The sequence below is a fragment of the Hypomesus nipponensis genome, chromosome 27 (genome assembly GCF_054491055.1).
Source record: "Hypomesus nipponensis isolate SF chromosome 27, ASM5449105v1, whole genome shotgun sequence".
Classification (NCBI taxonomy): domain Eukaryota; kingdom Metazoa; phylum Chordata; class Actinopteri; order Osmeriformes; family Osmeridae; genus Hypomesus; species Hypomesus nipponensis.
Window position 1 is genome coordinate 3789234 of NC_140387.1, and position 70796 is coordinate 3860029.

The 70796-nt window shown below is 44.4% G+C and overlaps 2 protein-coding genes and 2 long non-coding RNA genes across 13 annotated transcripts in view; 1 reads left to right on the plus strand and 3 right to left on the minus strand.

The window, feature by feature from the left end:
• Positions 1-12349, minus strand: part of LOC146220458 (uncharacterized) — a 90808-nt gene extending 78459 nt beyond the window's left edge. The window contains exons 1-2 of the long non-coding RNA XR_014750865.1: positions 11866-12349; positions 1738-1922 (exon numbers count right to left, since the gene is read on the minus strand). This is a non-coding gene — a long non-coding RNA (uncharacterized LOC146220458). The remainder of the gene's footprint in view (positions 1-1737; positions 1923-11865) is intronic.
• Positions 1-16869, plus strand: part of LOC146220462 (tenascin-like) — a 26647-nt gene extending 9778 nt beyond the window's left edge. Inside the window, exons 5-29 of one of the 8 annotated variants that reach the window (XM_084693477.1) lie at positions 1-39; positions 653-806; positions 1770-2039; positions 2189-2374; positions 2826-2915; positions 3222-3485; positions 3917-4312; positions 5392-5838; positions 6303-6578; positions 8804-9076; positions 9298-9570; positions 9770-10042; positions 10446-10742; positions 11958-12230; positions 12557-12679; positions 13080-13223; positions 13586-13705; positions 13848-13991; positions 14593-14723; positions 14906-15038; positions 15305-15456; positions 15620-15716; positions 15833-15994; positions 16151-16314; positions 16474-16869. The exon at positions 1-39 is cut by the window's left edge and continues 77 nt beyond it. In XM_084693477.1, the coding sequence (XP_084549603.1) occupies positions 1-39; positions 653-806; positions 1770-2039; positions 2189-2374; positions 2826-2915; positions 3222-3485; positions 3917-4312; positions 5392-5838; positions 6303-6578; positions 8804-9076; positions 9298-9570; positions 9770-10042; positions 10446-10742; positions 11958-12230; positions 12557-12679; positions 13080-13223; positions 13586-13705; positions 13848-13991; positions 14593-14723; positions 14906-15038; positions 15305-15456; positions 15620-15716; positions 15833-15994; positions 16151-16314; positions 16474-16584 (4992 nt within the window). In that variant the 3' untranslated portion in view covers positions 16585-16869. The remainder of the gene's footprint in view (positions 40-652; positions 807-1769; positions 2040-2188; positions 2375-2825; positions 2916-3221; positions 3486-3916; positions 4313-5391; positions 5839-6302; positions 6579-8803; positions 9077-9297; positions 9571-9769; positions 10043-10445; positions 10743-11957; positions 12231-12556; positions 12680-13079; positions 13224-13585; positions 13706-13847; positions 13992-14592; positions 14724-14905; positions 15039-15304; positions 15457-15619; positions 15717-15832; positions 15995-16150; positions 16315-16473) is intronic. The other 7 variants (XM_084693478.1, XM_084693479.1, XM_084693480.1 and 4 more) reach the window with 7 other exon arrangements.
• An 11653-nt stretch (positions 16870-28522) lies between these two features.
• pik3r1 (phosphoinositide-3-kinase, regulatory subunit 1 (alpha)) lies at positions 28523-53073 on the minus strand. 2 transcript variants are annotated; one of them, XM_084693277.1, is made up of 15 exons: positions 52836-53073; positions 51631-52283; positions 41728-41820; positions 41390-41464; positions 40362-40493; positions 38969-39170; positions 38268-38350; positions 32336-32537; positions 31852-32032; positions 31584-31709; positions 31159-31301; positions 30855-31031; positions 30689-30763; positions 30433-30603; positions 28523-30218 (listed from the first exon to the last, which is right to left on the minus strand). In XM_084693277.1, exons 2-15 carry the CDS (start codon positions 51959-51961, stop codon positions 30029-30031), a joined length of 2181 nt encoding a protein of 726 aa, XP_084549403.1. In that variant the 5' UTR covers positions 51962-52283; positions 52836-53073; the 3' UTR covers positions 28523-30028. The 2 variants fall into 2 exon arrangements, with proteins under 2 accessions (XP_084549403.1, XP_084549404.1); XM_084693278.1 differs by lacking the exons at positions 38268-38350; positions 38969-39170; positions 40362-40493; ... (2 more) ...; positions 51631-52283; positions 52836-53073 and adding an exon at positions 35813-36105.
• A 15474-nt stretch (positions 53074-68547) lies between these two features.
• Positions 68548-70114, minus strand: LOC146220464 (uncharacterized). Of its 2 annotated transcripts, none has more exons than XR_014750943.1 (2): positions 69708-70114; positions 68548-68638 (listed from the first exon to the last, which is right to left on the minus strand). It is a non-coding gene; the product is annotated as an uncharacterized LOC146220464 (long non-coding RNA). The 2 variants fall into 2 exon arrangements; XR_014750942.1 differs by lacking the exon at positions 69708-70114 and adding an exon at positions 68871-69580.
• Positions 70115-70796: the final 682 nt, after the last annotated feature.

The following is a 70796-nucleotide window of genomic DNA, read 5'->3' on the forward strand; positions in this document are numbered from 1 at the left end:
ATTCCCTTTGATAACTGGGAGCTCCAAATCCAAAACACGGTCAGTGTCTTCCATCTCTCCACATGACTCCCCTTCAGATTTGGAACTCAGAATATCACACAACAGCAGGGATCATTGGGGAGGAGGAGGAGACCGGTTGTTATTCTGGACAAGAAAGGCATATTTGCGGCTGATACCAATCCTGTTTACGACCTCTTTGGCCATGCTAGGTTGCAGCTTATTGCCTTCAGTGAAAGTGTGCTAACCGGTACAATACAGAGGAGGCTATTCACATATCCTGGGTGCAGTGGCATGCTTCAATGTCAGCCTGTTATAATGTACAAATGTCACTACAGGGAGATCCTGCTGTATGTGTATAACCTTTTTTTTTTTGGGTGGTTGGCAAGCTCCAGGGACAAAATGCAGACCCTGTTTATTGTCGCCATGTTCGTTTTCACAGTGATATTTGTAACTTGTTAAGCACAAAGGTGGTTTCTGACTAACAGGTTAAGCTCAGTGTGTTTTTTGGTTTGCGGTCCTTTTCCAGTCCTTCTGTGCAGTTCAACATAGTCATAAAATGTTGATCATGTACCCAGACTCTTTTCATCACGCTTTTCAGGAACGCAAGTATAACCACAAAAAATAATGCTGTCTTTATTCTCTGAACTTCCAGAAAGAAGAAAATGGGAAAATCCTGAACACGCTTCCACCCGCTCAGACTACATTTGATCAGACTGGTCTTGGACCTGGTCAGGAGTATAAAGTCTCCATTGGCATCGTCAAAAACAACACCAGAGGACCCCAGTTAACCAAAACGTTTACTACCAGTGAGTGTTTTTCCATCTCCACCCACAGTCAGGGAGTCAGATGGCTGAGCGGTGAGGGAGTCGGGCTAGTAATCAGAAGGTTCCTGTACTTACTGTAAGTCGCTCTGGATAAGAGCGTCTGCTAAATGACCAAATGAAAATGTAGTCAGACAGTGTTTTGTCAATAATTACAGACACCAAATCAGTTAAATGATACACCTAATACTGAAAAACTGAATTTAACACATTAACGCAGTAATTTACTATCAAACTCATAACAGATGACAGGAAATAAGAGCATAATGTCCTCCTCCTACTTAGCCTGGCAACAATCGACATCCCCCTGGGTGGATCTGCCTCGCAAATCACAGGAGCAGACAGTAAACCAACGGCATGGCCCAGTTTCACTGTCAAGTCATAGCAGGCCATTTTTTGTGTTTTTTCTTTTGCTTGCTAATCCCCCACTGCCGTTTCACACGGTTCAATTTAACAGTCCGCTAGCAGGAGGGGAAAAACTTGAATGTCAGTCCAGCTTACATATCTTTGTTTCTCAACGAACCTTGAAATGAGCTCCTGCCTTCGTTTACCTTCACTTTTATTACATACCATTAACCCATACATTACATGGACAAATGCCTCTCTTTGTTGACAGAGCAAGTATGTATTGCCAGACTAAACACCCTCCTTTTTCATGGAAAAGCCATTTAGTTTACAATTCCTTGTTGATGGACTTCGATCCAAATTTGAGGTAATTTATTTGCACAGACTGCAATTCACTACAGCTATCAAAAATGATAAACGAGGTAGGTGACTTAAGTGATCCATTTCCTGCCCGGTGGTCTGGGCCAGACATTTATGCATTAGCTACATCATTTAATCCTCAATCATTAAAAACACAGAGATGAACACGGACCTCACTCAGTCTCCTAACGTTTTGCATGTTGTCACTTACGTCGTCTTATGCGCATCTCGCCTCGCTCCCAGGGATCGACGGACCTCAGCAGGTGGAGGTGAAGGACGTTACGGACTCGTCCGCCCTGGTCGCCTGGTCCCGGCCCGTGGCCCAGCCGGACTCACTGACCGTGTCCTACGGGCCCAGCTCAGACGCCTCCCAGAGGACCAGCGTGGAGCTCTCACCTGCGGATAAACAGTACAACATTGAAGCTTTAAGCCCCGACACAGAATACGAGATCTCTCTGACATCCGGGAGAGGAGATATGACCAGCGAGCCCGTCTTTGAAACCTTCACCACAGGTAGGTTTGGGTGGGATTTGCTTTGCTAGAAAATCCCCTGTAATCATTTCAATTTGATCGAAAACGTCCAACTTCACTGGAGTAACTTTAACTGAACTCAGAGGGTGAGGTTACTAGTGCTACTTATGCCTCGTGTCCTTTCACTCCAGATCTGGATTCCCCCAAGGAGCTGGAGCCCCTGAGCCAGACAGACAACAGCATCACCCTGGAGTGGAGAAACAGCCAGGCAGATGTGGACAGCTACAGGGTCAAGTACAAACCCTTCTCTGGGGGTTCCCACGGCGAAGAACTCATCCCACGGAACCCTGGAGACACCACCCGGGCCACCATCACTGGTGAGGCCTACGGACAAACACACACCTTCTGTGCGAGTGGAAACACTTAAGCGCACCATATACACAGATGTGTAATGGGAGTCAGATGGCTGAGCAGTTAGGGGAATTGGAAATGTCCTTGGGAAAGGCACTTCACCCTACTTGCCTCGGGAGAATGTTCCTGTACTTACTGTAAGTCGCTCTGGATAAGAGCGTCTGCTAAATGACTAAATGTAATGTCATGTAAAGATCCACAAAAATGGATTACTTAAAATCCAAATGAGTTAAGTTTAGATGGCATTCAAACACACATACTACAGACTGACGAAGAAGAGTTCTGTCTTTTTAAGGAACGGTGTGTGACTGTTCAGTTGGGGTTGGGGTTTATAAGTTAAGTATTAAAGAAAATATGGACGTAAAAATCCCCAAACAATGTTTCCTCTAAGATTCCTTGTCTTTGTCCGTACTGCAGGACTAAAGCCAGGCACCGAGTATGGGATAGGAGTGACCGGTGTGAAGAAGGAGAGAGAGAGTCTTCCTGCCACCACGAACGCAGCTACTGGTGAGAATCTCAGTAAAAACAGCTGTCCAAATTCCCATTCTTCACATACGAACAAACACATGAACCAACAGGTGCTCCAGCATATAACGCACACCAGAATATGACAACCGTGCGAGAAGCAAACATGCATCTGTGATTTATGACTTGTCTGAAACACGCCCTCGAAATAAAACAAAGCTTGGATGGGACAGAGGTATAACTGACAGACATTTTTGTTTGTCTTGTTTTTTTTTTTTACTGCTGCACATTCAATAATTAAAGCGAAATAAAGTTCTGCACACTAAAGAAAACATTTCTCCAAAACAGACCTAGACGCACCCAAAGACCTAGAGATGAGCGAGTCCACAGAGACTACCATGACTCTGGTGTGGAAAAGACCCCGGGCCAAGATCAGCTCGTACACGCTGGTGTACATCTCCAGAGCTGGGCGGAGGGAGGAGGTGCAGGTTCCTGGAACAGCCACCAGCTATGTCCTGACCAACCTGACTCCTGGCATGATCTACACCATCAATCTGACTGCTGAGCGAGGACCCAGTAAGAGTGCACCTGCCACTTTATCTGCCTCCACAGGTGAGTGTGACCACAGCAGACTGTTTTCACAGCCGACACAAACCTTCTTTCCGGTTGGGTTCTCAAAAGCATTGTTTTTGGTCTTGAAGGAAATTGTATAATGAGCCATCCTTGTGGATCGTGTCAATTGTTTGTCAAGGGTTTTCATGTAGAAATACATGTTAAAAAACACATGTTCCATTTCTTCTGATGCAACTTTTTTCCAATGTAAATACATTTCACAACAACAGCTCTTGGGAGTGAAGTTCATGCATTCCGATATTTGACAGCGGAATCTGGAATTCTCCATGGCTGGGATCCAGTGCAGTAGGGTGATTTACACCTGAGGGAGATCTGAAAAGCACTGGTCAGCAATAAGAGTTCGGAAAGCTGCACAGAATGTTCAACGTCTTGCTTCCCCTTACACGTGTGCCTCTGTGTTTTTCTTGTAGCCTCAATTACATTTTATTTAGCCGACCCGGTCCCTGAGCTCACAACTCCCACTGGCTCGGAGGACAATATCATTAACTTTGTGTCTTTAGACGCCTCAGATCCCCAGTCCTCTGAGATGGGGTCTGCGGATGAGTTCGGACCACTGACTGTCTCAGGTGTAACATCCACTGGATTTGACCTCTCATGGGAACCAAAGGCACACTTTGTGTTTGATAGCTATGCCGTAGAATGTAGAGACGCTCTGGGATTATATGATATGAAAGAGCTTCGTCTCCACGGTGATGCCACTACTGCTGTAATCAAAGGCATGAAGGCATCCACAGAATATCGAATAAAACTTTACGGAGTAACCAATAACCAAAGGTCCTCACCGCTTGAAGCAGTTGCAGTTACAGGTATCTGCTTTGATTTGGATTGCATGTTTTAGACATCTTGCTCTGTTGATTTTGGACGTTTTCAACATGCGACCAGGATGAGCGTTTTGTTGGGTTCGAATCCTAGAGAAATTGGACTTGTTCAAAGCAAAGCCATGAAGAAGTCTGCATGAGGACGATTGAACATCTACAGAAAAGCTCTGAGCATGGCATGAAGATTTTTTTTTTTTTTTAAGAAATCATCTCATTATAATTTGCATGCTGCATATACAGGATCATGGCATAGACAGTATTATTTTTCAAATACAAGGAGGAAATACAAGATTACGGCCACAGAAAACACACTATGGCATGCAGTCATTCGCCCCGCATACTTTAGTCTATGAGTCGGTGGCAAAGTATTTTTCACCTTTGTGTATCGAAGGGATTTGAGTTGAATTGGATTTGTAATTCAATCTAATTCGAATGTATATCCAGACATCCTCCTTCATTTGAGCTTTTAAAAGCAACCAATGCTATCTAAAAGGTCTGTGCCGACAAAGAACAAAACCATCAAACTCCACTCATTGCCTGCTATTCCGTTGACATGTTTTTCCACAGATGTTCCTCGACAACAACATCTCAGCCCCGGTAGTTCCAGTACAGATTTTGAGGATACCTTTGGCAATGCATGGCTTATTCATCCATTTGAAGTGTACCAAGTACTTCTGCCTTGGTGGACTACTCGGAACCTTCAAAATTAATGGTGCTGATTCAGGTGCCATTAATGCATGACCTGCTCAGTTTAAGCGTAGAATGCATGTGGATGTCTATGACCTTAGACGTCCAGGAACAGTCAAAAGCATCCCTGTAGATGGTGACAAAAAGATAAAAGCCATAAATATACAGACAAAACTCAAAAAGGTTTAGGGAAAGTCGATTATATCCTTGATTTAATACTCTATGGTTTGATGTCTACTTTATGTTTCATATTTAGCGTCACCTGGTCTTTTTAACCAGATCTCTCCACAGGTTCAACCACTCATGTTTTGTCTTCTGATCCTCAGATATAACAATACAATAACATTTGACTCCTTTTTTTAAAATGTACTTTCATTTAGCACCCAAGTCTACCTCACCTGACGTAATTGCTCTAAGTGTCAAGGACGTTTCCACTCTCCAGCCCGCTCCAGATAAAAGAGCTGGAGCTATCAGTCCCAGACTCATAGCCCTGACCACTCCATCCCACATACCTCCTTCTGGGAGCTTTACCTCCGAACCGAAGGGCTCAAGCATGGATACGCATGGGCTGGGGGAACTTCAGGTCACTGGCGTGACCCCCAATGGCCTGAGCCTAGACTGGGCTGCACCTGAGCGGACATTTGATCGCTTCGTGGTGGAGCTGAACGCTCTGTCAGGAGAGGCGCAAGCTCACGGGGTAACAGTGCCGGGAGGTGTGAGGAAGGTCCACGTTCAAGGCTTGTCCCCTGAGACGCACTATGAGGTTACTTTGTATGGGATGGTGGAGGGGCAGCGATCTCTGCCTCTCACAGCTTTTGCCAACACAGGTATATGGAGCAGATAACCCCTGTAACAGACTTCCCATCATCATCCCATCTCTCTTTTCATCCTTCGTCTAAGTTTGTTCCTGTGTATTTATTGTTTTCTGCCTACAGTGTGGGTTCAATATTCATCATCACCAAGAGCTCTGCCTGTATAAAAAAAAAATCATAGCTACAAACGAAAGCAGTCACAATTACCCAAATAATATTTGTAATACATGAATGCATTGCTAAGTCTTCGGAGACTAATCCAGACATCACTTCTGAGGGATTTCTGTAGCGTTAATCTCCAATACTTGACAACTTTTCCATCCTCAATCATTTTCATCCGTCTGTGTGTTTCTGTTCTGTGGCATGATTCTGATCTCTGACTAAGAACGTTCCTCCAACAACATGCGACCTGGAAACAATTAAGCAAAAAATGTCATTACACCCGTCATTGACTCCCCTCTAATCTGTTTGTCTCCCAGAGGAGCTGAAGCCCCAGGTGGTGAACCTCACCGTCTCTGACATAACCTGGGACAGCTTCACTGTGTCTTGGAGTCCCCAGGAAGGGGACTTTGAGAGCTTTGTCCTAGAGCTGACGAACCAGGACGGAGGTTCGGAAAGCCAAAACCTCACGTTGTCCGGGGACGCCTTCAGCCTGGGTATCCCCGGGCTCAGGCCCAACACCAGCTACTTGGTGGGTCTGTACGGCCTACACCGGGGCTCCTTCCTGGAGCCTGTGTATGCAGAGGCCACCACAGGTACCTGCCACCAAAAGAGCCGTTCCAGGGTTTTTTTTTTTTTCGTCCTCACTTCCTGCCGTTTCGAACTCCTCCTTTACTCTTTCCCTGTGTGACATTTGACCGCATTTCTTTTCCCTTCCAGTCGGGGTCTTTGGTGGTGAATCACACGCATACAAAAACACACCAAGCACTCCATCCAGTTCCTTCTCACATTGACACACCCCACCTCACAAGTCAACGCTGACCCAACTGCATCACCAACACCCGGGCAACGAGTGTTCTTGGTCTTGACCGACCATCTCGTGTCATTTTCACCCTCCAGCCACTGTGTCAGTCTTGCTGAGAAAAGCTAGGGTGCTGGGTCCTCAACCCACAAGTGACCTCCTACTGCTGCTCCCTCCTCCAACCTCATCCCATTACCCAAGTGCATGAAGCCCCTCCCTACTATCCCCTGCATCGTGGTGAGTTTTGATGTGATGTGCTGCAATGATTGCAAAATGAAAAACAAAACGACAACCGACATTCACCAACCCCAACCCACTAGAGAGTGCGTGCCCATTCATCTCATTTCATCTCATCCTCCTTCCTCTGGGGAATCATTAACTCTGACGGCTCATTTGCTTGTTGAGAACGTGCCTGAACTAAGTGTCCAATGACGCACTTGATGAGTTGACACTTCTTGTTGTGTACTAGTTGTAGTGTGAGAGTTACTGGGATTGCATTGCAAAGAAACAGGAAGGCTCTTGCAGATTTTTAATAATGTCTGACATTTACTCCTATTCTGAGGTAATGTTAGTAATAAACTAAATCCATGTTGGAATTACCAGGTGGTAGAAAATTTGATTCAACTATGTGTTTTATGATTTTCAACATGAAATCATTAGTAATTTAACACCTGGTATTCCAGCAGAATGTTATTATTACCCATTACCTATTATGCGACCACAGATTAAGATGAGCATGTTTTTAACACAATAGTGAATGTTTTCACAGCATGTTCTTTTCTTTGTGTCTCATTTTCAATTCCATTGCTTGCGTAATTGCTGTTCCAATACTCTTATCATCATTAACCCTATATGTTGCTAACATACCTTTTGGAAGTTTCTGGAAATGTGCTACCTTGCGATCGCTTTTCTTTTAGACAGAATTTTTACATTAACGCGTACAGGAGTTGGGAAGCATAGGGGGTCCACTTTCTATCACCATGTCAAACCTGTTGTCTTTATCACTCTGGCATTACTGTCTTTCACTTTCACTTTCGCTGTCAGTGTTTTCCTTTTTGTCTTTCTGTCTAGTTACAAAAAAGATCTGTTGGCAAGGTACTCTAGATCAGTGGTTCTCAAAGTGGGATCCGGGAACCTTAGCCAAGGAGTCCGCAAAATAATTTGCCATAAATTATAACATTGGAAAATGGTGCTGTATCATTAAGAAGTGTAGCCTGATGTTGTCATACTCATAAATCTAGTCAGAATATCTGATATAGTCTGATAACTCTCCGTTGGGCTGTGAGTATGGGGCGTGTTTCAACCGAACTCGTAAAACAAATGCCTCTTCGCTCAATTGGATAGGCCTACAACCAATCAGAGCAACGTAATATGTTGTTTGTTGAAAACAAATTCAACCCAAGCGCTCTTTGGTGACGTGGTTGATTACGTTACTGTTTATCATCTGTCCATCATCGTATAAAACCCGCCCTGACAATTTCATTGGTCCGAACAGCTCCTGTTCGGACATACGTTTTCCCCAACTGAGCTTCCCCAGACCCAACTTCCTGACCAAATTCTTTTGTTTTAGTTGGACTGGCAGCCAGGCTATAAAACTTGAAAAATATATAATCTATTCTACAGATGGGGACCATTTGCACCAATAAAACAAACATATTGTGTCCAGTTAAGAGCACAAAGGGTATGCTGAATGGGTGTTACGATTATGGGGGAGTCCTTGGAAAATGTTCACCCTGTAGGGGTCCCTGGCCCCACAAAAGTTTGGGAACCCCTGCTCTAGATGTGTTGAAGACGATTGTGCCGTTTATGAATTGAACTATGTGCATGTTTTTATTCTTTTACTTAAATTATTTTCAATCAGGGATTGCAAGAGGGAGGTGAGTCGACTGTGACACTGCACATGTACCCGAGTCACACACTAGCCAACGAATTACGATAAGAGTTAGCGTTTTAGTTACTTTTCGGCTATGATGCACCCCTTGGCTCATATAACAATCCAATAACTGTTTCTCTCTTTAGTGAGCGAGCCAGTGGTTGGCAATCTTTATGTGTCTAACTTAACATCTGAGAGCTTCTCCATCTCCTGGAATGGCACTGATGGACTGTTGGATGGTTACATCTTAGAAGTTATTGACTCAAGCTGGCTGAGCGAACCAGAAGAACATAACATATCCCACAATGCAATGTCCCATGACCTCACAGGGCTAAGGCCCAGCACTGACTATATAGCCTACCTCTATGGGATTGTCAAAGGATCGCGAACAAAAGCTGTCAGTACTGTTGCATCAACAGGTATTTTCTCTTTAGTGTTCAATTTGTTTACATCTGGGTCGGGATGTGTGATTCTCTACATCAGACTATACTGTTAATAGATTTTTTGCGACTGAAAGAAAAAGGGATGACCCTTTAGATGACCCTTTAGTAAGTTAAACCCACTAGACGAATCTGACTCAAGCAATAGCGCTTACAAAATATAAACAAACAAACACTTACGCTGTTCTCTCTTTCTGTAGCTGCGGAGCCTGACTTGTCCAGACTGGTTGTATCTAATGTTACCTCAGACCGACTATCCCTATCTTGGAGAACGGGGGAGCAGACATTTGATAACTTTGTAGTAGAGCTCAGAGAGTCTGCTGTGCCCTCCAAGGCCATGGGGCGTGCTCTCCCCGGGGAAGCCCGATCCACAGTCATGACAGGGCTTAAAGGAAGCACCGCCTACAACATTAAACTGTACGCCAGCTCTGGCGGCCGTAACACAAAGCCCCTGTTCGCTGTAGCTACCACAGGTACTGGAGAGCATGCTTTCTGTTCAGACTTTGAGTACGAATTTTCTACCCCCCGAATTTGCATACTGCACGCAGAGTACAACCTAAGTTATTCTAAAATAGTATTACTACCCAAGACAAGGGGTCAACCCACATAGAAAGTTGTCTCTCATCCAATCTCTCGCCTCAGATTAAATTGTACATATTCTCTTTTGTCCAGAACCTGTCCCACAGTTGAGCGCCATAGCTGTGTCCGATGTAAACCCAGATAACCTCACCCTTTCCTGGAGCAAAGTGGCAGGCCACTTTGATGGCTTTGTCATCCGGGTCAGTGACAAGGAGCAGCTGCTTGACACACTAGTGTTGCGGCCCCCGGGCCAGGTCCGGAACGTGACCGTCACCGGTCTCCAGGATGACACTGCCTATGACATTGAGCTGTATGGTATCTCTCATGGCCACCATACCCCTTCTCTCTTAACCAATGCGGTCACAGGTACTACGTCATTTACTCACATCTACAACTCTAATAACATGCAGTAGCAGGGTTCAAGTCATTCTGTAACATCACAGTTTGGGCTGTAAAATATTGCCAATTTCCATTCATCGTGTTAAAATTAAGCATGAAATATTGGTCCAAACATGCAAACAAAGACACAGTTTGTGAAAGTAACCTCAAACTTTGGATTAATTATTTGAGATTTAGGTTAGCTTTACTTAATACACCAGAAAAGTGTTGGGTTAACTGCCAAAAAAAAAGGTTTTTCTTTTGCAATCATTGCACACATCAAGTATCATAAGTATTCTCACCATGCCTAATTCCTCCCATCCTTCACCCACATCCCTCTCCTCCTCCAAAACAACCCCGCCCCCCCCCCCCTTCCCCTCCACCCCTCCAGCTCCGCTTCCCACAGTGAAAAACCTGACCGTTTCAGACGTAACCCCATTTGGCTTCCGTGTCTCCTGGGAGACTGGCGAGCAACAGGAGGGGACTCCTGGTGGCGGCTTCAGCCACTTTCAGATAGTGATTTCGGACTCGGGCTGGCTGCTGGAGCCCCAGGAGATCTCAGTCCCGGGCAACCAGAGCCAACTGGATGTCTGGGGTCTGATCACTGGCATAGGCTATGAGGTCAAGCTGACCGGGGTGTCCAAGTCTGGACTTCTTTCTCGGCCTCTGACTACAGTGGCTGTGACAGGTACCGAACACACTGCACTGTGAGGGGGCTGAATCGTTGCCTGCAAGCCTACTGTAAGTCTAGATAGGCCCGGGAAACGTGTCACGAATCGCGCTTGGATGTTCCGAGATTCAATCCTCTGCGACGAGGTCTCTCCATCGCACGCATCGTGAGCGTCATCTTTCCCCCCCCCATTGCGACCGTGCAATCTGAATTTGAATTTGTACTGATTTCTCTATCCACCCTTTGGAACAATGCATAGCAGTTGAAAGCCATGTTGCCTAAAATATATCCATAACCCTTCTTTGGTGGGGAGACCTCAACACAACACAACTCACCTCCTCTAACATTTGTCTTTCTTCCAGAACAACTTCTTTACTTTTTCAACTGATCATCTTCCCTGGATGCACATTCTCATCTTGCCTGTACTTTCTGATTGCAGCTTTTGTTCCAGCAGACATGCCTGGTGCTCACCTGTTCCCTTCTCCAAAATATGAGCAAGCACATACCTGTTTGTTTTCATATTTTAAAACTGTGTTTTCCCTCAGATGTAGAGACAGAGTAAAGGATGCGCCTTTCAAAAGGACACATCACTGCATGGTGTGACCTTGGATTGCGTTTCCAGACTATATTGCCTCATGTAGCTCCCAAAACTATCGGACTGCATATTGACCAGTCTGTGTCCACTATAAAACGTAAGACATGCAGTAGAACAGATTAGAATCAAGGTTGGGAAAAGCTGGAAAACACAGGGAATCTACATGACATCTTTAGCATGGGATGTCAGTCGATTTAAACTTTCATTGTTTCTTGATCTTTGAATGCATTGAATGCACCAGGGCTGGTCTTGAAGAGCATGTGGAATATGGGTTAACCTTGTTTGCGGAATCCTTTTGCAACAGAACTAGCTAGTGCACATAAATGGATGAGCACTTCTTGACTGATTTCAATAAAGATACGTACACACAAAAAACGTTGTCTATTTAATACACTCACAAACTTGTTTTTGCAATACCGTGCGCTGTCTAAAACTAATGCCATCTTGGAAGCATGTTTGGTGGTGGTGGCGGCGGCTTTTGAGGCCTAGCCGTTGTCTTTTGGGTATTGGGGAACTACATTACCCGTTTCCAAAGGTTTCACTCACCGTTCTCCGTCCGTCTGCCTTCGCCTTGAACGACCGTCCAATCCTCCTTATGGTGCCGGAAAATATCAGCGTTATATTCCCTTTTCAACTAGAGGCAGAGCCAGAAGTGGAGCACATGTTCGTCTCGGACATCACAGATGAGAGTTTCCAACTCGCGTGGACAGCTGGCGAAGACTTGTTTGACAGATTCGTCATCAAAATCAGAGACATCAGAAAGACAACGCATCCGCAGGAATTCAACGCCTTCGGTGACGAGAGAACCAAGGTTTTAACGGGCCTTACCGGTGGCACCGAGTATGAAATCGAACTCTTTGGCGTCACTCTGGAACGGCGCTCCCAATCAATGTTTGGTGTTGCCCGAACAGGTATCCAAGAGAGAGCACGTGCATGTGCTATGCATCGTGACGTTGTTTCACTTTTCTCTGATGGATGAACTGTTTCGTTTGTGTTATTCCATGTAAGCGGTGTCCCTCAGAAATTAATTTCCAGGGTCACCCAGGTTAATACGTTTTAAGTGACTACTTGCCTTGTCACTGAAAATTAAGTAAATATACATTTGAATTTGTTTAGGGGGCAACCAACGAGCGCTGATTTGTGAATTATTGGCCTACAAAATACACAACGCAAATAGGCCTAGTTTCACTCTTTCTTTGTTTGTGTCTCTGCCCTCACTTCACCCAATCACTGTCAGGCATGGCCTCTCCAAGGGGAATACACTTCTCAGAGGTGACCGACACGTCAGCCGTGGTTCACTGGACCATGCCACGCACCCGAGTGGACAGCTATCGCATCATCTACCTACCACTCATGGGAGGTGGGTTTGCTATATCAGTGGTTCTCAATCCTGGTCCTTGGGACCCCCTGCCCTGCATGTTTTAGATATGTCCCTGCTCCAACACACCTGATTCAAATAAATGGGCCTGATAACAACGCTTAATTTGAATCAGGTGTGTTTGAGGAGGGAAACATCTAAAACGTGCAGGGCAGGGGGTCCCGAGGACCAGGATTGAGAACCACTGTGCTACATCACAGCCAGAGACAAAACCAGACTTCAACACATTTTTGCACCAAGTCTGCCCCCTAGTGAAGACACTCAAATGACACGTTTCCTCCCTCGTTTTGCCATTCACACTGTACTACCAAAACTCACACGGGGTGTAAATGCTGGTTGTAATGGTGTGCAGACAAACACTGATGATTTCTCCCATTCCCAGGTAGTCCATTGACAGTGACTGCTGATGGGACAGAGTCCAAGGCCCTGCTTCCTAGCATGACTCCGGGTGTGACCTACCAGGTGACGGTGATAGCTGTGAAGGGCCTGGAGGAGAGTGACCCAGGGACAGAAACAGTGACCACAGGTAAGCAGGACGGCCTGCATTCCTATCACTTGAAGATGCATGTGAACAATGCAAACAGGACCACAAAGAGAGTCTAATGTGAGATTCCAGGTTGAATACGCGATACGTTTCAACATACCTGTTATCATGCACAAAGGTTTCAAATGTTGTATTAAGTCTATAAAGGTTATTCATAACTGTCAGCACCAACATGTCGGTTAGGCTTTGTTCTTAGCAGGAGGCATGGCTATCCTTAGCATCCCATGATATGGTTTCTGTGATTGATGTCTTCAAGGCCTTGCCTTTAAAATATACGCTGTATACCACTTGATAGTGGTTTTCAATTTGTTTGTGTGTGTGTGTGCGTGCTTGTGTGTCTTCAGCTCTGGACAGACCCCAGGGTCTGGCTGCTGTCAACGTCACAGCCACGTCAGCCCTGCTGCTATGGCAACCGGCTGTAGCCACAGTGGACGGCTACGTCATTACCTACAGTGCAGAATCAGGTGACAGTGCCCAGTTCAAAACAAATGCACCTAATGTCCTGCCAGAGCCATGGTACACGCCACACAATACACATACGTCACATGCGTAGGTTGTAGGTCGGCAGGTGCTGTAACCTTGCTGTGGGGCTCCTGTTTTCTGCAGTGTCCCCCGTGATCGAGCATGTCTCTGGGAACACGGTGGAGTTTGAGATGGGCTCCCTGGTTCCTGCCACCCACTACACCGTGGGGGTCCACGCCATGAGGGATGCCCAGAAGAGCGCTCCGGCCACCACGGAGTTCACCACAGGTGAGCCCTCACAGGAAGAGTCAGGTGGCTGAGCGGTTAGGGAATTGGACTAGTAATCTGAAGGTTGACAGTTTGATTTTCGGCCGTGCCAAATGACGTTGTGTCCCTGGGCAAGGTACTTCACCCTACTTTCCTCGGGGGGAATGTCCCTGTATTGACTTACTGTAAGTCACTCTGGATAAGAGCGTCTGCTAAATGACTAAATGTAAATGTAAGAGCTTCATATCACTTCCTGTCGGCCTTCTGAAAGTTCAAGCATTTTCCAGGACACTCCTCTAAAATCTCAGTAAGGCTTGTCAGGTAGAATAGAAGGTGTATTCCGTTTGGTCATACTAAGCATGGGACCGAGTTAAGATGTCCATTTTAAACTCGGGATTAAATCCTATTAGTGATGTTCTTACGCATGTCGAACATAGAGATGAGGCAGCACTGTTCCCTGGATACCTTCAGGCGGTGGCTTTCATCTTAGCCTCTTTGAGGGTTTAGATTGGTTGAGGGGCAGATCTATGGGCGTACGTGAAGCCCTCTGTGGCATTGCTTGTAAAAAAAAAAAAAAAGGGGCTATACAAATACATTTAGATTTGATTTGATGTGATTTAAGATGTGGACGCTCCCACCGACCTGGCAGCCAGTGACATCGTGACGGACAGCGCCACCCTGACCTGGAAGCCCCCTCTCGCCGCCATCACAGGCTACGTCCTGACCTTCTCGTCAGCCGACGGCATCGTCAGGGTCTGTGTCTCGCCGTAGCCCACTTAAAATCACACGTGTCGCGAACACGTGGATTTCCATTTGCTCTTGTTGCGTTTGTTTAGTTTGGTAATCGTTTGTGCGCTTGTTTGGGTTCGGTGTACATGTGTGTGTGTGTGTGTTCTACATATTCTGTGTGTGTGTGTGTGTGTGTGTGTGTACAGGAGGTCGTGTTAAGCCCTACAGCCAGATCGTACAGTATGAACCAGCTCACAGGATCCACAGAATACAATGTCAGACTGCAGGCCATCGCTGGTGCCCAGAGGAGTCGTCGAGTCAACACTGTCTTCACCACCAGTAAAGACACACACACATTACTGCGCAACTGTCTTAGGCACCCGATTTTACATGAATATCATGTTTAATATAGATTTTTTTTGTCTTCTGTATTTCAGTCTGAAAGTGCAATGTTGAGGCAATGTTTCCAACTATTTCGTAATTCATTTTAGATTGTTTTTTTTTTGGTGCCTAAGACCTTTGCACAAAAATGTATAAATAAATGTATGTGTAAATATATGCATACTGTATATTCTGTACCTTAATCTGTGTGTTTGTGTGCTTAGTTGGAGTGCTGTACAGACTACCCAAAGACTGCGCCCAGGCCTTCTTAAATGGAGAGACCACCTCTGGTCTGTACACCATCTACCTTGGTGGAGATGAGAGCCAGCCCATACAGGTGTACTGTGACATGACCACGGACGGAGGAGGATGGATGGTGAGCAACACCATCTTAGATGAGCCTGGGACATTTGTAGATTGTTAAAGGGACAACTTCTGGGCTGTATTTCACCATATGAACCCTATGTTAGTGTCGGTTTCCTTAGAGTGAGTTACTCACTCGGACGTGTACGTGGTTGTTGATGCAATCCTCTCTCTAGGTGTTCGTGAGGCGGCAGAATGGAAAGATGGAGTTCTTTAGGAACTGGAAAAACTACACCACTGGCTTCGGTGACATGAACGATGAGTTCTGGCTTGGTGAGAACCCCTCCCCCCGGAACCACCCATCCCCTCCTTCGCAATCTCATCCTGGTTCCATTTGTTCCTCACCACCCCCCCCCCCCACCCCCCCTTCTTCTTCGTTGGTGCCTCAGGTCTTGCCAACCTCCACAAGATCACGTCCGCTGGCCAGTACGAGCTGCGGGTGGACCTGAGGGATGGAGGGGAGGAGGTGTACGCCAAATATGACAAGTTCACCATTTCAGAGCCTCGCTCCAGATACAAGGTCCACATAGGAACCTACAGCGGAACTGCGGGTAGGCCCGACTCACACTGCAACCAGACCTGAAGAAGCCTGACCTGTAATCGAACTGTAGTTAAACGGTCGATCACAGTGTATTGTTTTCGTTATATATATATATATATATATATATATTCACCCTTCACTGGGATGCTTCTTGTGAATCTCTTAGGTGACTCCATGACCTACCACCAGGGCCGCCCCTTCTCCACCTTCGACAACGACAACGACATTGCCGTCACCAACTGCGCCCTGTCCTACAAGGGTGCATTCTGGTACAAAAACTGTCATCGCGTCAACCTCATGGGAAAATACGGCGACAGCAGTCACAGCAAGGTACGGATTGGTGTGCCTATAATTCAGGCTCCTATTTCTAGACTAGATCAACTACACTACACTACAGGCTGACATTCCTATGACTGTACTTGCTATATGATTTAATAAGCAATTGGATAAATGACCAACGCTACGTGTCGTGTTGTCTTCCTCTCATAGGGTATCAACTGGTTCCATTGGAAGGGACACGAGCATTCGGTTCCGTTTGCAGAGATGAAGATCAGACCGGTGAACTTCGGAAACTTTGAAAGCAGGCGGAAACGATCATAGACTTCAGACCCTTCCCCCTAAGCTCCTCCCCTTAAACTTCTGTAGACACCATGAACATTAACAAACATCGTTGTGTTTGCCACATACCCCTGCACTGACTCCATCCCCCCAATTCTCAACCATAAACAAAGAGTCAGAACAATCACACACTGGCTCTGAATAATGTGATGGAAGTATCACACCCGAGACGGCACGATTTGATTGATGGAAAATGTCAAGGTGCTCTTGTATGTGTGGTGTAGTTTCGTTTTGTTTTTACAAGTAAATGTTTGGTGGAGGGTTTAACATCCGTCTTGAATTCCATTTAAAAGTTGAAATGAGGTCACTGCTATTATTTCTACCTATGGTTGAGAAACCCAAAGATATTTTACAGCTGAGTGTCAGACTTTACTGTAGATGACACCAGTGAACCAGGAGTTTGTCAAAGGCACATGGCATCGTGGCGTGATGCCACCTGCAACCCAATGTACAGAAAAGAGAGAAGATCTCTCTCCGAAAACAATGACACAAAGGCAAGACTTATTAAACTAGATATATTTTAATGTATAATTTGAATTGACCATAGAGTACAGAGAGGGTGTCTTTAAACTGACTGCTGTGAGGATGAACTATCACCAGTTGGGATTATACTAGCTATCTCTAACCACTGATGCCGATCAACTCAAATTTATGTTTATATTTTTGCTCGTTGTCAACTAAATGAAGAACAGATATTTCTCTGTAACTCTCTTGACAATAAAAGATACTTTGGTTAAAAAAAAGAAGCCTTCTTTGACTTACCCACATCAATGGTTGGAGTTCCACTGCATCAACAGCAGGCGGCAGTATTGCGCACACATTATGGCTTACATGTCTAAATGCTTTCCCAGGTCTCAAAAGGATGTTCACATTTGAACATGGTGCAAGTATTCACGAATGCACAGTTCTAAACATTCTATATAACAGATACAGAATGAGGGTGATAGTGAGTCATTTCAAAGCATTGATAAAGTGTTAAAGTTTCAATCAACAAGGTCCAGATACAAGAGTTCAAGATCCAAATAATATGCACAATCAAAACTGAAAAAGACAGACAGAAGTGACCTTACCATAAGGACTATTGAGTCAACCCTTAGCTTTTCTGAACAGACAAGTTCAATGTCTCACAGCTTGTGTCTCACCTGCTCTGATTATTGACAAGCCTTTAGTCTTTTTGTCAACCATGTCTTTGTCCAGATACGTTACCTTTTAGCTCTGCAATCTAAGGGAAACTAGGTTCTGACCTGATTTTGGTCACATTGCTATCTAGGCCGGGTTATATTCTAGAGCAGATTAATGTGGAAAGAGAGAGATAGATAGGCATGCAGAGACAAAACAATTTGTTTGAGTCAAACATCCCTCCTTCATTCAAACTATTACTTTAAAACAAAACATCTCAGTGTTCTGGGAGCTCAGATGTGTGTGGTTCACATGGCCTTGGTTTTGCAGAGCTGTAAACAAAAAAAAATGCTGTGGCACATAGTCTGGCGACAGCCACACTCCTCTGAGAGAGACTGTTTCAGACTGAGAAGCAGAAGCTGGCAGTAATTGAAACTGAAGGCATTCTCATGTGATAAAACACTGGAATGTGGGTCAGGAGATAGAGGTTTGGACTGGGTCAAAGTTCAGCCCAAACACACTGGTTTGGGTACATGTGGGTGGTTGGGGTCAAGCTTAGAGATCCAGAAATACAAGTAGATGTTAGAAGTATAAGTATAATATAGATCAATAAATAAATAAATACAATTTAAATAATTAAATATTCATGGAGGGCTCCTTCCACACTTAATGGGAACTCCTGATCTGCTTTAGGTTAGCCGTGGCAACACAACCTCACATATAAAGACTTGCAAACTTGTGAAGCAGTCTCAAAAGATAGGTCTCTTGTGGTCTCGCACTATGTCTTAAGGTCTTGTTGAGATTATCTGTATAGGCTGGTTAGATGGCCCTCTCACAGACAATCTCTCGTACGTGGGTTATATAACACAATATTAGGCATTATGTTATATAACCCACATTTAGCAGGCCTATGGTAGGCTTCACCTGACACATGTGATCCAAAATTAGCAAACGCTTCTCAGAATTGTCATGGCGTCGTGCTCATTGTGGCGGTAGATGTTTGCCTTGTGTTATGTCATTATTTGCTCAGTGAGTTTCCTCAAATTTGCACAATTTGTGCAATAGACAAGCTGTTCCTTCAGGGACGTAATTCAGTACAAGTAGCCGTACACAACTGCACAAAGCACAGATTCCGGTATTTTATGAGGAATTTTATAATATGTGTCACTCTGTCATGACACAAGAAAGTTTTCGTAAGATAAACACAGGATGACTCCAAGCTAAATCTGGCCTATTGGATTCATGAGGTTGCTTTCAGAATATTTAAAAAGTATACAGTTATATACATACAGTAGATGTAAAGGTTTGTTTATAAAATCATATATTTAACAGATTTAATATATGATTTAATGTGGGATGAACTGTTTCACTTGTGCACTAGGTCACTTTGTTGCCAGAGAGAAACTGTTTGTATTAGTTACGCCATGCTGCCCCAGTGGTCTCATAGGATTGGCATTAATCAAGTTTTTCGAGGAAACTTTTTCCCAAGAGTTTGTTGTAATGTCTGTGCTATATTTGAATTGGCTGTACTCTCATAGTCCACAGTCCCTGACACTGTGAGACTACACATTTAAATCCTCTGGCACAGTCTTCTCAGTGTGTTCCACACCACTCTGAGTAATCTGTAATTGAAAAACAGGAAATGATATGCTCAGTTTCATAATTTCATGTGCAAAGTTAATCATTCTGCTGTGCCACAGTAACACATTGTACATGAACACCCTGAGGCTTCAAAATAATCATTTGGTAGTTATCATTTTACCCTGTCCATCTCATCTGAATACAATTCTTCAGTTTCTAGTGCAGAATCCATTTCATGGCCAAACCAAAAAGTGAACTTTAGGACTACAACACAAACCCAGCTTTTACTGTGAGGAGAAATGCGGTGTAATGATCTGAACGGTACACGTCTCAGGTAGGAATATGGAGCTGCAATTGGCTGTTTGCTTTTGTTTATCACCCATCGCATATGTAGCTCATCAGGATGTTGATAACTAACATGCTAAGGAAAAGGGACACATCCATGTTCAACTGAAGCCAGCCAGGAGACCCTGAAGAGATGTCTCTACACAGCAGATAAAGGAGGTCTTGGGGAGCTATATGATCAAGATGGGCTTGTGATAAGAGTTTAACAGTCCATTAGTGATGTCATGTGCATTTGTTAGGCCAGACGTTACAGTATACATTGACGTAAACGTGCACCGCTACAGATTAGCAGACATTAGTCTGCCATGATCCCTATCTAATCATACAGAATTTACATTCACGTGCCTTGGTTGCAAACGTGATTCCCGAGAGACCGAGGGAAGGGCAGTGACTCACTAATAGCAGATTTGTTTCCTTCCCTCCTGACGTGTGTGGGTTTGAAGATAGGTGTGGTAAACAAATGTGTGATTGTAATTATGGCTAAGAAAATTAGAGTAGGTTCAGGGCGATGGGGTTGGTAGAGAGTGTCAGCGACGCACCTTCCCTCTCCCCCATCTCCCCTCCTCCCACATACTTGCAGCAGGCACGGAGGTTATCACCCATCAACTGGGTGAATTATCCTCTCTAATGGACCCAGTGTGTCACAGTAGATAAACGACTTAGCTCATTTACTTAATTGCTCGGGATTTGATCAAATTTATGGATTTGTGTGCTATTGTTCCTCTGTAGGACACGCGCACCAATTACAGCACATGTCACAGCATTCCAGATGTTGGACATTTGATGAAAAGGTCAGGAGAGAAGGGAGGCGGGTGGGGCGAATGACATGGTATATGAATCATTGAATTTACATTTGTAAGTCATGACAAAGGACGTGCCGTTTGAATTACAACCCTTTGTTCGACTGTTGCCTGTTTAATAAGCTTTGTTGCTGCACATCACTGATACCAGTGGGATGGCAGGGATGAAGAGGAGGGTGAATTCAAGCATCTTCTTTGTCCATGGGCTTCACAGTTGAATTACTGTTCAGCTACTTGTTCCTCTTGATTCAGTCTTTTTCCACTGTTGCCAACCCATTCACTTTTCCATTGGTATTATCCCTCGGTACTGTGTTCTGTTCTGTTTGGTTGGTGGTCGTTGGAACATCCCAAAGGCCTTCTTTATTTAGACCCCACGTTCTACTTTGAGACTGCAGTGGACTGTACATTACATTACATTTAGTCATTTAGCAGACGCTCTTATCCAGAGCGACTTACAGTAAGTACAGGGACATTCCCCCCGAGGCAAGCAGGGTGAAGTGGCTTGCCCAAGGACACAACGTCATTTGGCACAGCCGGGGAATCAAACCAGTGACCTTCTGATTAATAGCCCGATTCCCGCTGTGCTAGTGGTTCTGGATGGGTCAGCCTCGAAGAGGAACCAGTTTGTGGCAATGCCAACGCCTGTGGGGTCACCACCCCAATTTATTTTCCCTCACAGTTGACATCTGGTTTTGTGGCAGCTTTAATCAGCAAGATCTTTACTCGGTGACTAAAACGTATAGTTTTTCCCCGATATTCCATCCAGAAAAGAAGCATAGATAGTTAATGGCTTCTACATTTATTAGGAATGATAATTCAAGCTGGATCCTTTCCCAGCAGGGGAAAACACGAATAGGTCATTATGTTAAAACCTCAATTGGTACTGTATGCCAGTAATTAACTACACTTTTCTCAGAATCTATGAAAGAAAATTGTTATATTATCTTGTGCGAATGTATTCCAACAAGGAGAGACCAGGGAATGGCTGAAGTGATACATTTAAAATATTTTCTCTGTCTCTCTTTGTCTCATTTTATACATACTTATTTATATACTGTATTTCTCTCTCTGTCTCTGTCTCTGTCCGACATCTCAGTCTTTTTCTCAGCTTGTCTTTTTTTTTTTCTGTGCCAGATACTTGCATGATTGTAACATTGTAGCTTTAGTTATTACATAACAGGCCCATTCAAACATGGAACATGGGTCCAGGGACAAGGATTAAAGCTTATTCAGAGCAGTGGGTTTATTTTAGGGTACTGTGGGATAAAACTGGATTAGCATCACAATGAATCCTCGGGGCACTCAAACCAGGAGGTCAGGTCCACAGGGTCCTGCTGCATTTGAAATGTTTTTAAATCTCCATCTGTGTTATGATAGATAAATATAGATGTGATCATCTGTCATACCAGCGATGCGACGGTTTTTTGACGAGGGCCGTTGAAAGGTTCCCGTATTTCCAAAATAAGTAGCAGCCCATGACCTCAAGCGTTGGGTAGTGTTTTCGGTATCCTCATGGAAGTCAAGGAACACGGATTTCTATGATTAATAACATTTGTGGTTATCAGTATTGATCTGATTATTTATATGCATTGCCACGGAGTTAATGTCTCAACTTTATTTCTTTGAAATACAAGTGTTTATCAAGCCAATGTTATGACACCCCTCATAAAAGCTACATATCATCATGAAAAGGCCAGGGAGTAAATTAGGATTAGACATCACAAAATATAATTCACATGCTCAGTGACATCTATGAGGGCAATTACTAAGTGGGTTTTCAAAGTTACCATCCATTTCTTCTTCATTACAGGCTTCAGATTGTGTAAACAGAAGTTTATCTGAGTGAGACTCTACAAAGGATACATGTCTTATATTGTTTCTTTGGCACCATAGTTCATAATGTCACCCTTTCTTTGCCTGTATTTGAAAAGTGTTGCTAATGAACTCCCCCACCACATTTTGATGTATGTTACAGTAAAGCATGCTCCTCCAATCAAAACAGTTAATCTGAAACCACCCTGAATATGGGGTCAAAAATCTAGTCGTTGACGATGGAAGAAATTACCGATATTGACCCAGCGAACCGTTGTTGCAAAAGTGACTCTGGATGAAATGAAACATAAAGCGATCCTACCAAAGGAGTTTTTATGTTGAGTAATAAAACATATTTTTTTATTACACACATAAAAATTCCATCCAGTTATATTGCTGTTGACTCTTTGTGGCACAGGTCAGATTGTTTTCAATTGCTCAAGGGGCACATTGATTTAAGTACGATCTTGAAATCTGAAATAGGACAGAATATCAGAAAGGCTATGGAGAGCATTTAGATATAGGTCACATAGCAAGACTAGTGAGCTGCCCTTAGTGTTACCTATCTTTGACTTCCTCCACCTGTCTGTCTAAATATGACTCCAAGATAATACTGCAGAACAAATAAAAGTAACCTCTTTCGGACTTCGAACTGCTCCTATGGTCTTGTCTTGAGATAAGTGGACATTACTGATGCTCGTGAGGTGGTGTGACCTTTTTGACACATATTGATCATTACATAACATTCCCAAACAGCAGTTTTTTCTTTCAGTGCTGTTATTGTTTACTCTACTCACACACAGTGGATTGTATTTCTCCCTTCCTAATCGTTGTAGTGTAGTCCAGACACTATAATAGCCTACCATCCAACAATGCATTGACAGGAATTGTAGTGAACCAAAACAAACATTTAGTGGGAAAAAACAAGATTTGGCCTACTGTGACAGGTGACTAGAAAACGAGCTTCTTAAAAAAGCTCAAATCCAAAATCGATATTTGCAGTGAAATAACACGAATTAAAAAATTATGAACACAAACAAACAGAACATTGCCGTAAACGATTAAATATTAAGGTTGTAGCCTAGTTTGTTCTTAAAGCCCCTGACTAGCTTGGTTGGATTAGCTAGCAATCAAGCTTGCACTGTAGCTAGTCCACTCATGTGATGGATACAATGCACAATGTACATTTGACATATTGACCCAGGAAAGCACTTGTGTAAAATGCATGCATTAGGCCATTATGGAAACGTAATTTATGGCAATGTCTGTGCTCCAAACAGCAGTAGCCTACATTTTCTGGAGTCCACACTCTCACTAATAAGATCAGACGCCACGAGTGTCGTCTCAAACTGGCCTCGTTAATTACTGAGAGACCACACTTGCGCTCTACATCAGTCATTTGCAACGTGATATTCAAATTCAAGGCATAATTTATCAATCTACGATAAGTGAATTAAAATCCCCAAACGCGTAATCTGCTCTGATGATATCATCTGTTGAAAGCATTATGGGATTCATGTTTCTGTGGCCTATAGCTATAGCTATCTGTTGCACGGAATTTGACTCCGTGATATGATCAAAACGTTGCACCAATTAAACCTGGTTTGGCCTACGGAGCTTCAGTTTTCTTCTTGTTTGATGTTGGTTCACCTTGTCTTTGTTCTGGTTGAAAGAAGTCAAGTAATCTGGGTTGAAATCAAGAGGTGACTGACAGGGTGCATCTCATTCCACCAAGCAAAGGCATGCGCATTAGCAGGTAATGGCAGGGCAAGCCAGTGACGATGTCCTAAACAGGTTTTGTGTGGCTCCAAAGTCCACTTTAAATGATCACTGGTACTGGTGACACTAGAAAGACAAGTAACATCCGGATAATAAAGTGAAGAATATCACGATGTAAGAGACTGACCAGCCGCAGAACTTGCTACGGCTGATTGGCTGACGATGCCTGGGTTAAGAGGGAGACAGGGAAAAGTGAGAAGATTAGCCAGGAAGTGATTTCAGAGATTTATAATCCATTTCTCAGAAGGAGGCGAGACCGTCCGAGGCTCCTCCCCCTGAAAGACTGTCTAGGGAAGATTATTTAATGCCAATGTGAGGATACATTGATAAAAAAAAATTGTGCATTGCGGTCAAGATCATCGCAAATCAAAAGCATTTTTATTGAATACAGCTGATTTAAATCGGACGACCGACATAGCGACACACAGTCAACCATCGGATGTAGGCTTCTCTTCAGCTCTGAAGCTTACTCCAGTCAAATTAAGAATGAAATGTATGTCGCTTGGATTTGTAGGGTTAGGTGCTTTCTAGGTCAGAGATGGAAGGGAGTTTGTGCCTTAAGTACTGCTCAGAGATCTGTTTCTGAGTTTCTCCATAATCCCACAGATATTTCGTATCTAGTGAATATCAACATTTGGTATTGTTTAATACCAAAGTATTAGGTAAAATGCTTTCCCTGTGGCTACATTTTGTGTCGTTAAATGAAAAGAATCAAGACGTTCCAAACCAACAAAAACAATGTTTGAAAAGTAAGTCAATCAACGTTAAATATATGGAATTGGATTGGAAAATGATTGACATAATGATTTTGAAGATTAAACAGTATGGCATGCGCCATCAGTTTACACTAGGCCTTCCAGTAGGCCTATACAGGTATAATTGAGAAGTACTTCATTGCAATTTATCTCATGAAAATGGTTACACATAAGTCCATGTCATGTTTGTATAATTTCCGTCATAATACAAATCACAGAATGTCATCGACCTCCCCTGCCCTCATTTATAAGATTAGCCGCTGTAAATCTCTATCCTCGGATATTCTCTACAGATTATAGTCATTAATCAGACATGGCAGAGCAATGACGACCATTCATGTAATCAACTGTAATGTAACACTTTGAGAACCCCATCCACAGCAGTATTATAACTGAGAGGCCAACAAGGTTATAGGGCCACTTTCCTCCACTGTCATTTTTCACACAGCAGGATAATTCACTATTCACAGTTCAGTCTCCACTATCAAAGCCCTTCATAAGATCTATGATTTGCTCTCTTCTTGGTCGACGTTCTTATATACAACCAAGAGAGCAGTGGCCTTTTACTTTTATGCACAGTTGGCCTAACGTTTGTCTGGATTAAGTCTGCCAATGCATGTATAGTAGGTCTTTAGCTGCATTCATTCTACTGAACAGTTACATGGATTACAGTTGTAGATTATATAGATTATCATTACCTGGCTGGTTGCAGTTTTGTATTAAAAAATTGCTAGGTTTTGTGTTTGGATGAACACATGTACTCCCTGATTTGAATAATGTCAAAATTATAATGCAACTTTTAACCATCTAAGCAGTCACTTAAATCACTATAAATGGCTCAGAGAAATGTGATCACAAGTGTGTGCATGGGTCCGGTATGGTTTGATTTCACATCCCGTCTCGATCTGAAAGTTTACTGCTGAGAGGATACGGTCATGTGACCTGTGGTTTTACATTTTCCATTCTTGACACTGACGCACAGAACTGACACTGTGGGTGCTAGGGAGGATGTGCTTCATAAAACCTATCAAGCACACCTTCACAATGAGAATGTACGCCCTACAACAAAAAAAACTGCTTTTATAAGAACAGGGAACACTAAACAAACACATTGTTAAACTGGTTATTCAACAGCATGCCTTGTGACACTAAGGGGAGGTTGACATCCTTATTTGAAAGGAGGCACAATTAGAGGAATCCAGTCTATATCTATGCTGCCAAAATATGCAGGCATGATGGCTATCTCTGCAGATAATCAGTCAGGTTTTTTGGGGGTATGAGAGCAATGTCTAGGGAACTTCAAGTTCAGTCCAAGTTGCTGCCATGTTAGTAGAGTTTTTGTAACAATTCATTCTTTTCAAAGTGAAAGACTCGTTTATAACATGGTTGAGGCACAACCCATTCTTATCTGGTTGTAAGTTTGAGTACTGATTTGGAGACTGCAACAGTTATTTTGTAAATCTAAAAGAACACCAAAAGTAAATAGCCTAAGTCTTTGAAGCTTCGATAAACAGCCCGGCTGTGGAATGCTTTGTGGAGGTTGTATAAAACTCAGTCCAGTAACTGCAGCATTGAAGTGACTACCCACAATCAGCAAAACATCTAGTCAAATGGTACTGTATTTCTTAACATCTGCAGCAAAAAATGTGTGGGAACAAAGTTTTTGAGTAATTTATTGAAAAATGCTAATAGTAAGGATATATCTTCAAAAGTGCTTGTAAGTGATTTTTTACTTGATAACTGTATAATCTACAGTTGTAGCAGCTTTGTATAGGCTTGATGCAACAGCAGTTCACTTTGTGAACACAGTGTTCCCTTATCAGTCAGCAACATGAACGGTGTGCCATCATGATCCACCACTGCATTTGCATAACCTCAAAAGACACCAAACTGAACATAGCGTTCTCAACTGACATCTATAAACTGTCTAGTGTCAGGCAGGAATGTCACAGAACTGTGGTAGAGGTTTCAAATGTACAACAATGCCTAGACAGAACACAAACACAACAAAGCAAAGTTTTCTTAAAAACAACTGTTTTATTTTCAATTAACAAAGTCCAATACAAGTTTGAAGCAAAACCGGGTAAATCTCAATGTCATTGTTTCTGTGACAACCATCTCGAAGGATGACTATAAAATGAAATAGTTTTAGAGCCCAGAGGGTGGAGAGAAAAAAAAAACCCTCAAAACGTTGCAGAACAGTTTAGAGAAAAGACAGCTATTTGACAAAGTGAAAAAATAAAAACTCCATGGTCACAGAACCAGGGGACGATAAAAATAAAAATTATTTAGCTTTAGGATTTGTCCCAGATACGACAACAGTAGATCCAAAAGATAGACATGTTCTTGCTCTATTTCGTAGTCCAAATTTAATCAAAAAGAGCACAAAATGAGAGTTCAAAACAATGATAATTTGGTCAAACACTGATACAAGACATCGCTTCAGTGTGGATACCTTTCCACCACTTGCACTGGAAAAGGTTGTATTTCTTTAAACTTTGCAATAAGTGACATCTACTGCCATGCAGGTTCACATTGTTATTGGGTTACTTATGTAGGAAAATAAATTGCTGTATAAACATATTTAATGCCAAAAGGCACCCTATTTATTGTCCTGTAAAAGAATGCAAAGCCTTTTCCAACCAAAGAAATACAAATTGACCTACTGTATTACTGTCAACTTCTCTTTTAATAAAAAAAAATTCTAAGGGTCCATGTCTCCTGTTCCTCCATCAAACTGTAGAGAAGACTGATAGACAGTTCACGTGAAGAAAATCAAGTACAGACCATAATCAGGTATAACATAGAAGACTGAAAATGACATTTGCCATACGTGAAAGGAAAATTAGGAAGGGAAAAGTACAAATTTCAATAGGTTAATTGTCGTACTACCAATTAATTTTATGTTACTCAGAGATATAGACGACGCATAATGTTAAACTTGCCAAAAGTAATCACGAGAGTAGATCAAATCTAAATCGTTTTAGGCGTTGAGGCCTACTTCGAACAAAATATCTAAAATAATATTGTTTTATAAAATAATGGACTGGGCTTAAAAGGTAGGGAACTATGTTAAATAATCTGGAGACAGAATTTCTAAATGTCTCAATCATCTGCTAATGCACCAGATCATCAAACGTCTGACCTCTGAATTGTGCACACAGCAGACATTAAAACTCCTTTTCAGACACTTGAAAACTGGAATAAAGAGTGCCAATAATATCATAACATGACTAGGGGTTTGAAAACCAAGATGTGGTTCTCTCTAAATAACAGAACCTTCAATTATTGGCGTAAAATGTGTTCTGCAAATGAGCAATTAGGGATTAGTTGAAATGAGTTCATTCACCCATGTAAACACAATTGTTTTCTGATACAGAAAAAATTACTAAGTGGACAATGTGTACGGGAAGATAAAATGTCTCCCAAATGATCTTTTAACCTGTTAATTAGTAGCGTCAAACATGTAATCGTTCAAAGCGGGCCCCACAGAGTACCGTCACACATATGTGATTCTGAACATCCCAACCGACTATTTTCCGATAGACAAAAACTATATGACAAACGCGATAGTATGGCTTCAAAATGTACAATTAGGAGGTTAACAAGTAACACTAGCAGGTAGTAGCATTGCTACGAGTATTATGCTAGGTTGCTATGTAACGGAAGCTAACTAAAGCTAGCTAGCTTCCGTTTTGAAAAAATAATTCACTCTGGTGGAAGCGTCGGTAATATTTAGAACTCACTCCTTAACAGGTTTTAATAACAATTTCCATCATTTCAAGACACCGATTTGCTTGGATATCCTTGTATGGACAGGTATTTATAACAAAATAAATCTTTACTGTTTCATTGGAGATGGTTGAAAAGGTGTGTACATGCATCATTGTGATTGCATTAATCAATCCTACTCCCATCGTTCCATGAGCAGAGTGCTGATACTGAAGTCTTTACACGTTTCAACAAAGAACTACATGAGGCTCTTTTAGCGAGTTCTTGTGACTGAAGCAGCTTTCAAATACTCAAAAGGCTCTGCCTGAAAAGAACAATTTGAAGAAGAAAAAAAACGAATAAAATACTTATCTTTTCATATTTATACCAGTTGCTGATAGAGTAATTTGTAATAAAGTATATGTTACTATTTACTTAAAAAAATCTGAAGCAGTTTTTATCTTGGCATTTTGACACAAAATATCCACTAGGATATTTACATGGGAAAACCTTTTCAAGCAATAAAACAAGCTTACACCATGGGTTACAACAGAATACAAACAACTTTGCAGAAATAAAGGAGGTACAGAATTGCATAGCAGATTAGAAGAAAATGAACAAAAAACTGAGCTTTTTGGTATGGTGCGGCAAATTTCATCATTGACATTCTCCTCTATGTACATAAGTATTTCCATGTCAAATTCATTCATAGTTTTACTTGTCCACAGTGGAGAAGAGGTTTAAGTCTGTATGTAATGCTTGACAAGGGAAAAGCAGGAATCTAGTCATCTTGTCCACTGCTCCTGATTCTATAGGAGTCTTTTCAAGAAAAAAGATTATACTTTGTCAAAAGTGCCATTTTGCTACATTTATCAGCTGATCCATGGTCTGTTACTAACACTTAACACACTTAACACAAAAAATGTGTCAGACCCCCCCCCCCCAATAGCTTTCAAATTGTGAGTTTTGGTCACATGGACACACACACAGACGCACACATTGAGACAGACACACACACACACATACATAGAGGGACACAGACATAGAAGGAGGAACCAGAAGGGTGTCGGGGAGGAGGAGAAACAAAAGGGTGAAGAAAAAACAAAACAAAAACCCGATGCACTCGAGGGTTTATCCGCTGTGTTTTGACATTCCAGCTGGTAAAGCTTTAAAAAGAACAAGCACCGTTAGGAAAAGGCCTCCTTGTCTGTGTCCTCTGCTCGGGGGAGAGTTCAGCAGTTTCCCCTTGATTCTGTGCTCCCACAAAAGCATGCGAGAAACAAAACTACATTCAGGCTCGCCACTGCTTACAGTCAGTCACAGTCGCTGAAATGTTTTCAGGTTTCATCCGCGTTCAGTCTACTCATTTCCTCTCACGGGGGGAAAAGTCTGTTAGTAGGCAAGACACCGCCTTTTTTTTTTACATTTTATTTTATCCTTGAGTCCAAGCACAAGTTGTATCTCTGTTTTCAAGGAGCGAGGCCCCTTTAGGTTTTGTCCGAATTCCAACGCGTGGAAGGGCCCTCACCGTCTCTGCTGGGCGTAGACGGGGTGTGCGAGCGTCACATTCAGAGAGTCATTGTGCTGAACCAGCGACGTGTGCTGGTAGTGAAGGACCAGTTCTTTCAGGGAGCTGTACAGATTGTAAGGCTCAGCAAAGCCGTATCCTGAGGGTGTCTTGTTGATGACACAATGCTTCACCTCACCGTCCACACTGGAGAGAGAAGACAGAAACAAACAAAAACATGACAAGCTGCTCTGCGCGGGGCGACATCATCATTCAATGACTTTGAATATCTATAAAAGGTATTTGGGTGAAGGCGAGTCTGGCTGCTTTGTTTACACCGTGAGTTGGACTGTGTCGTGAAAGTACGCGAATGCAACGAGAGAGGGGAAGTCGGAGGGGCGGGGGGGGGGGGGGAACGTACACAACGCTGCAGGCGTAGCACCCGGCTTTGCTGCTGTCTCGGACCAGGAATGTTCCGTCTCGCTTTTCCCGGAGGAGAACCTCAGCCTGCACCCGGTTGAGGTTGCCCAGCTTCCAGGAACGCTCGTCGTGGTGAGGTAGGTCCTCGTCGTCCTCGACCATAGAATATTGACTGGGCGGAAGGAGAAGTGAAACGAGTCAGACAAAAGGGTAGAGAATTGTGCTCACTCTTGATCAATATTTTGAACTGGACTTACTCCTCTGTGTTCTCGTGATTGAGTCCAAGCCACTCGTTAATCTTCTTCTGCCTGACGCCTTTCTGTGTCAGCCACCTGTAACACACATAGCGCACCGTCAGATACAGGTACCGATACCACAGACTGGCCCAGGCCTTGGGTGTGGCAGTGGAGGGAGGCCCCTTACATGAGGTACTGATCCCTGGTCTTTCGCAGCTGTATGAGGTCCGGCTTGATGCTGTTCATCCTCTTGTCGATCTCCCTGTAGTCTGCGGCCTGCTTCTTCAGGTCCTCCTCCAAGCGACGCTTGCTGTCCACAATCTCGCTGATTCGAGACTTGAGTTTCTCGTAGTTACCCATGATCCTGTGGGGGAGGGGGGGGATAAAGAGAGAGGAGGAACTGTTTTAGTTCAAGATTGTGTGTTTTGCCTCGTGCTCTAAAAACGGTGGGACAGCAGAGTGGGTGTTGCGAGGGGGAGCTTGGTGCTTACCTCTGGATCTCCTTGTCGTTTCCTTCTCTCCTGAACTTCTCGATGTACTCCTTGCTGTACCTCTCCTGGGTTTGGCACTGCTCCTCGAAGATCTTGATAGTTTCGTTGAACGCCTCGATCGCCGTCCGTTTCATTTGGATTTCCTGAACGGAGAGGGGGGGGGGGGGGCGAAAAAAAACAGTGAGTTGTCTGACAACGTCAAAATATCGACGCGTGTTTTCTCCCATAATGACCCGTGACCTAGCTGCAGGGAGACAGAGAGAGAGAGAGAGAGAGAGAGAGAGAGAGAGAGAGAGAGAGAGAGAGAGAGAGAGAGAGAGAGAGAGAGAGAGAGAGAGAGAGAGAGAGAGAGAGAGAGAGAGAGAGAGAGAGAGAGAGAGAGAGAGAGAGAGAGAGAGAGAGAGAGAGAGAGAGGAGGGTCTGACCTGTGAGGTCCTGGTGTACTCCTCGTACAGCCGGTCGTACTCCTTGTTCTTCTCCTGATACTGCAGGTGATACTCGTGAAGCTTCTTCCCCACGGCGTCGATGTTGTCCTCCTTCACCACCTGGTCCTGAAACGACACAGGACGTTAGAAAGGTCTTGTCTAAGAAGCCGTGGGGTACCCCCCCCCTCCAGTTTCTAACGCCGCCGGCGGCACGGAGGGGGGGTCTTCCTGGGCGGCGTGGCCCAGGGTTAGGGACTGCGCTGCATACCTGCTGGTGTTTGGAGACGGGGTACAGCAGCTTGACGTCGAGCTTGGGGTTGTATTGTGCCAACGACTCGTTGCGATAGTGGTTAATGAGCTCCACCACCGAGCTGAAGGTCAGCGGGTCCGAGAAGCCGTACTTTCCGTCTCGGTGGAATATCTTGATGAGCTTATTGTTGCCTCCTTTCCTGTAGAGGACAAAGTAAAAAAAACGTTTAAAAAAGGATATATATGATCAAATACAAAGCACGAACAGCGGAATCGAACCCAGGGGCCGCTAGCGTTAGGGCTACGGCTAGGTATCAAATGTATTTGTATAGCCCTTTTTTACACGCAAGCATGTCACAGTGGGCTTCACATACGCCCATAGAACTGCCCCTCAACCAACCTAAACCCTCGAGGTATTGGCACGCGCTCTATCCGGTGAGCCACAAGGCCCCTGGGCTGGGGTGGGTGGGGTGGGTGGCGGGGCGCAGGGCGGGGGGCCTCACCTCAGAGTCAGAGTGTAGTCGCCATGCATCTTGGTGGAGGCGTCTCGGACCAGGAAGGTCCCGTCCGCCGTGTCCCTCAGCTTCTCGTTTACCTCCTCCCGGGAGATGTCTCCCCAGTACCACTCGGCGTCTTGCAGGGCCATGTTGTTGTTCATTGCGTTGTTAGTCCCGGGTGCAGGCTTGGGTGGCTTCGGAGGTAGGGCTGCGTGCACAAGAGGAGAGAGAAAAAAACGGATGCTGAGTACACGTGTGACGCTGAGATGTTCAGCAAATATTGCGTGTACTGTTGCACCAGCAAAAAAAAAAAAAAAAAAAAACAAGGCCGTGTGTGAAACTGCGAAGAGGATATTTTGGGGGACATCCGTTCAAATCACTGCTGAGAGAGTGGGCAACATCAGTCTATTTGCTTTGGACTTCATTGAATAGGCCCGCAAAATCTGTGGAAAAGCATATTCAAATGGACAGCCATATCAACCATGTGAAGCATCTGCTCCAGTTAGGTCGTATTACCATCCCACTGTCCTCTTTCTGTTCCTCTACCCTCTCTCCCCTTAATCTTTTCCACTTAATTAAACCGGGATGAAAGAATGCTGCTCCTACCCCTGTTGGGCAGCATGAGCAAGGCAGAGCGAGGCAGAGGCAATCATGAGTCAGGGAGAATGGGTTTCATTCAGGAAAGAAAAAACCTCCCTCCACCATCTCCAATCCCCAAAGGTGAGATGCAGTTATAAATCACGACGGAATAAGACGTGCGTCTGTTGTCCCAATTACACCAGAGATTATCACTGTCTAAAAATGTTTTTAAAAATTACACAGAAATCGTTCCTCTAAATGGGATGCAGAAGTAGTGGCCAGCAGAGATATAGCTCAAACCCACAGAACCCCAAAAAATCAACAGTAAATCACTATGTCCTACGAGTAATATCTGCCCCTCGAGCTCAAAACCCATCTGAATTACATCACGTTCACATTTAGAAACAATAAATTCTCCGTCTTCTGGCTCTGGGGCAGGACTTTGTAAATGCGGTCCCACTCAGGGCTAGGTGTGTATCCTCTCTGTGCCGGCCTCTGGAGAGGGGAAATCACTCAATAGAAATGGCCTCATCAAAAAAAGCTCTAAGTGCTGCATTGGATTGGTTCATCAACTGAGGGACATTAATCTGCAGGGGCTGGCTGGCTGACTTTCTGGCTTGCTAGCTAGCTTTCTGGCTTTCTGGCTGGGGTGGCGGGCGGGCGGGCTGGCTTTCTGGCTGGGTGGGTGGCTGCAGGTCACACAGGACAGGAAGAGGGGGCAGAGCTGAAATGGCAGGCAATTTTTTACCCCCAAAGCTATGCTCCCTTTGTCCGCTGCCTCTGCATTAGGACCCCGTTAGGACCTTGCAAGGCACAGCACAGGAGGACCAGAGACAGCTAGCTAGCTGGGCTAAGAGAGATAGTACACTTTAGTCTACATGTTCAACAACAGGAGGGATGGGGGAAGAAAATACACAGACAACAACACTGGCAACAATTTCAGAAGTGGTTCAGAAAGCCTGGGCATACGCTTCCTGTTACACAGTCCACCAGCCACCAACTGAAGACTTTGAGAAATATCTGTAGAGGATTACAAAGTAGGCTCGTCTATATTCTCCTCTCTGAACTGTGAGCTCTAAGCCCCTATATCGGTCTGGCTTGTTCTGAAACCTTAAGTCTCAGCCAGACTCGGTTTTGTCATTCAACAATGCCAGTTATCCTACCTGGAGGGTCCATCTCTATGTAAAACAACACATCAGTCCCAAACTCAAAGTGCTCCATATCCAAAACCAGTGGTGTCGCACATCGGATCAAACGGCCAAACGCTTCTACGTTCTGCAGATCAGAGAGGACACGCCAGCCCCGCTGTCTATGTACGACCACCCTTGCTTTTCAAACCCATGTGAAAAGCAATAAAGGGCAGCTTGCTTGGTAACGTGCTACATCACTTACCACAGCCAATCGCACGGGGGGACTGTCATCAACCACTCTTGCATCTTTCATTTCCCAAGAACGATGATGTCATTTTGAAAACTCACTACCTTCTTTTTTTTTTTTTTCTTCTTTTTTTTCCTTCTTCCCAGCCTCCTGTCCCCTATCCCACATCAATGTACTCCACCACAGCTCAGAAGGTGCCGGTATGAACCAGAACGCGGACTAAAATAGAGTAACTCCGTGGTGGCCTCGGCGTGCATCTGTCTCGATGCGAACCTAAACGTTCAACATCTCTTCGCTAGCGCAGAGAGGAGGGGGGGAAAAGGACGTGCAACTTCTCTCTCTCTGCCTCTCTCTTCCTGCTTCCCTCTCTCTCTCTCTCTCTGCCTCTATCTCTCTTTCTGCCTCCTGCAGGCTGCTAAGCCCCGCCTTCCTGACTGTGTCGTGCGGCGCTGTCGTCCGTCCCCCTTCTGGCTCGGCAGACAGGCAGGCAAGCTCTGCCGCGCTGCAGCAGCACGTAGCCAGCCTCTGCAGGGTCCTAATGCCCGGGTCGTTCAGCGCAGCCCAGGGATCCGAAATACGCCAGTAATCCCGGTGTGTGACAGTCCAGCGAGCAGTCATCTCAGAGCCGGAGCTGAGAGCCACCGAAATAGCTTCAGTTCTCAGTAGGTTTAAAAGAGGGTGGAACGTGGTCATCGTCAACCCCAGCCTAGTCTGGGGGGGGGGGGGGGGGGGGGGGGGGGAGGATTCTTTCCAAACACAGCATGGGAGTGATGAAATAGGCCACATTGACCAAAAGTCAATAAACCAGATAAAACCTTATCTCAACGATAAAGTGTAGAGCTAGGTCCAATTCTAAAGATGGACATTAACTCCCGGTCACTTAAAAAAAAAGAAAGATATATACTCTATCTGTTTGCTATTTTTCTTTTCTTTTACAAATATTGTCAGGAGTCAGGACAACGTGCACGTGTTTGTGTACAGCACAGAAGGAACAAGGTCCACAGTGTAATATTCCACGCATGCATACCTTTTTCATGGTCATCATAAATCACCTGTTTTAGACCCTTTTAAAAAGGTCCCTTCCAACACAACGGTCTAAATGGAAAATTCCGCACTGTACTCCTACGATAAATCAGAATGTCTCCTGACCCCACACACCGACTGATTGGTATATGGGCCTGTAAGAACAGCCCCTAACGCTTCTACAGCAGCAGGAGAGAGAGAGAGAGAGAGGGATGGGGAGAGAGACAGAAAGAAAGACAGAAAGAGAGAAAGAGAGAGAGAGAGGGATGGGGAGAGAGACAGAAAGAAAGAATGAAAGAGAGAAAGAGAGAGAGAGGTTGAGATGGAGATATCATCCCCAAGGAGAACCTGTTTCCTGACAGCTCCAGTAACTAGTCGCCAAGAAACCGGTCCGCTCTCATTTCAACACCATAGCAGTCATTTCAAAAACTGCCTTGACTTGAGCCTGAAACTGCTCGCAAAAATCGAGACAATTTACGGCATAGCCCCGTCAAACTCACTTACGTTGCAAGTTGTGCATGTTCTGCCGAATCACTCCACAACGGTATTGTGCTCCACCTCTCAAAAAGTGTATTAAATCCAGTAGGTTTTTATATTTCAAGTCCTCCAGGAAAGTTCCATTCTGTGGCTTTAAGCACCAAAAGCTGGATCGTGTTCTGAAGGTTCTTAGTGGGGTGACGGCCGTGCGCGGTAAAATCCAGTTAATCTGTTGGCTCTGCGGCAGGTGTAACATGCGACTGCCTGCCTGTTCAGCTCCTGATCTCTAGACAGAGGATCGAGTGTGACGGCTAGGTCCGCGTGCCTCTCTGTACCTCTCTCTCTCTCTCTCTCTCTCTCTCTCTCTCTCTCTCTCTGTCTCTCTCTCTCTCTTTCACTCTCACTCTCTTCTGTAGCAGCGCCAGGTCGAGTGCGTGCAGGGAGGAGGAGGGGGAGGAGGAGGGGGGAGAGTGTACTTGTTAATGATAAGTCCTAGCTGCTCTGCCTACTCTGAAACCCAGCCCTAGTGCCAACAGAGAATTCAAGCTTCCCCATACCACCTCCCTCTGCCCCCTCTGCCCCCTTCCCCCCTCCCCTCTTCCCCCCCACCTCCCCTATGCCCCCCCTCCCCTCTGCCCCCACCCCTCTCTCTCAGTCTCTCTGTTTGTAAGGGCGGGGGAGGAGGAGTGCTCAGTCTTATGATTAACTTGCACAGGTTCAAATATTTGCTGAGCTAGGCACTTTGAGGCAGGGAGGGGCATGTGGAGCAGTCAGGGGGAGGGGGGGAGGGAGGGGGGAGGAGTGTCGCCCTAGGAAGTATGAGCAGCCGTCCCACTAACAAGAGGTGCTCTGTGGAGCAGACCAACTTTCCAGCCAACCAAATCTAAGTGGGCCTTTTGTCGCTTACTTAAAATAGGCTCCCAGTAACTGGGAGGAGGTATTCAGACACACACACACACACACACACACACACGTACGTGAACACACACACACACGCGTACGTGAACACACACACACATGCGCGTGCGCGCTTTTCATTCATAGAAACATACACACACACAACATTTTTTCACACGTACACGCACTCACACGCCGTATTTTTCGAGAACACGTGTTCTACCTCGAAGAACATTGCCTCGCACTGAGCCGGCGCGAAGTCACGCCAGCTTGACACATCGACACATCTGACCACTTGGATGTGAGCATGTGTGGTGCGGTAGGGGGGTACCTTCGTGTGCGCGTGCGCGTAGGAAGAGTCCCAAGTCGACTCAGAAGTAGAGAGAAGAGAAGTATGCATTTACAGTTGGGTTTTCGCCCTCACCCGCCTCCCACTGCGCTCGGCCTCCCCCATCACCCCACTGCTCCTGCAGGTGCGAATTACTGACAGCTGAGAGTGGTCCATGCAAAGGGACGCTATAAATAGGCCCTAACAGGTAATAAACTGTTTAAACAGTCAGCCCAGGCCTGGGCCTCTGGTCCAGCCCCAGACGGTGCTTTTAACTAGCGCTGTAAAAACACAACTGTGCCACGCAATTTTCTGTACTCCGAAACCACCACACTGGCAGAGCCTCCTGGGACTGGAACTAAGACCAGCAAGCCTCGGAACAAAACCGACCTTGTGCAGGGTAGGGTGATGTTTTATCTGTTAAGAAATGAGTCTATTACGTGACCTGTGTGTCACAAAAAAAAACGACAGCAGGAATTCCCCTGGGAGCCCAATTGTCAACTTGAACTTTGACTTATTCAAACGAGGTTTCAAATTCAAATGTACACAAAGTATGTTCAGACCCACTTCCTAAGGGCTTTGGAAATTACATCAAATATATGGTGGCCTGTATCCCTCAATTTGCAACACTGTTAAATCCTAAGCTGATCCCTGCCTGTCCCAGGATACTTAGTCTGTTCCAACATCATGTTATAACACAGTCAGGATTTATACCCCACCCCCCCCCTAAACTAGCATCAAAAGACTTAGTCCAGTTCCTGTTTGAGAGAGGGCCATGGAGGTCCGATTTCTGCACGTAGCCATGGAAGCTAGTTTCGATTCCCCTGATTGGCACGCCAACAACGCAGGTCTTTCAGAGCCGTGCCGACCCCGTCCAGCCTCGGCCCAGACCGACGTCAGGCCTGCAGTGGAAGCGGCAGGTTGAGGGATGCTCCAGGGTGCTCTGCTGCAGCACAGTGTCTACGAACTGCTCTTGAATCTAATAATAGCTCAGGTCCCCTGCTGTTCTCTACCCCCGCAGCCCTTCAGTCACTCTGCTGAGCCCCGCCACAGTCTGAAATATGCATTAGGGCCATTTAGCCGTCTCACGGCCCACGCACGGCGTTCGACAATGGCGCGGCAGTCTAAATCGGTCGTTGTTGGGCTTTCAGGGTTTTCTCGAGACGTTCCAGAGGTGAGAGGGAGACTTTAGCCAGGTGTGTGTGTGAGAGAGAGAGACATGGAGTGTGTTCAGGTATATGGAGGAGAGTGGGTTACCTGGAGCTGCCTGGCTTTCACTCCATTCGCTGGTCACCAGAGTCTCAATGATCTTGATGTGGGCTTCAGGGCTGGGTTCACAGCTACGCAGAAGGAAAAAAGACACAGTCAAACACAGTCAGAGTTTCCAAGCCCCGACTGGCCGACTACTGCTGCTGCTGCTGGGTTTAATCTGGGCTTGTCTCAAACTGATGGGAATTCAAGCCTTTCTCTTTTAATGGCCCAGCTGGCAAACTGAAAATCTCCATCCCAAACCCCTTCCCCCTTCCCCTCCCCGTCCCCCCAGTTACCGTGTGCGCCCGACAGCCCGAGATCAGGAGGCGGTTCCCGCCCCAGGCTCTCCCCCTGCATGAGCCAGCATGCGTGAGCGAGCGAGCGTGCCTAGCTGTGTGCGTGCCTGCCTGCCTGCCTGTGTGTGTGCGTGTGTGTCGTTTGGGTGTCTCGACTCGCCCGGGCGAGTGCGTGAGCCAACGTGTGAGCCGGCTTGAGTCCCGCCGTCTTCGTGTGCGGCACACGTTGTGTTTGTTTTGCTTCGTAGACGTCTCTCCCAGACAGACCGCGAGAACGTGTCAGCTTCTACCCACCGCTCCCTTGTCTCCCTCCCCCCCCTGTCCCGCAGAGAGAGAGAGAGAGAGAGAGAGAGAGAGAGAGAGAGAGAGAGAGAGAGAGAGAGAGAGAGAGAGAGAGAGAGAGACACCCACCTGGTACCCTGCTGTCTGAGGAGCACCGGGCTGAAGATCTCCCCCAGTGACCTGGCGCTGAGCAGGTTCTTGGGCCCGTTGCGGCACACCCTTGAGAAGTGTCGCAGCAGGCAGTGGAGGGTGAGCCAGTACTGGGCTGGCAGGCTGGGGGAGTTGGCGATGCTTCTCAGGAGGCGGGAACACTCCTCAGGGCTCTGTGTGTCTGTTGGAAAGCAAGTCAGACGCATGCAAGGGGGGGGGAGGGGTCAGGGGGGGTCTACCCGCAGCAGGAACCACACATGTACGGACACTGTTAGGCTAATACTGAAACGTCGAAAAAAGGATTCTTTCCGAAGAGACTGGAGCGTGGGTAGGAAATAGAGGCACTGTGAGCAGGTAGGGGTTGAAACCACAGTGCGATTATGCGCTTGACGATGAGTGCAAGGTACACTTGCAGGTGATTGGCTGATCCGGAGATGCAGGAGATAAACTTTCAGGCTTGTTTTAGTTCCTATCAACCACAAGTATCCTGTTTCTGGCCATGTGACAAGAGAGAAAACCCAACTCTCGAGAACGGTGTGAAGGACGGAGAGGAGCTACACAGACACAAAGAAGTGAAATCGGTTTGAAAAAAAAAAAAGAGAACAGAAAATAAGATATAAAGAAAGACATAGAAAAGAATTCAGGAAGAAACGGAGAGCAAGGAAAAGGGAGGGTGTGACTGTTCTATACACAAGGGCCATCGAGTGGATATTGGCACTAGCAGCGGGTCTTGTGGGTTGTTGTTCAAAGGTACAGGACGTTCAATCGCAGCCATGGGGTAGATTGGGTTAGCATGCTTTAGGTCAATCATTAACTAGACACACTGTGCCTTTGGGCTGAGTCACAGCCCCTGTAGACCGATATTCAGAGACGACAAAAAAGACAACAACAAAAAACCTAACTGAACACAAACACTGGGTCAGAAACTGACAGTAGCTGTCTTTGCCAGCACTTCTTTCTCATAGGAAAACTGACAGGAAGGAAATGGCTACTGGTGCTTTAGAATAACGATCGACTTAGACCGAGTGACATCATGTGATCTGCTACCGTGATGACATGCTCTGGCAACATTCCAAACCACAGTGCTTCTCGACGCAGACGACAATGTCACTCCACATTCAACACTCGCTGGACGTTTTTTTAATACCCGGGCGAGTTAAGGTACCGATGACGGCTATGTGAGGTGTAGAAGAGGCTTTTGTGTGACAGCAGAGCAGTGGTTCTCAACCCTGGTCCGCACGGACCACCTTGTCCTGCATGTTTTAGATGTTCCCCCTCTTCCAACATCTAAAACGTGCAGGACGAGGGGGGTCCCTGAGGACCAGGGAGAGGAGACAGTGCAGTAGAGAGTACCAAGTGTGGCGTTGGTTACCTTGGGCTGCGCTGACCATCTGAGAGTGGATGGCTACAGGGATGACCGGCTGGGGCAGGTCCTGCAGGTATCTACGGAGACCGTCGCACAGTATTGGTAGCTCCATCTGGTCCAGCTCTGCCGAGGGGGGGTCTGCAAACACGGCCCAGAGACCAGACTCAGGATCAGTTTTTTTATTTTTTTATTATTGAAGACGTTTCACAATCAACATGATAACACTACATGGGGGGGGGGGGGGTGGTGGGGGGTAAATCCACTATCGGAATTCACACTGGTTGTAACCCTGGTACCTAGTCCGTCCTCACAAAGAACACACTTCAGTACACACACAACAGGATATTTTCGTTTTGAATCACAGTATATCACTAGTTACCATGCAGAGGAGCTATTAATGCAGACAACCTCCATGTCTGTACTATGGAGATGACCAAGGACCTCTATGTCTGTACTATGGAGATGACCAAGGACCTCTATGTCTGTACTATGGAGATGACCAAGGACCTCTATGTCTGTACTATGGAGATGACCAAGGACCTCCATGTCTGTACTATGGAGATGACCAAGGACCTCTATGTCTGTACTATGGAGATGACCAAGGACCTCTATGTCTGTACTATGGAGATGACCAAGGACCTCTATGTCTGTACTATGGAGATGACCAAGGACCTCCATGTCTGTACTATGGAGATGACCAAGGACCTCTATGTCTGTACTATGGAGATGACCAAGGACCTCTATGTCTGTACTATGGAGATGACCAAGGACCTCTATGTCTGTACTATGGAGATGACCAAGGACCTCTATGTCTGTACTATGGAGATGACCAAGGACCTCCATGTCTGTACTATGGAGATGACCAAGGACCTCTATGTCTGTACTATGGAGATGACCAAGGACCTCTATGTCTGTACTATGGAGATGACCAAGGACCTCTATGTCTGTACTATGGAGATGACCATGGACCTCCATGTCTGTACTATGGAGATGACCAAGGACCTCTATGTCTGTACTATGGAGATGCTACTCACCGATCTCAAAGCACTGTCTGACCTCCAGTCCACCGCCAGCTGTGAAGGTGCGGTACAGCGAGGGGTTATCCAGACCTACACAGACACAGGCACGTTAGACACGGCTACAGTCCCCGTTCCAGATTTGTCCTCAAGGAACTGTGTTTCCATGTAGAGGTCTATCGAATGTTTACTAAAGGTTTTTCCCGGTAGCGTTCTATACTAATGTGATTACAGATCTGGCAAAAGGTCAGCAGCCGGAACAGTCACAATTGGAACAGCAAGGTCCCAACGTGACACGCGAGCGGTGTTTTCTTCCAAATTGAGGGAGACCGGTGTGTTCAGTCTGCCCGGCTCACCTTTCCTCTCGATGGCCTCCAGTAGTCTGGCCAGCATGGGGGGGGCAGTCTCTGGGAGAGCAAACTGCTCCGTCAGGTCCAGCAGTACCAAGGCTGAGGGGTAAAGGGGGAACGTCAAGGTTAGGTCTCATTTACTTGCATGACATCCAAGACCGAAGTGGCACCCCCAGGGAGAGGCCGGTGGGGGGCCACAGCCACCCGGATACAATTGCTGGCCTCCCCACTGTCCCCCCCTCCCCACCCTCGTGTGTCCGTATTAGTCTATGCACATCAGATCATTTGTAATATTAACTGGAAAATAAGAAACGAAGGAGATAGAAGTATATCGGTATGCAATTCCACAACTCTCATACTGACTTCAGACATTTTGGTGTGCCACCCCAAGACTTTCAGTGGTCCCATCTCGCCACCCCCATGAAACTATGTCTGGTGGCACTGAAGATTTGCATCAGAGCCAACATACGCAGCTACGGTTGTGGTCGGTGTTTGTAAACCAAATTAAAACTCGGAGGAAACGAAATTCAACAAGCCGAATGAAAAGAATCGGCCTCGTTGACAAAGATGAAAAAAAAAAGGTCAATTTCAGACCTACAATGTCATTCAGTCTAACCTAAACGGGCTGCCATTCGCTGCATTCTCAGACAGCCTATTAATAAATGTCCCTGTCAGATCAGCGTTCTGTTCACATGGTGAGGTACTGAGCATGGAGTGTAAGAAGGTGAGGTGGATTGGAGTTTCACTTCAAAGCCACAGACACAAGACCAAAGGGGTGTTGAGTAAGACCAAAAAGCAGGCGAGCACAACACCATGATTCAGATTGAGAGGTGCTGAGCACTAGGATACCATTAAGGTAGAGTTGGGGTGGATCAAGAGGCTAAGCAAACAGCTTCTTATATGCATGAGGCAAGCCAGGTCTGGCGTTTTCTCTAGTTTTTTCATGAGATCTTAGGCATCCAGGTGTGGACATGAAAGGATTCAGTGGGCTGGCAAAGATTTTATTTGGCTTTACGAAAGGTTATTTTGGAAGAGCGATTTTCTGAAAGGGCTAACTGTTCGAGACTTTGAGTGTGTAGTTTCAAACGCAGGGGCATGAATGGAGGCCTTTTTACGTTTCCTTATTTTCATTTCTCTGTACCCTGAAATTATATATGTATAAAAAAAAATCAAAAAGGGATTAAACGGACATCCAGCGCAACCATTTGCACATACAAACTGGTCATTAGCCTGGAAATGTTCACTTCCTCCCGACAACAGTTGCTAGCCAGGTAAACTAACTAATGACCGGCCATATTTAATGGTTCTTCCCCGTTTGCTAACGCCATGAAGAAAAAAGAAAAAAGGGGAAAGCTTCGTGACTGTGAATTTAACGGATTATCAAAAACCAAACCCCCTAAAATGCAGCACTCAGTGGAAGACAAGTCATCTGGAAGGCATTAGTGCGAGCGAGCTCGGCCTGAGGGAGGGAGGGAGGGAGGGAGGGAGGGAGGGAGGGAGGGAGGGAGGGAGGGAGGGAGGGAGGGAGGGAGGGAGGGAGGGAGGGAGGGAGGGAGGGAGGGAGGGAGGGAGGGAGGGAGGGAGGGAGGGAGGGAGGGAGAGTTTTCTGAGAATCTGAAATCCTTAACTTGGAAGACAGAAGTTTCCCTAAATAGAGATGTAGACACCCAGTGCCACCTTTGCACACCTTGACAGTGTAACCTTTTGCCCAGACAGATACCCTACACTGCTAGCTGTCCTCTGCCAAACCTGCTTCTGGGAAAGTCAATTCACAATCTGTGGTTAAATTTACACCTGCCCTCCTGTGTGTTACATGTCCAAAAGACAACTGGCCAAGCACAATGAATGTCTATTCCATGTCACTGATAGATTTGATTCCACTTAAAACAGGAACATGGCACTTGACAAAGGCGGAATGCTGCCTGCGCAGTGCGCACACACAATGGGAATATGGGAATCGTGTTTTAAGAGCAAGTTGCTCGTATGACCGATAGTGTGTTCTTAGACATTTGCGGTACGGCATCGTCGGCAAGACTATACAACATAAATGCATGGACGCTGTTAGGTTCCGATTGGAAGTCATTTTTTAACTGCCCAACTGCCATTCTCTGGAACCGCAGGGCTGTTTGAGGCATCGGGGGTCGAGTCTTCTGTTTATTTACTCTATCCATAGCTGCCCTAGGAGTGACACGGGGCGGGACCAGATCCAGTTGCTTCTTGGTAGCGTCAGACGACCTGCTCGTTCCAGTTCGGCCGGGCCGGTGTCGAGTGACACACAGAAAATGGCAGAAATGTGGGGAGCCATCGGTTGGTGATTTCCATGCTGGCACAAGAACAAGTAGACTCTGAGAACGTCTCTGATGGGACCACTCCGCCTCGGGCAGAGAGAGAGAGAGAGAGAGAGAGAGAGAGAGAGAGAGAGAGAGAGAGAGAGAGAGAGAGAGAGAGAGGCAGATAGAGGGAGAGCGTGAGATGTGAGCTAGACGGATAGGAAAATGCTGAGAGAGAGAGAGAGAGAGAGATTTGTACAGATTGAGGAAGAGAGTAATGTAGAGATGAAAGGAATGAGAGAGATGTAGAGAGAGAGAGAGAGTGAGAGAGAGACAGATGTAGAGAGAGAGAGAGAGAGAGAGAGAGAGAGAGAGAGAGATGTAGAGAGAGAGAGAGAGATGTAGAGAGAGAGAGAGAGAGATGTAGAGAGAGAGAGAGAGAGAGATGTAGAGAGAGAGAGAGAGAGAGAAACCATACCCATACAGGGCCCCTTTGCTTTGGCCTGCATAAAACCTGAGTGAATGCAAACATGCAAGGGGAAAGAGCTGGTCTCACTGCCTCTTAAAAGCTGTGTTTCTAAATGCGAAACAGGTTCTTTCAGCACGAGAACATTAGAATACCAATGCACAATGCAAATCCATGAGTACAAATGCTGAGACTAGTAAAACGCAACATGGATTCACTGTGCAGGAAAAGATCATTTAATGATATGTTTACATAAACATTGGTCTTTGCACCAAAGGTCTTTTTCTAAAATTGCCTACTTTACCTCTGATACAGACACGAATGTGTTAAAATTCACCACAGTCTTGTTTTCACAGCAGCTGATCCTCTGAACCAATCAGGATCCTCTGTTCAAACTTTCTCCCAATACCAGAAGTCAGTTGCCCTGGCAACTCGGGTAAGGAGAGTGAGGGTGAGAGAGGGGCCCCAGAACAAGTCTCCACAAGCCTGCAGGTTTAACAGATCTTCTCATAATATCCCAGAGGGCCTTGTTCATTCTGTACATCTGACAGACTGTCAGTCAGTCAGCCAGCCAACCAGGCAGCCAACCAGCCAGCCAACCAACCAACCAGCCAGCCAGCCAGCCAGCCAGCCAGCCAGCCAGCCAGCCAAGCAGCCAGCCAGTCAGCCAGTCAGCTAACCAGCCAGCCAACCAGCCAGCCAACCAGCCAGCCAGCCAACCAGCCAGCCAGCCAGCCAGCCAGCCAGCCAGCCAGCCAGTCAGCCAAACAGCCAGCCAACCAGCCAACCAACCAGCCAGCCAGTCAGCCAAACAGCCAGCCAACCAGCCAACCAGCCAGCCAGCCAGCCACAGGTTGAGGGAAGTTGGAACAGCTGCCCCGGGCATTGCCGTGGTTCCAGTTCAAACAGTACAAAATCTGAACTGCAGACTGTGGCCTGGGCCATAGAAGGGGCACCACAGACAGGAGAGACTAAAGATAGCGTAACACTTTGGTTACATTTAGAAAGCCCCGCTCGAGTGTATAGCATTTTTAGAGGTTGGGCTATTTCTTCTTGTTTGGAAGAAAAAGGTCTGATTAAAACGTGCCTTTGAAACCTGAGGATGATCCTCAAATATATATTAGATAAAAATGATATATGAGATGGCTGTCAATTTATGACAGACTTAAGAGGGCAAAACTTGAATCGTTTGATGATCGATTTATCATTACCAAGTCTGTGAAATGAGGATTTGAGTGAAACCCGCTGCTAGTAGTCAAGTATGCATCTGTATGTCTGATCTGCTTACTGGGGTGCAAGGCCTTGAGCTTCGATACATTAAATAGAAGCGACAGTACAGCAAAAGTCAGGCAATGTCTCCCCCTGTAGGACGAAACGTGCAGTGCATAAACAAGGCGAGCCAATGAAAAGCCTGTTGCTACAGAGTCGGCTGCAGGGCAGTTTGGCAACTACTGAGAGGCAAAATTGGGTCTAGCAGAACTAAGCAAAGGATGGTAAATGGGGTAAGGTGTGTAATAAATAATTTTTAAAAAGTGTTAAACATTTACTTGTGATAGACCTTCAGTAGTTTATTACAATATCCTAAATAGTAAATCCTTATTTTATTGTACCCTTGTATTTGAATCTCAATCTACTCACACTTTGGTTATTCTGATAAGGAAACTACCCTAGTCCATCGAAACTGTACAGCTGAAAGTCAGACTTCCACCAGACCCTCCCTACCTCCCCCTCCCCCTCCCCCTCTCTCTCTCGCTCTCTCTCTCTGCCTCTCTCTCTGCCTCTCTCTCTGCCTCGCTCTCTGCCTCGCTCTCTCCCTCTCTCTCTCTGCCTCTCTCTCTCTGCCTCTCTCTCTCTCTCTCCCTCTCTCTCTCTGCCTCTCTCACACACACACACACACACACACGTCTCTCTCTCCCCCTCTTTGATCAATTGATATATAACCAGGGTGAAACCTATCACATTCGGTGAAGACGCTCGGTATTCGAGACGTGTTGGCCTGAGGTATTGGGACGGCCTCCAATCCCGTCCCCTTCACACTGTTACATAATGCCACACCTCCCCTTCAACGTGAGCCTCACACGAACCCCTCAGCATGCTCGGATGGTCGACGGCATATTTCAAATGTCTCTCCCCTCCCTCCTTCTCTGTTCTCCTCTACCTATTTCTTTTTCACCCCCTTTACCCCCTCTCTCTTTCTCCCCCCTCTCTTTCTTTTTTCTTTCTTCCTTTCTTTCTTTCTTTCTTTTTCTCTTTCTTTCTCTCTCTCGCTCTTCTCCCTCTCTCCCCCCTATCCGTAACGAGTGGCTAATCCTGCTAGCAGACATGCTTTGCCTCCAGTAAGAAGATTTGCCAATTCAGACTTCGGTCTCTGAAGGCGATCAAGTAATGAAAGGCATATGTGCGTTCTCTCACGCACACAGGCCCGTAAAACAGGCTTTTACTGGAATTGTGCAGCCCAACGTAGTTTGGTGGGGGCTTAAAACAGAGAAATCCAATTACAATGTGGATAGACTTTATTGTGCTCTTAAATTACTTTTTTCCATTGCATATTTAAATATTGTGATTCTGGGAAGCGCTGATGTACATGAGCAGCTCAAATGTGATTATCCTGATATCCTCTTAGATCACAGGGGAAAAACTAACAAACAGAACAACAACGACGTAGATCTACTGCAGAAGACTTAGCCCAACAAACATTCACACAGAAACAGGGAGTATCGTGAACCTCAAGAGACGGCAGTGAGCGTTTCGCACGGCCGAAAAAGTGAACCCGACACTAATACATGTGGCTTACCACTGAGAGAGAAGCAGTGATGAGCCGACACAGTGTAAAACGGCCCACCGTTCGGCTCCCATTGACAGGACATCCATTTATTGTTCCGGCAGCATTGTGCCCCAGTTTACTGCAATCAGCACTTAGTACAATACTGATTCATTGCAGCGCCCACAAATCAGTCTACCATGCAGTTTCTGTGCCCCCTAGCCTTGCAGCAAAGAAGCACCCCTCCTGTCCTTAACAAGCAGAGCCACCAGCAGCCCCACAGAGAATCATCACATTAGAGCCCGCTGTCACATTATGCAGCTCAAATAACGCCTTCGCTTTTGCTACTGCCTTCAGACAGGGTCAGTAATCCATCACAGGCTCTGACTACAGAAGATTACAACCGCTCTCCGTACCAGCGTTTGGAAGGGGTGAGGGGTGGTGGGGTGGGGGGGAATGTCTTTGTGGAGCAGAGCAACAATTCTCCTCCAGGAAAACTGCTCAATGCAGCAGATGTTCATCTGAGTGGTGGTGAGGCCCCTAAAGGGGTCGAGAGCTTCATGGTTCTCATCTCCAGCTATGCAGTGTACTGCACACTTCTCCTTCACTGTCTCTCTGGACAGGCATTGTCTTCTCTGGGATGGAAATGTCACCAGGGGGCCTCCAAATATCGTCTCACTTCCTTTCGATCTTTGTACACGGGCCAGGCTATACGCTAACTATATTCCGCTAAACCACTCGAATGAGTCGAACATGAGCATTCCTATCTTCCCCCAGTGTCTCTCTCTCTCTCCATTTTTTACTGCGTCACAGACTCCCTTCCCTCATGTGTGAGAAGTTACAAAACAGCGCTCAACTGTGCACAGGGTACACGTGCACTTGAAGGACACTCAAGGCATGAAGATTTGGCCGGAAATGTCACAGAGAAGATAAGACAACTGATAAAAGTATTTTATCCGATAGACAGACGAAAATATCTCTCCGTAATTACGAAAAGGGGAGCGCTTGGTACAGAGAACTGCAAACACGTGTGTCGACATGGACCAGCGACTACCAATAGCGTCAAATCTTTTTCCTGAGCAAGACTGAGCATGTAGTTGGAGCCCCGCAAGTAACGATCAGATTTGCCAGAGTTTATCTGAACCCTTTCTAAAAGAACGGCCTCTGCAGACGACGGTTGGAGGATAAAAAGCAAACATGAACTTTAAACATTGAACTTGGGGAACTGAATGTTCGATGCAACAGATGGAAAAGCCTGTCTTAGATCCATCAACTCTTGTCAACTGAAGTGGACTTTGTTGACGTTGCTGTGATAAGAGATTATGAACTAGATTGTGCAGACCAAATAGAAAAAATAGGTTATGATGCGCCGTAATGCAAGAACCACATGTCTGTTGGCACTGGCCATGACAGTTTTATAGACATAAACCAGTATGTTCTAGTTTCCATTAGTGAGTCACACTAACATCAACCTCAGCTGTTTATAACTTGCCTGTTCAGGGAGCAAATCCATGACCCGTTCACAAGAAGTTCTGGGCATTCTCATTTTAGCCCAGAGAGCGAACGGAAGTTCTAAGTGAGACTTTATTATCTGTCGTTTCAGGCTCACAGTTCTCTCTGTGTGGCTTACTGGCTGGCCTGGACACATACAGTAGAGACCCTCTCGACAGAGAGGCCCTGTAAAGGAGCAAATACATTAGTATTCTAAAAACCCAGGCTGCTGGTATGAGGCAGAATACTTCTACAGCCAGACCCTCCCTCCCTCCCTCCCTCCCTCCCCCCCCCCCCCTCTCCCTACCTCCTCCCCTCTCTCCCTACCTCCTCCCCTCCCTCCCTCCCCCCTCTCTCCCTCCACATCTGCTGCTCTGAAGTAAACCCCTGTGGCTCAGAGTGCAGAGGCCCCTTTCCAAGACTCTGAGTTCCCCTTCTCTCTCCCAGCCGGAGCCGACTCCAGGAACATTATCAAAACATTAAAAAAGAGGAGGAGGAGAAGGAGGAAGGGGGGAAGTAGGGAGGGAGGGTTGGGGCACTGAAGCGCTGGAGGAAAGGGAGTGAGGGATCTGCCAGATCTCTCAGTGGCGGGCAATAAATCACCACCACTCTGAAGCAACAAGAAGCCTTGCCTCCAACTCAAAGCGCTCAGCCTCGCTCCCTACAGTCCCTTGCTTCAGCCCCCCAGGTCTAAGCCCCCAGAACTTCCAATGCCTACCCCCTTACCACCCCTCCTGCCGACCCCCCCCCCCCCCCCCAGCCTGAAGCTTCAGCTGATCTCTCAGCCACCCCCAAACACCCCTCGCTCTCCCCTTCTCCAAGGCCTCTGGCACCCCACACAGGCCCCTTCCCTGTTCAAGCCTACAAGCCCTGGATCTCTCTCTCACCCCCTCTCCCCCTCCCTCTCTCTCTCTCCATCTCTCTCTCTCTCCCTCTCCCTCTCTCCCTCTGCCTCTCTCTCTCTGCCTCTCTCTCTCTGCCTCTCTCTCTCTGCCTCTCTCTCTCTGCCTCTCCCTCTCTCTCTCTGCCCCTCCCTCTCTCTCTCTGCCCCTCTCCCTCTCTCTCTCTCCCTCCCTCACTCTCACCCCCTCTCCCCCTCCCCCTCCCCCTCCCTCTCTCACCCCCTCTCCCCCTCCCTCTCTCTCTCTCTCTCTCTCTCTCTCTCTCTCTCCCCCTCCCTCTCTCTCTCTCTCTGCTGGGACACAGAGACTTTTCTTCTCCTGGTGCTACATTCACACTCTCTCCAGCCTCAGCACTGCCACTCAACCGAGCAACAGCCATTCAACACATGCCCCTTCATACGGATCTTTACTCACCCTGCTAGGTCCAGCAAAGAATTTCACAATACCTCCACAAAGGTCACCAACTGAAAACCAACTAAGTAACCATAGTTGTTCTATAGGTGAGCAAAAGCGTATGCTAGCAAGACAATATAGTATTCATAATGACGGTGCATCTAAAAAACTAAAACAAATACTTGTTGGGCGATCAGGCCATGTTCAAGTCTGTAATTTCTAACGACTGGTCTTACTTACAGATATCAAACACTATACAACATGAAAGTTCCTTGAAATGTCTCCGTCTCTCCCCCTTTACCCCCCTGTGGCCAAGAGCACAAATTTGGGAACTAGCACATCTTAAGAAGGCCTAAGTAATCTCCCTAAAACATTCCAAAACATGCTGGTTTTGAGATCAGATTTGAGCCATGTGTCATATGTTGATTAGTCAGCAGAAAAACTGCATGACTGACGCGATACTCTTCATGTGTACGGGAAGTGAGACTGGTTCTCTGCATTTAATTGAATGCGTCCAGAACAACCAACAGGACAGCGGTCCACTGGTGAAGCTAGGCTCGTCCCAGATGCACTCAGACCACAATGCACTGTGGTCTGGACACCAGGAGTATCATTGCCTTCAGGGCCTGGTTAGCATTCAACTGGCCTCCGGATATCTGAGCAACAACGTTTTGTATCAAGCCTGCGATTGTAGTGCGATGTAAGCACACTCTCCCAGTGTTCAACGTAAACACAGGCCTGAAGAAACAGTATATTTGTAATGTAGGCCTAATGGAATACCAGGAAAGAGACGATCTAACGATGTTTGGAAACAATGGGGATATTTTTTGGACAGAGAAGTAAAGCTGAAAAGGAAAGAGAGGATGAAAATGAGAGAGAGGACGATAAAGAGATAGAAAGAGGAAGAGAAGCAGTTACTTTAATCCATTTAGGACAGATAGCTTGAAAAAAGGAACAATATAGACAGATCACAAATCAATTTCCTCTTTCTGTTGATAAAAAGCTTCAGTCAGCGTGGCGAACATGGAAGCACTTCTGTATCTCTAGTCATCTGCCTCGGATGTTGTCTAAGGACACCTACGCTTCTACCAGACTCCATGGCAACAGATTTCCACTGGTCTTATTAGGTTGTGGTGGATGCACAACTCATGTACTTCAATCTGTGACGCACTTCTTACTGCTGAGTTAGGGACAAAGTGAACCAGTGTCACGTATGTCCAATCTTTCAGGAAGAGAGGGAAGGCCATATTGATTACTTGAGGGGAAATATGGATTGCAGGAGACAATACGATTCACAAGTCGATCCTTGTTTGGTTGGGTCAAAAAGGTTTCCACTCCAAGACCAAAGGCTGTGGGATTATTGCTCATGTTCAAGTGAAGAGAAGAAAAGGTACTGTAGGTCAAATTAAAATGGGGAATACAGTTAATAGTAACCTAATCATGGTTTGTTATGTGTTCTAGTTCAATTGAATATGGATAAACTAAGAAGTAAGACAACCGGAGGTAACGTGTTTGTTTTAGTCCCCCCATCAAACCTACAACAAGAAGTCATGGGTGTCATAGTCAGGAGTAGGTCAAACCTGGAGTGAAATGTTTTCCCCCCACCATTTAAATGTAAACACTCACCTTGTTCAGAATCTGAGTCTGTCTTGGAGGAGCGTGGTGCCACTGGTAACGGTCTGGGGGGTCTTGGTTTGGGAGTGGGAGGGGAGATCCTCTTCTTGCCAGTGAACTCCACATATGTCCCAGGGAAGTCCCCTTTTTCCTGAGTGGTTTCATTAAAGCCAGGCAGCCAACCAACATCCTCTGGTCTCTCCTCAAGTCCTTCACTGTACCCAAAAGCCACCAGGGCCCCTTTGGTCACCATCAATATATCCCCAACATGCAGGTCAATGTCCTCCTCTCGTTCCTTCTTGTAGTCGTAAAGCGCTCTGTACTGATACCCTTCCGCAGTCATGGTGACCACTTGGTTTCACTGTGTTCTTCTGGGTAAAAATAGAGACCCCTAAACCACTCGATTGACAGTATTTCTACCGGTAATAGTTTGTCTCTGGATTTCTATATCAAGCGACGTGTGAGCAAAGGACACAGTTGCCAAAAACACCCTTACCCACGAAATGTAACAGCTGAACAATTGGGATTTTTCTCTTTGCTACATTCTCTACCGTTCAGGTCATTCTTGAAACACTGCAATCCACCCCACCGCTGTGGTTACTCGAGGCAAGCAGTATGTTCCCATCCGTGGCCCGCAGCACTGGCCTTGAAACCGCCCCTCAGATCTACAATACAGAAAGAGGGCCATTAGAAACAGGTTGCATAAGACTGCTAGACATCTTACACAATGTTCAGTAAATGATTGAGAGGACCACAACATTGTCCGTGGTTTATACTATATGACATTCGTATTGATGCCTACTTAGTTTCCAGTACCAATTATAAAGAGCACATAAGACAGTTGGAATCGAAAACCTTGAAAAGCTAAAAAGGGTAGATTAGATGAACGAGTTGGGCATATTCCTCCCTATTTATAGTTAGCTACAGAAGTATGCAGTTTCAGTGTGGCTGCATTAAGTTGCTAGCTAGCTAGTTGGTGCTGTTGGCTAATGCATTCGGCATTAATATAGTTGCTCAGTCTTCACTACTAGCTCGCTAAAGTTAAGTTTTAGTTCCTACAGATCTAACCATTTAATCTTATAAGATACAGTCCCTTTGTGCTGTATATGTGCTTTGAACACTAATATTTATGTTAGAAAAAAATCATGTTTCCACAAAAGGTACATGCAGTATTACAACACCCACTCGCAGTATAATAGTGTAAGCTGGGTACTCACTTGCATGGAAGGGCTGCGTGCTGAAGAGTCAATGCTCCTTGCCGTGTACAATTCCAATTCGGTTGATACAATGGCAAAATATATCCTTGCAATGATTCCTAACGCTAAACACATCTAGTACCTAAAAAAGTTTACACTCACTCGACCAAAATTTTTTGTAGGTAAAGATTAACTGTAACGGTCCGTACACTATCGATAAACGGGACGACTCCGCCCGTGTAAAATGCTTTGGGAGCAAGTGCGAGAAACTGGCTTCAGCCTAGAACCACGCACACTAGCTCGTCTGGATGTCAATCAAAATGCGTAATCGTGTGGTTCTCGTTTAAAATTCCCGGTGCACGCCATGGGCGTACGTGTTACTTTTTGCCATTGTCAAGTGCACAGAAGAGATATCCCCGCTCAGTCGGCGTGCAACTGAATAATAAACAAATATATTATTCATATTAGGTCCCTGTATGTAATCGAGACTTTTCCTCAATGTACAGCTCTCTCGCACGCAACCAGTAGGACACAATTGAACTTCGTTCAGGAAAATTACATAACTTTTTGTCGAGGAAGACAACTAAGCGGATTACTTTTACCGTCATTCTCACCAGTGCTGTGTGTTTTCGCGTCTTCACAAATCGCACATAATGTCTTGTGTCTGGAATCCAGTTAGGCCCTATGGCCTTACATCATCGTAAAAATATGATGTTGTATTATATGTAAAGCACTCATTCAAAAAGTTCCTCGAACCTAATAAATGGGTATATATACTGTAATTTCATTTACAATTGTAAATAAAGAGGTCCTTCATGTTTCACACACACACACACACACACACACACACACACACACACACACACACACACACACACACACACACACACACACACACAAGAGTAGCCCACAAAGTGATAGTAGCTACAATTGTGCTATCAAGTAGTTAGATTAGAAGCAGGGATTTTCCAAAGATCTCTAATCAAACTTTATCCTATCCATGTCATTTTAACATGTTAGAACTATTAGATTACATGGAATGTGGAACTACAATAAAATTAGCTGCCTGCCAACAAAGACCTTCTCAACAAGAATGCAATACAACTCTTTCATTTTCAGCTACATTTTTATAAAATACAAAGTTCCTCTTTTTTAATCGTGTGCATGTACACCATGTAGGCATGTAGTCCTAGGATAGAGTAAGATGTTATCCTCTAACATAGGATAGAGTATGTACAAAGTATAGTTCGAAATTCCCATCCCAGTAAGCATACTGTAGCATGAATTCCAACTAGCGTGATTCCCAATCTCAAACAGTTTTCAATCTGGACTGTACTACAATCGCTAGGAAAACACAATCCCAGGCGCATGACTGTGAATGTGGGTGGCCTAATTATGGAGGGTAAGGGAGGCTGGCCTACTGAAATCCCTTTGCAAGTTTAGGCGTACTGTCCTGGCTACACTGAGGGTGTTGTAAGCTGCTTTGTCCAGGAATAGGCCTCACACATGTTCCCCAGTCTCACATGCATCAATGGGTACCCACACCTCTTAAATACTGTGCATGGGACCAACAGGACAAACCTAAGATATTAAGGAAACTGGTTTAAAATGGAGAGGAGAAGGTTTGAGTGACATTTTAATTGGACTGCCATTCTGACTGATTCGTGTGCTTTGGTAAATTGAACTAAGCTGTTCATCTTATCTTAACCTATTATTTCTTTTTTATATGGTTTCAGCTGACCTCATTTTAGACATATTAGTTGTAATACAGTATACATAGTGCCGTAGAAAACCAAATGTTTTAAGAATCTCTTCTTTCAAAGAAAAATGAGAAAGAAATTGCTTGCTGTTGTCTGTTTTCCGAGATTACAAGAAAAACGTTCATTTGTGTGTTCATAGATACCCAGTTGTTAATATTTAACCCTTATTATGTAAACTATAATTCCTTGTTTATCTTCACCATTGTCTTCTTTTAGAGGTCAAAGTTTTCCAAGGCAGGTGCAGTGTGAAATCTACTTTCTTTCTTATTTAAAGCACACGTACGTCTATTAGCCTACCTTTGACAGGCATGGATATAGGATTTGGTGTTCTGTTGCCAGTGATGGAAAAGAAAATTTGAACCACTAGACCATATAATCTCTACATTCACCCCCCTGATTAAATAGTGGATCGAGCTTCATAGCCCCATCTGCTATTCTGGAAGTAACCACACCTCCATTAGCTTTTCTAACTGTTCAATGACAGAAATGTTTTCAAATCCTAAGGATTAGTGTTGTGAGGATGATGGAAATACGTTCTGTAGGTAGAGATTGGTAGTGTAGTATAAGTGACTCTATGGGCTTGACCACAAAAGCTGTTCTATGGTCACAGAATTATCCTTTGATCTTCAAAGCTGTTGCATGTATTTGCTGATATTTTCAGCTTTCTGCAAAGGTAAGTTCACGATATTCTTGAACACTGACAGTTTCACAAATCGGAATACACTTGTGACCAGAAAGAACCTTACTTTAAACTAAATTGAACTAAATATACACCAAATTGCATGCAGTATATTGGAGCTATTGAAACACTCAGCTGTAGACAAAGCGAAAACCCCTCGGATACATTTGGTGGCAGTAAGGAAATGCATTCATTGCGCGCTGTGTTCTCAGTGTCTGTGAAACATGCGGACAAAATGGGGAACATCTCACTTCTTTAATGAAAGTGCAGGGACTTTGGCTGCAGTCCAGACGCCGCCTGCAGAGAGTCAACTTTATGCTACATAAAGAAGTTATTCAGATCTACTTTAACAGTCAACTCAGGGTTAAAAGCACAATACAATCCCCACAGCTACCAACTGTTGAGAGAACATTGTTTTCAAGCAGCGCAAATGTGCATTGCTTTGTGTTTTAATGAAGCAAAAATAGTCTGAGACAAAGTATGTTTTGTCTGTGCAAAATAGCAGTGTAGCACAATCAAGACAGTTGTGTTTAGACTGTTTTGGGGCAAACCTATGTTTTTACAGCTATGTAATCCACAGGCAAGTTTTAAGTGTATAGACTGTTAGTGTTTCCAATGCATTTCATACCTTCATTTTCCTTCAAGCCCTGACTTAACTGCAATCATGCCTTACACAGCATATTACTGAACATACCAATCTGTCATCTGTTCAGTGTTGTTAAAATGATATGGTGACATCTCAATGAATACTTAACAGAAAATTTAATCTTTGACGCCGTCAGTTGGTCCAACACTAAACATTATGGTTTTTAGTTGGACATTAACTCTTTCAAATACATGAAATGGGGAGAATGCCATTCAAAACAAGTTTCAAAGCAACAGAATATAAAAAACGAAACCACCATGAACAATAAAAGAATGGACTCCAGTCTCTCCTGCAAACATTCTTTCTAGTATTTTCTATTTCACAAGTATGACAAAGATAGTGTCCATGTTTTATTAATAGTGCAGAGCTTTTAGACTTGAAGCTTTCTCCAAGTCACATTCCCTCCAGGTCACTGACCTTCTCATAACATCCCAGGCGAAGCACTGTTGATAGTTTATACATGTGAAAGTCAGTCTTTTCTCCATCTGGGAACATCATCAGCGGTAATATTTGAAGTTACATTTTCAGAAGAGACCACAGACAAAGTGAACAGGAAGGCCAGTGATATTTATCATACTTTGGGATTGTGATATTTATCATACTTTGGGATTGTGATATTTATCATACTTTGGGATTGTGATATTTGAGGATCACCTTTACTTGTGGTCTGGACTTCAATTGTATCATGCCTGAAATTAATTTGATCACGTGTGTATTCTAGACAACATAATACCCCTTGGTTGGCAGCTACAGTCTCTTAGGAGCTATAAGTGTGACGAAAGGCATTAACAGTTCCTTTTCTGACTGCTGAATGGATGGATTTGAACATGGCGGTGTCTTTTGTTTACCACACAGAAGACCCTTATGATTGACTATAAGGACCCCAAACAGACACCCCATCTCTTTGCTTCCCGTCTCCCTCAAAGCTCCTTTGCATTATGCATATTGCATGCATTAAACACTTTACAGCCCAGCTCATTTCTTAACTCTGTTCACGTTGGGTCTTTATTCCTGGCTTTCCCGCTATTTACCTCTGTAGAATTCTAATGAACCACTGGTAGATGAACTACAGTTGCAAAAGGCCTTCACCAGTTTTTCAGTTGAACCCTCCCCCCACTCTTTGACGCATCTTTGAAGCTAGGAAAATCAGTTCCATTCACAGAATATAACTTTTGGCAGATGTGCATATTGTTGGGATCAGACGTAGGTGCCTGTTGCCTAATACTGGCCAGTTGAAGTCTGTTTTTTTATTCATGTATAATAGTTTTGTTCATTGACATTCACAATCGTTATCTGTTTGGTTAATTTTTTGACATAATTTTGTCAACATTAAATTTTCACTGCTTTTCAACAGGCTTTGGTAAGTTTGCCATGGTTAGAACCACAACCTATGCATTGCTTTGGCACACTATGTTTACCTAATGAGCTGAGGAACCTCCACACAAATATCTTTCTCATGGTAATGACAGGATTTCAAAATGGAGATGCTTGAGACCTCCAACTGTCATTTTACAAAAACAACTCTCTGAAGTAGGTCAACAGGAAATGTTTGAAAATATAATGCATAACAAAGATGGTTATTAATTCAGAGTGTGGTTTAAGTGATTGATGTGCCATAGCAAGAATGAACTGTACAGCACAGTAAATCTAAATGTAAGTGTGTTAGCATGATTCCTAAGCTTTGAAGACTACATACTTTTTTCTGTTTTTGTCCATTGTTGATCAAGTAAAATATGTGTGCTAGGAATACATGGTGTCTATAAATTAACTTCTTAATCTGATAACATAAATCCATGAGACATTTCCAGGCAAGTAAAACTCAACATGAATGAAACATCATTCCCAAACATGATTAGACCTGCTTTACACACACAGTACATGTAACACACATAAATAAACTCCTAATGTGCAACAACAATATTATGACATCTTTACGTAAGTCTATTTACATAAGACCAGGGGGTGAACTCGACCGGTTGAATGCCTTTTATGCCCTCCTGTGTGTTACAGTACAGTCGAAACTTGACATTATTTTGAATATTTAGGAGGTTTATTATATTTTTGCTTATCATAGCTGTAATTTATGTTCTGTCATTTAAGTTCTGAGTACTTATATGTTATGCCAGGTTGCTTTGCGTTGTCTTGTCCCTAAGAATTTTAGTGCCCAGTCTGACTTTGTGTTGTTCTGTGCATCTGATAATAAAACACTTTAATTTGACACAGCCTCAGACTCGCATACCCACTCAAGGTTTGTTCTCTCAAGACTTCCTGAGATCGAGTGAAAGAAACCTCCAGGTACACTGCTTTTCTGCAGGGGCCCCTTAAACCATTAATCTGTTTCAGTGTTTTTCTGAGATTTCATCATGACCAACCACAGCGTGGAGAGCTCTTAGGATCCCTGCTTTTCCTTTTCACCCTCTCCATTCACTGATTCTTTTACTTTTGTGAGCAAGCTGAGAATTCTCACACGGGTAACCCCATCCCATAATACCCACTGGCATAAGAAGAACTTGTGAAATGCATCACCCACCCACGCCAATTTAAACAAAACCAAAAATGTGAATGAGAAAGGTTCTCCCTATGCTTTGGTTTCTTACCACAGTGGGGCCTGCCCCCCCCCCCCCCCAGCCTATAACTTCTCTGTTGCAGTTGGACTAAACCGCCTGCTGACTGTATGAACATTCACATTGAGGCAACGTGTCTGTGACTGAGCATTACTGAAGACCATGTGAGACCATTTAAACAGCCCATGTCATTTGATGGTAAATGTTATGGTCTATACAGTTTGTACAGCATTGTGAAAAAAAAGTGTTTTTTGTGTTATCAGTTATTGTGTGTAACTTTTTGACACACATTTAAGTGTGCAGTATACTGTTGCAGTTGAGCATTACTCTGAATCAGTTTCATGTTTATATACGCACCCGTCTGAGATTGTAAGAGACATAAAATGGAACTGCGATTTCTGCATTATTTTGGAGTTGTATCATTAATAGTGTTTCTTATCTATGCATGCTTGCATACCCACAGTAAAATAGAAAATAAAAAAGAAAATTAGTGCTGTTACTTTGTTTTGCCTGTAAGGAGATTAACAATGGACACAAGGCAATAAATTGTGAGGCTCGTCTGGCTTGAAAGGTCTTGTGGAGTGGAGACAGCCTGGCTGGAGCTTGGTGCTAGCCTTGATTCATCTTCTGTTGCCTGTTGTGCTGCTCAACCATGTCTTCTGACACTCAAAAATTATAAGTACATCACTTCTGGTTTGTCCAATAAGTACAGTGTTGGCAGACAGTTGTGACAATTGCGTCGCCTGATATTAACCTTCGTCTGTCTGAGAGAGAGCGTTTTTGTCTCTCCACCGTGTAATTAAGAGGGACTAATTCCATGTCCAACTATTTGGAAAATCCTTTGAAAATTCCTCGTCAGAATATAATGGCAGAGCCCAAATATGTGTCACACATTCACTTATGTCAAAAAGAACACAACAGGGATTCAGTCGACCAGCAACTCTTTTCAACGTGAGACAAAAACCGTATTAACAAGTCAGACTCATAACTCATTCTTTCATTTTATACGTTACAGTTCAAGGCAATGAAAAGTCCTAGATCCATTTCACATCATAAAGATACAATGCAGTCAGTAATTAGACAGAAATCTCTTTGTGTAAAGCTGTACTATAAAGCATTTGCTGTAGCTAAGAACAAACTATGAAACAGAAAGCATTCTAAGTATAAACAACTTCGATAAACATTCAATACTTTGTAGTAAATAAAGTCAGGCCCAAGTTAGTCCGGGGATCATAATTGTTTTGTTTAACATGGCAAGATTTGTAATTGTTTTGAAAATGTATAAACTATGAACAACCGCCCATATGTTGAAGAAACTTGCACCAAAGTGACAGACCAATTTAAATCTTATTTTGATAGACTGCTTGTAGCTGAGAATGAGTTCAAGTATATTTTGGCAAAAACTGATATGTCTCAATGCTCACATTCTATCTAAGCAGTAACCATGAGGTCTTTTCACTGGATTTTCAATGAATGCAAGCTTACATTAGAAATACTTAATATCTCACAGTGTTACTGTTAGCAATAAGCTCTTAAAAAAACGTCAACGGTTTTACGAGCGTAAGAGTTTGAAATACTGCATGTTTAATTCTCTGGCCTGTTTGAGTAGCCCTGCTTGTATAGGTTGCTGAAGGCTGTGGTTGCTGATCATGCAAATCTGAACTCTCGTCCTAAACCTACAGTTTCCATTTACAGAACAGTATGTCCTGTACAAGCATCGTGCATCATCAAAAGTCTCAAACGCACATTTCTGAAAGACCTGATTCGTCACATAGCAGCAGGGTTTTTATGCAATGCACAGGTAGAAAAGGACGTGCAGAAATCATGATGTCGAACACAAGGCAGCTGGCTGGACCTTCAGAGTGCTTCACAGCTGAAATGTTCTCTCTTTGCAGAGTTTTTCTGTACGTCTTTGTGATTAAAAACCAGTAATCAAATGAGCTGCCTGAAATAAGGGGGGAATTTATAGGCCTTAGTGGGTTGTGCTACGCCAGATGTTCAGCCCTTCTCTGAAGGCTGTGACATCCACCTTTGGAGGCATTTGCAGGAAGACCCACAACATAATAGACGTCTTACAGAACTGAATTGAAGTACAATTTGAAGGAGAAAATGACTTGCTTAGCCAAAATCTGACAACCAGTGCCAAAGAATGAAGAGATGTTTGCACTTTTATGGAATAGATATAACTCTTTCAAGAAAAAAGTGAACATGTTTTATATGAACAACAGTAAAAACTCTTTTAGTTGCTATTATATCTGATAGGCCAGTGAATTGGCGATTTTAGACACTTTTTAGGGGTGCTCAAGCAATTTATCTCAGCACCCCTAAAAAAATATATATATTTCAAAAAAAGTATTATTGTTTTTTATCATTTGATGCTGGTAGTTCATGAAGAAAGAGACATCCTTAGTTTTTTCATTCATTTAATATTTTGCAGAAAAATACATGAATGTATTAATTGTTATCCAATGAAACTAGAGATTCTATTAGCAAGGTGGTTTAGCACTTTTGCAAGGCACTGTATTTTCATTCTCATTGGGGGCTGAGCACACCTAACGGTCTGAACATAGAATCGCCCCTGCCCCAGTGTTCTCCATTTTGACTCCATCAAGAAAGTGTTTCTGTAATTAACCAAATCCCAAACCAAAAAATGTGAAAAATGCAATCGTTGGTCTACTTTTTAGCTTTAAAATGTTTGCAACATAAAATGTTGGATCTTTTACGTTTGAAGTAGAAGTCTGTGGCACAACTACAAAGAGGCGAAAGTGAAGCACGTTGTGTTAAATGTGCAGGGCGACAGTAACCAGCGCTGAGCTGACAGCCAAACGGTTTCATCTGTGCAGGGAGAACAGTGACCTAGTTTGACGTTGACATGTTTATGGCTAATGATGAGCCCAGTCCAGTTATTTCTCCAGCAGAGATCACTGCCTTGCTCCAGGGCCCCTCTCATTTAGAGCTCTGAGGTTCTAAACCGTTCCAGGAGGCGGGACTTCATGAGACGAGCCTGGTTCCAACGACTCCTCCTCCTCCTCCACTCATCCTTGTCTCCATGACACCTCCCAGTGTTCCAGACTCCAACAGTATCATTTCCTTTCCCCTCTTCCTCCTCTTCAGTTGTTACTGATCAGTACAATTTTTCAGATTTCTCAATAAGATACACTTCAATATACAGTATTTATACATTCAAAAGATAACTTGGTTTCTTTGCTTTCTCCAATTTTGCATCTCAGTTGAGACCATGACTTTGATAAGTTTTTTTTTTGACAGTATGAAGGGTACAACGTTACAGCTCACTGGTATTGTCAAGCTGTAACTTCAATCACATTCAAATAAATCATGTGTTCCTCTGTAGTTTGCATGAGACTCAGACTTCCCCCCCCCCCCTGCCCTGCTAGGAGTGGATTAAAACTCACAGGGAGGTAATCTGTCTAGCAACATCCCTCTCTGTGTGGACTTTTCCTACACTGATTGGATTTTTTGTAATAAATAAACGCTTCACTCTAAACCCTATAGAAGGACACTTCTTAATTCAAACAAAGTGCAAACATGGCTCATAAGAGATCCAATATTTCTAACTGCAGTTCTCAGGGTCAACGGCTGTAATGATGATGGAGTACATGACCGGGAAAGGAACGTTTGAAGATGCCCATGGCCATGTGTAAGACTGCCAGAGGCCTGGCGTGATCTGCTAACTGTATTCATTTGCCAGATTAAAGCCGCTGAAGGAGCGCCTGTTCTGTAATTACAGGCGACGCTGAGGCTAGTCATTGTGAGTTCCGAGTAACCGAGGCAACGGTAGAATCGAATGTGTCTCGGATGGGAATAAATACTACCCTTGGGTTGGAAGCGCGATCTTGTTTAACGTGTTTGCCACGACGGAAAGCACCCGTCGAGGTACACGTGGGGAATTTGTCACGGCTATTGGACGAGGAGAGGGCCAGGAGGAGCAAGCCCACTTCTGTAACCCCGCCCCCGTCTCTGTGCTCTGTCGTTGAACTCTGTTTTGCCATTTCTCCAAAGACTAGGGAGGACATCTTGTTCCAAAAAGAGCTTTTATCTTTGACATTAATAACACCGTTATGAACCCACCAAGAAGGATATATTACTTGTGGTGAAGCTAAACCCTAGCTAAAATTATTTTCCTCAATACGTAATAATATCCTCCCCCAATGCCCTTATTCTTATGTGTATGTGTGCTGCACAAGTACAACATATTGAAATAAGTTGTATTTTAGCTGTTTAAAAAAAATTGAATGTGTTAAAAGGTCCAGCTTACATCATTAACCACCGAACCCGACTTGACATGAGAATGTCCATTCTCCCTGCATTAATTCTCACCCTGCCCTGTAGCTAGCCTATAGTCTGAAAATCCTTAACTAAGGCTGTTAGTTAGCTGAGGTGCTGTACAAGCCTCTTGGGAGACATGTCATGACCGTGCCAGTGGAAGACGCTTGACCTGTTAGCTTTCGCTCTAGAGGGAAATTCCCCGCAAATTAAAATGCATACGAAGGTGTCAGGCACATGAATCTGCAGACGCCGTGTGCATAATTTACCGCATACTTTTAGTACACTCAGACCTACAGCGTTAATCTTGTTGAATGCTTTCCATGTACTGTGCTGTAGCGAGTGTAAGTACATTAACACAGTCGTAAACTTTGCCCGGGAGAGTAGCATGGATCCTTTCAGAATTCACATTGCTCCGATAAATAACCCTGGCAACTTGCCAGTTGATGTTTCCTCCAGGGCTCTGCTCTAACGTCAGTTTCAGCTGGAATCACACCAGAAAGCGTTGTCAGAAAGCATGTATAATGCAGAGTAGAGAGGAGAACAGTGCGATCACAAACAGATCTAACTGAAAGGGATCGAAGCTTTCATTGCTATAGAATCGAAAAGCATCCTTTTTATGTGTTTTCCGAATGCTGGGATTTGATTGAACATACACAGGTCTTGTCATTCTCTTAAAATAGTGCTTTCACACACATTGTAATGTAGATTAACCCAAGTCAAATCAACCCATCTTTTTTAGGCCGGTCTTCCAAGCCAAGTCTCACACTGAACCTTCAGGTTGCAGTGTGTCCAATCTGAGCTGGATAGTCATGAAGACGCTTGCCCTGTGAACTGACATGACTCTGAGCTGAGGCCAGAGGTGAAAAAGAGACTTGGAATTAAAGGAACACACATACTGCACTGTTCTGCTAGACCGACAGCCAAAAACCCAGGCAACTATTTCTCACCTCCACTCCAACTTCGTCACTGGTGCACAGCAAGGTTTACAAAATGACGATTTGAATTACGCGAGGAGCTATAAGGTCTGGCTGCAAATTGAATTTCCTGGTACAGTCCCATGCTTTCCTGTCACTGACACTGCTAGCAATTCTGCACAGCATCAACAGTGTTCTGTTTCGATATAATGTCATTAAAGTCAAGCAGTACTAATCACATTGCACAATACTGTAAGGATCAGACATTAAAGGGATTCCTCAGTGCTTAGACACATGATCCTGATTAGATATGATGAAATGCTGACAGAATAACATAGTGTTCTTACTATATAAGATACATTTACTATAACTCAAGAAAGATCCTGTAATCTTCTTAGACGTAAACAATCAAATGAAAAGCCACATATTAGTATAATAGTCCAGAACGCTTAAAGAACTCAACATGCGTAATATGGACGTAATATGGACTGACTCAATCCTAAATATTAGACTGCTCAAAGACCTGTCAACTGAACAGCATAGTAGAGTTCACAAGATGTCTGCCATGCAAACTGAGGACTGGGGAAAGGACTCTCCTCATGTTTTCTATGGTGGTTCAATTACTACAAGGCAAGGTCAGTTCAACTAGGAATTGGGAAAATAGTTAACAAGTCAGGTTATTTTACGCAAGGGGCTGTTTCCGGATCATTTTATGTATCTGGGTGATTTGGTGAAAGCTTCTGTTACAGGAAACAAACTGTGTGGGCTTCGTTTTAGTGAACTTGATGGGTGTAAAATGATAATAAGATGTAGCATGTGTCCCGTTGAACTGATGGCTTTATGGTTTATGTCCTGGTTCGAAAATACATTGTCTTCAGGTCTTTCCAGAATAATCTGAAGTGCTTTATGAACCAGTGGATACCTCCCCTGAAGACAGTGAAAGGGCTCCATATCTCACTTTAATTACATACTGGGGCAACTTTCAAAACCAATAAATCTCTCTAGCCTAGCTTTTGTTTCAGGGCCTAGTGACAGTGCATTTACATACTTTTCATGTGTATTTGGATGGATTCAAAGGTCAAATACCAGTGGTGTTTTTGAAATATGTGCTCATCAAGTCACTATTTGATCAATGGTAAGTTGTAAAAGGCAGTTAAATAACAGCAACATCACATCTTAACAAAGTAATATACTCTGTCTAATTTACATTGTAAGCAATGATGTTCCAAAGAATAATCTTGTAACTGCAAAAAGTAATTGCCAAATTCATGGCAAAGAAAAGATCATAGTTGATGTTGAGAGAAAGTAAAAAAAATAAAATGTTTCTTCTGAGAGCAGCTCACTGGAGAAAAGATAATGAAGTGATAAATTCTTTCAAAACCTAGTTTTATGTGTTAGTCAAACAGAGCAGAGACCTCACAATGATCCATGTTCAAATGTGCTTACAGCAAGGCAAGTACAGCAGACAATTCCGTGTAAGAGGGGAACCAGAAATAGAGCCACTGCACATGACATGTAAAGTACTGCAGCAGCATTTTTGGGCCCCCAGCTTTCCACAGTGAAAGAGTTACACAAGATCAGGTAGAGTTACTGCTGTAGATCAGGTTCCTATGGGAACAAAGCCTAGTGTTATGGTTAGATTCCAGGGTCAGGAGCCTGTGTGGAGGGCAAGCATTTGCACAGAGCAGAAACAGCAGAGTAAGACGAGCCACGAAAACTCAAAGAGCCTAACTGGTACAGAAAAACAAAGAACTCTCAACAGTGGGTGCCATCCCTCTCCGATCCCCTCTAAACAAGACAACCCTCATCCCGAGGTTGTATCTTTTGATTGAATTAAAATATACAAGCCTCATTGGAGTGGTTCCGTCCTCGGAATTCATAAACGATTCTAACTCTCAGTTCTTTTTCTAACTCTCAGTTCTTTTTCTAACTCTCAGTTCTTTTTCTAACTCTCAGTTCTCTTAGTCGGAACCAAAAACTGCATAGATGATGACCAAATCCCCCAAAAGAAACACTTGTGAATATAGATAGACATTAAATATAAACAGTGGTTTTCATATATATATATATATATATATATATATATATATATATATATATATATATATATATATATATATATATATATATATATATATATATATATATATATATATATATATATATGTATATATATATATATATATATATGTATATATATATATATATATATATATATATATATATATATTAACCGCAGAGGGAAACAAATAAGGGATTCTGCAGCTCTGCTAATACTGTACGTCCCTGCCCCGCCACCAAAAGCAGATGGCAGGGGAAGTAAAACATTGTTCGGGAGAATAAGAAAAGAGCGAACAAAAGCGGGGAAAAAGAAAGAGAGAAGGCCGGCATGGTTTTCATGAACATTTCGTTGAATGAGATAAGGGTCTGGTTGTGGTCTCTGGAGACTAGTTAGGGTGAACGGTTTGAGCAAACCACCACTGGTAGCAACTGAACTACAGCTCCTTCGTACTAAAGGCAGAGCTAGCGGGCTGGGTTGGAAAGGCAAGAGAGGGCATGCGTTGTGAGTGTGAAGCCAACCATCTGGCCTCGTAAAAGACCTGGGAACAGAGAGGCCTCAGAATTCCCTTCACGCGAGCCAATCACAGGCAGGGCTGTGAGATTCACATCAAATAAAGGGTCATAATACTAACAGTTGTAGCCATTCACAGCAAGCATCCTAAAACAATGTCAGCACACAGAACGACGTTGAATTCAAATGGCTTGAAATTGATTGATTGATTGATTCAAATTGTCATCGTTTTTTTAAGCAAACTAAAAAAGCAAGTATTCTTTGTCAGAAGTCAAAATGTACATTACAGGATGTTTTTCGTGTAGCCTAGTCAGTCACTGTGGAAGAAAACAGTGACATCTAAAAAAATCTGAAAGGTCATTCGTAATCAGTAAGAAGCCAGTCCTTGTTCCACTGCCATCATCCATCACCCCACTGCCATGAAAATGTGACCGAGAAACATGTCAAGTGAAAGGCGAGGCTGATATTGGCTACCTCACACATGCGGCCTGATTCATCCAAGAGTTTGGTACTGTATCATTACTAGAGACTAGTAAATATACCCATGGGAGGGGACTGGATCCAGCCTGACATGTAATATCAGCTATGTCATGTACTCTGCCACTGTAGAATTAATAGCAAGTCTGAATATTGTTCTGTCTTTTTATTACCTGCGAATAAATGCGACTGCAAGGCTTTAGTGCCTCAGGGTGGCGTGCTCTTCCTTGCACCGTGATTGGTTCTCTGAATGATTGTCAAGGACAAATTCACGGCTGTTGTTTTCTGATCATCAACTCAGATGCACCAACTCAGCTAGGTCGACGAGCGGACAGGCAAACCACCGATCACAGTGGTTTATCCTTAAACAAGATAAACAGGAAGGAGCTGATGTCTCAGCTTCTTGGTGTTACATTGACATTGTGCTTTAACAAACACTCACAAAAAATAAGAATCGAACTCAAGATCTTGTTTCTCACTTTATGATTTCACCGGGTTATTTGTTTCCATCCCACGTTCTGGAACTACGTGTGCACTTCCCAGCAGTCATTGGAGCAGGAATTGCTGTTTTAGCCTCTTAGCTTGATTACATATGTTACATGTTCCTGGGACTCATCCCCCAAATGGTAATTAGTGGGTGAACTCAGTGGGAGTTTCTATAAATGTATCAGAGGCTGATGCCTGTGTAGCTCATCAGGGGAAGTGCACATTGTCAAGATGTCAGTCAAGCTGGTACTTTCTGGGCCAGTAAGGATACTGGCTGTTGCAGTGGAAAGCAACACACCGTATGCAAGAGTATATACGTATGTGTGTGCAACTGGGCATGAGATCCACTTTAAGTGGACTATCACAAGAGCACTTTAAGGTAATCTTGTGACCCTGATTCATATAAAATGATGCGTATTTATAGCTATCCAAAGACATGCGATGTTACCGCGATGCATCAAGTCGCGTTTAGAGCGGAGGCAGGTTCTGAAACAATCTTTTAAAAGCATTTTCAGTCGCAGTTATATTCGTGCGGATGCTAGAAACCAATATTCCCCCGTACTATTCTGGATACTCATCCCCGTGAACCACAAAACATTCTCCTGCCAGCCCCCCAAACATTAATCACTGTTCCCCCTAAGGGACTCCAGTTCTCAGCTGCTCAGGCATGCACAGCTTGGCCAGAGAACCTTCTACCTCTGCCCACCACTGATAGGAACACAGCAGGCAGTTCATGCACTTCTGTTAAAGTCCCTTCAATTCTGAAGATCCAAATTAACTGCTCCCGCTCGCGCCCCAGGAGAACAACCCTGCTTTATTACAGATTTGGCAGTGCAGTATATCATTTTGCTTGCCCCTGTGTGCTGGCCAAATAACTTGGCAGGGTGAGAGACTCTGGAAAAGAACAGCTTCCTTCAGTAATGGACAAAGCGGTGCCAAATGACTTTCCATCTTCCTACTTTGTTCATTCCACAGATAATTTGGATGGGTACTTGCTATTGGTAGAGCTGCCAGTTTGATTTTGTGTTTGTTTACAAGCAGAGTAAATGGAGAACCCACGCAGTCTATGGGTCATTCAACTTATAAAGTGTTCTCATGTTTCCTAGGCAACTACGAGAGCGATAGAGACATTATGTCTCTGAATTTGTTCTCCTGTGGGGAAGGGGCTTATGCTTGTCCACAGTTTATTCAAGCTACTCAGTGGCCTGCTGTGAAATATTCCACAATGATCCTTACATTTTACACGATTCTAATTCGGCCAAATGAGCCTCATTGGAACATGTAGTGCTAAGTAAACACGTTAATTGTACTTCATTGTCTGTGACTCAAAGTAAATGTAGGCAAAGTCTTAAAATACTCACTTAAATGGTTTCATATTTATTATCTCCTGTGATCACTTGAACAGCAGGCAGTTCAAACAGACGTCTTCTTCCGAGAAGCTGTCGTCAACACAAACTGTTATTTGGAATGCCATTGCCTTGCTTCCGAAGAGGAAATCTCAAATTGCTTGTAATTATATAGTGTGTGACAAAATCTAAGTACTTTGTACACTTGTCTTAGTTAGACAATACTTAAGAAATACATCGTACAAGTAAAATACATATGGGAATATGTAAAAACGGCAATCAATAACATTGCTTTTTCTTTGATCATTTGTCTTTTTAGAATCACCTTCGATAATATCTTCATAAATCCCCTAGCGACAAACCTTTCATTTTCACTTGGCCTGTCCTGGAGACCACAGGAAATGTAATTAGTGATACAATCAAATAAATGCTCTTTGCTCCTTGCAATGGTGAGTGACGCTACTCTAGCAAATCTGATTAACACAGCACTGAATAGCTCTAGCCTGGAGCACAACTACATTTCCCATGTATTTGTTCACTCTGCAGCCAACCAGATAACACTTATAGCAGCGATTCTCCGCAACCCTTTGCCAATTACCTGCAAATCCTACACTGATAACAGAATGGATGCGTTCACAGGGGGAGATTAGCGAAAACATCTGATGGCTTTTTCCTCGATGAACTTCAGATGGCGAATTAAGCGTGTGGGAGCCTTTTTCTCTCCAAAGATAGCGTCTCTTGGGAACATTGGACATAAACTATGTTCTTGATGGAGAAGGACAAGGATGAATCATCCATTAACCCCCTGTTGTGTATGTTTTCGTGTTCCTTCATTATGTGTCCTCGGGTCCAAAACGACCACCCCATTATAGTTATTTGACTTTTTCTATCAGCTTAGTTTCTGTAAAAAAGATCTGAATGTCCTAAATGTCTCAGTGACCTGTGCTCAACAACAAACTTGTTGTTTCAAACATTGCACACTGTTGTGACTGTGTAAATGAAAGAATGTTTTTGGAGATGGTTGTCATTCAGCGATAGAGAATATGCCTGCAAATGAAGAGCTTCCAGGTTTACGGCCTAACCTCTACAATGCTTTGGATCACGAGTCTGCTGAGTGAACACATTAGTACCATTATAATACACACCCCCTCATTGGGCTCACCTCTGGTGGGGAAAACTCCACCTACAGGTGGGAGACCGACCATCTGGTGTCCTGGTGTTGCCAAAACAACATGGAGCTCAACGCTCCAGAGACGGTGGAGATGGTTGTGGAAAGTACCCAGCCCCACCAGCCCCCTTCCCCCCAGCGTGACTGCCCAGTCGACCCTGGGGGACCCTTCAGCATCCTGGACACCATGGTCACCCAGGACGTCAACGTCAGCCCCATCACCGACAGGAAACAGCGAAGGACGAGCTGTTGGTCCCACCTGCCAAAGCCAATGATGGTGCGCGTCTATCCTGGCATCATCAATTCCAACTTCCCCTTCTCCATCGGCCATCTGGTGCACTGCTGCCCCTTGCAAGGACAAGCGTAGACCGCAACGGATCATTCGCTCTGCCGAGAGGGTGATTAGCTGCCACCTGCAAAGGCGGGAAAAGGTTTCAAATCTCACAAGGGGAATTTCTCTGCTAACGGATTCCAGGTGTGCCAACAGTGTACCAGCATTCAAATAGGCATAGCTATTTTCAGATTTCAGTGTATGACACATCATACACAGTTTACAATCTGCACTTTCAAAATCTGTCAAAAAACTGAGAAACAACCTTGTTCTTGTAACCCAGCCGGTTAATGGACGTGTAAATCACTTTCTGTGTTCTTCAAGATTCTCGACTGAATTCCTCGCAGTTCTGAAGGAGACATTTGTCATTAGGAAGGAGGAAAAACACATCCATTCAAAGCTCCGCTGCTTATCTACCTACTAGATGTAATCAGCAGTAGACTGATGTATTCAGTGGAGCTAAGGCAAAATATAAAAGAGGCTGCTTGACTGGGTCAGGTAGGTTGGTGATTGAAGTCTGCCTCAGAGGAAATGACAAATGCCTTTGTGCTGCATGCGGGCTCGGTGCATGGTGATTGCACGTAAATCATATCGCTGACGTGGTTGCGGGTAACAGGCAGTGAGTAATTGAATCTCCGAAATACGCAGAAGTGATGGCAGCTGCCGATCGGGGTCATAAATATTCCCGGGATGCAGAACTCTGCATAACCCCGCCATCACAGGTCTCCCTAGCAAATGCTCATTGGATAAAG

Coding starts and splice junctions, on each gene's coding strand:
- pik3r1 (XM_084693277.1), bottom strand. CDS start 51,961: ATGACTGCGGAAGGGTATCAGTACAGAGCGCTTTACGACTACAAGAAG. Junction 39,171..40,361: donor GATGGTCAGCGCAGCCCAAG/GTAACCAACGCC, acceptor GCTTTCCAACAG/ACACACAGAGCCCTGAGGAG. Junction 30,219..30,432: donor TGCTACGCCTGCAGCGTTGT/GTACGTTCCCCC, acceptor TTCTCTCTCCAG/TGTGGACGGTGAGGTGAAGC.